Source organism: Rhipicephalus microplus, chromosome X (genome assembly GCF_043290135.1).
Source record: "Rhipicephalus microplus isolate Deutch F79 chromosome X, USDA_Rmic, whole genome shotgun sequence".
In the NCBI taxonomy this organism is placed as follows: Eukaryota; Metazoa; Arthropoda; class Arachnida; order Ixodida; family Ixodidae; genus Rhipicephalus; species Rhipicephalus microplus.
This window is the reverse complement of record NC_134710.1, coordinates 50,735,816-50,807,904: the sequence shown is the minus strand read 5'-3', so window position 1 is coordinate 50,807,904 and position 72,089 is coordinate 50,735,816. Positions and strand designations below refer to the sequence as shown.

Below are 72,089 nucleotides of genomic sequence, written 5' to 3'. Positions count from 1 at the left end.
AGCGAGAATGCACTTAAATTCCGATGGAAACACGAATTCAGGAGCTTAGCTATGCGCGCGGCTGTTTACTACCAAGGAGGTTATATATAACCTCCTTTTTCACCACCAGCTTCCCGTGAATGGATTGATGGATCCGGCTGTGCCCTTTAGATCGGGCGGTGGCTCACGCCACCTAGCCGTAAAGGTAAGTACTATCACTATTAAGGATTGAATTTCACTCGCGCCTTGATTGTAGCGACCAATAGTTTAGCCTCCTCCATGTAGTTTCTACCCGTTTAAATCTATTTTGCCTTCACTGTGCCCTAACCCTATTTTTTTTTTAAACTCCGCGCCATTTACTTAGACTATATATAGGGTAAAGCCCTTCACTGAACATTGTGAAATGTTCCGCCGTTTCCTCCTTTTCTCCACACGCACTACATACCGTGTCTGTATTTTCGTATTTGGCTTGGTAGGTCTTGGTCCACCTTACTCCTGTTCTGGCCTCGAACAACAGAGGACTAGCCCGAGAATTATCGTATAGATCTTTTCTTTTGTGATTGCCTGCTTAAAAGTTCGGTAGGTATCCAGAAATGATTTCGTAAGCATTACCATCTTCCACATGTCCCTCTCTGTTTCCTTTACCTTCTTCTTAACCGATGTTTCCTTTTGGCTTGGTATTTTGCTGTTGTCTAAATACTTGCTTGACAATTTTTTAGTTCAGTTCCTCCATTCAGTATCGACAATTTCATGTTCAAGTAGCTGAAAACTTTCCTAGACCAACGCTCCTCTCGCATTTTTCTCAATCGCTTCTAAAATGTTACTTGCTGGTATAGCTTCCCTGCACTCAAATGATGTCCATCCCAGGTTACCCTGTACCCCATAAGTTATTTCCTGCACCTCGACTAGCTTCAACACTAGCTAAGGAGGGAAGATGTTTGAGGTTCGGAATGGGTCCCTTCGATGACTCGAGTGCACGGTGGCAGCGCGAAGGAGGAGCCGTAGTCCGGTGAAGAGACACTTTAACTGCGGAAAACGGGGCCACTTTCAGAGAGATTGCGAGCTTTCACGTGACACTGCTGCTAATACAGCCGAAGTGTTATTCGTAGCTTCCCATAATAGGCGACCATATGAAAGCCGAGTCGCACCATCGCGACAATCCCCCATTGTGCAAAACTCGCCGATGAGGGATCCGCAGATTGAGACTCTCGTGGGAAGCAATTGCCCTGTTTTGCACGCGTTGGCACAGGTGCGGATTTTACTGTGGTACGAGAGAATAAAGTGTCCGCTGAAGTTTTGGACCAAAGTAGGGGCGGATGTTCCGGCCTGGACTCGGGCAGTAGCCCGAGGCTGCAATAAAGCGTCTCTTCACCGTACCACGGCTCTTCCTTCGAGCTGCCACCGTGCACTCGAGTCATCGAGGGGACCCATTTCAAACCTCAAACATTTTCCCTCCGTAGCTAGTGTTGAAGGTAGTCGAGGAGGAGAAAAAAAGCTCCATAATTTGGGGTATTCCCGTGTGCTCCCAAAGCAAGTCAACCTATGCCACGTTGTTTCATTTCCATTTTTGCATGAACTTCTGATTTCATTAACGAAACCACATTGCTGAACGTCAAACCCGGGACCAAGACACCTTTCCAAACCCTCTCACCACGCCATACCTCTTGTAGTTCCACAACGCCCTATTTTTCATTACAGCTGCATTCCAGGTGCCCTAATTCGTCACGTATCTTTCGTGCTCCCTTAGGAACTCAGCCCCATTATTTATCCATACGCTCAATTATATGTATCTATCCACTCTTTCTAGCATGACTTCCTGTATCTTATGCTCACTGCCTTTGTTATCAATAAAAATCATGATTGCCGATTTTTCCCTGGTGAACTTGAAACTTAACCTATCTCCCATATTACCACAGATGTCTATATATCCCTGCAAATCTTCTTTGTTGTCGGCTATTATACTATATCATCTGCATACTTCAATGTTGGTAATGACTGTTCAATGTGTTTTTCTTTGGCAAAAGAGATGCTTAAGCCGAGTCGACTCCCCTCTAATTTGGCTTCTAGTCCCTGGAGATACAGCATATATAACAAAGGTGACAAGGAACATCCCTGTCGAAACCCGCGTTGTATCTCTATAGGTTCGGGTATACCTGCTCATTCCACTCTATAACTACCTTGTTACTTTTATAGATATCCTTTAGAAGGTTAGTTACTCCACCTTCCACATCTAGTGTCTCTTCTATTCCCCAAAAGTCTTCCTGAATCACACTATGCTAAGCTCCCTTGATAAATAGAAATGCCAGCCACAGGGGCCCGTGTTCTTTTTCCGCCATTTCAATACACTACTTCAATGAAAACAGATCGTCCTTCAACCTCCTTCGTTTATGGAACCCATTTAGTAGTTCTCCCAGCACACCTTCATTCTCCACCCATGTGTGTAGTCTTCCCTTTACTATCTGCATCACCATCTGGTACCATCACCGGGAGAGATATATATATAAAAAAGTGGCGTCTCGCGAGCGGTGTGCGGGAGAGGGCTGCGCCGCCAGTGTGTTCCTAGCACTACGGCCGGCGTAAAGGCCAGACTTTATGGACATCGCCCCAGTGATGTTCCGTACTACGCCCAAGAATTCCCATTCGGAGACATGAAAATTCCCTATTTCGGGGATTTTTTCCTGCGTACGTTGACGAAATTCTCAGCATACTTCCCTGCCCAACAGTACTAATTTTCGCCGCCGTCATAGCACACACATACTATATTTACACGTGACTTTTGAAATCAAAACGAGCCCCCCCCACCCCCCCCCCCCCCTATGCCTCACAACATAACCATGACTTTCTTAATTCATATACTGATGGTAAACTGCACATTGTGGTTTCCAAGTCTAACACCACTATAGTGAAATAGAAATCGCTCCGCGTAAATATCAGAAAAAAATCTCGAAAGCTTTGATAGCACGGTACATGCGCCAGAACCGATTACAGCGCATGAAGGCGCACAGTAATCGCTAATTATCGGTTCTCATAGAAGAATTTATTCATTCCTGAAATCCCCTGCTAAACCACGAAGATTTTGTTTTTCCCGTGGGCTCAAAAGGACAGGTGAAAATCCCCCGATTCGTATGCGGAACATCACTGCGTGGCCCGTCTCTTAACCACTATGGCGCAGTGAGCGTCAGCCCGTCTTTCACGATCTACGGGACCATCGCTTGCTTAGACAAAGTGGTTAACAATTTGGAGTACATGGTACTCTGCTATGAGAGAGCATGGAGCCGTCCCGCGGGCAGACCATGGCTCAAAAAGACAGCGCCAATAGAGCGCCTGAATCTGAATTAAGAAAAATTAACGATTTAGAGTACTTGGTACTCTACTATGGGAGAGCATAAAGCCGTCCCGTCTTAGCAGGGCATATCGCCGACGGACAAGATGAAACAGGGCGTTTTAAGAATTAGAATGACGAACGCACACGGTCTCGGCGAACGTAGAAAAATGCGGCCACCGAATGTGCACCGGCCTTTTGAGAGTTCTTACGCACTTTTTTTCGAACCCTAATTTATGCTCTACGAAAAATTTATTGACTATCAACCCATTTTCATACGCCAATCACATCTTTTATCGCAATAACTGCCGCTTTGTAATCCGACTTTTTGTAGTTGCTTGGAAAGACTACTTTTTTCTCCTCGTAGGCCCCTGCAAACCATCTACAGCGCGGCTTTCAGTGCCATGAAAGGATGGTCAGATCTGATAGCGTCTTCAGTATAAATAAAATAGCAAAATGTTTTTGTTCGACACTGGGATTTCAACCCGTACCCTCATACTCTGAAAGCAAGTGTGTTTACCACTAGGCTACACACTCATGCATTCCCAAAGGGAATACATGCACAGTACATCTACACCACATTAACGTGTTTCTTAGAGCAAAACGAATGCAGAAAGACAACACTTTCAATTCAGAGTTTACTCGTTTTTGTTATAAGGCATTAAACATCCTCAGTGGGACATGATGTAGAGCGGATATGGAAAACTGCATAAATGAATATAAATATTTTTTGGAAAAATTTATGCCAAACTTGGGTATTCATTGTCTTCCTGAGGCGGCTATTACATATGTTAAGAAAGGAGTAGAAGCGAGCAGAGGTACGCCATCTAGCGGTTGGTCAAACCCTTTCTTGCTGGGCTGCGAAAAGGCTCCAGGGGCCACTCTTTGTATAGTATATTTTTCTATGCTTCAACGGCGCCATTACTCTCGACACCGAAAACCATCTGGTGGTGAAGACGACAGTGGGACTGCTGATTGCACCAGGAATGCAGGACTGCTCTTGCTGTTTTTCCTTCATTCTGGACGCTGAGGGAGGCAATGTATCTAAAAACGTTGACTGGAGGTTCCTTTGGTTCCTTCATTCAAATGTATGTGGACGCATGATAAATTTGGTATCATCATTCTACGTGATGGACCAGGGCGTGAGCGTAATCTACCTTTGAATATGCAAGGTAGCGTTCGTTCTCTTTTTACACCTTTGATGTTATTGCTTTAAGGAACTTATCCCTTTCTTGCGATTAGCGTTTAAAACGCTAGATATTCATACGTAATTTCACTGATGCGCGCTGGAGGGAGGGGGGGATGTAGTTCTTGAGAGTATAGAAAGGAAGAGAAAGGCATAGAAAGGAGAAGTGAGCCCCGCACTGAGACCGCAATGAAAGGAGAGGGCATGCCTAATTGGCAGAATGGTTTTCCTTGTGTCCTGACTCGTAAACGAGGCGCCGCGGCAGAAAGTCCCCCGTCCTCACCTCTGGCGCCGAGCTTGCTTTTGTCTCGACCACGGCGGCCGCATTTCGATAGAGGCGAACTACCACAGGCCCGTGTGCTGTGCAATGCTGGTGCACTTTCAAAAACACCTGATGTTCAAAATTTCCGTAGACAATATTTTCGTGGACTACAGGAATGGCGATAATTGAGTTCATTCTACGCTATACATAGTGTTACGGATGTGATGGGTTTATTTACACTGAAAATGCCAGCGCTCAACCTGTGAGTTTATGCCTGTGAGTTAATCGAGTAGTTAATCGAGGGCTCACGAGAGACGTGGAGTTCAGTGGCTTCAAAAGATTAGCGTATGATCTTATCTCACAATGCTACCCATGCTAAAGAACATACGCAACTTTGATGGAATTAACTGCATGATACGGTACTTGCAATGCATGACTTTCAAGTACCGAGTCAAAGAATCGTAATGCTTACTGCATTCTTATAAAACCGGTTAGCGAATACCGCAACTACATTGCCCTTACATCACAACTAAAATCCTTTTTTGCAGAATCTTCAACCGTAGGTGGCTCTTTGTAATAGGTTACTCCGAGTGTACGTAATTTTTGTTCTTTGTATTGATTGAAATTTTCCGAGAAACAGGCATCTAATTCGATTTCGCAAAAGTGCGTGCGGCGCACATATCCAACATTCTATGGTATGCACGCGGTATGCTGGTAAGGGCGGCACATGACTTAGGCAAACGATTTTACGAGGGCCAAGAATATCACGTAATACACTCCGTGACCTGCCATTCGAGTTCGTCATGCACTCACCCACTCATTTGGTAACGTTTATTTACACCAGGTTAAGCAGAAGACAGCACTCAGGCGTACATAGGTGGTGAGATGATCGATTAACAGAAACACTCAAAGCACATTTATTCGTTTTGGGCGCTTCAAAGAAATACTGCGCCTTTAAAACTGCATTTTGAGGAAAACGCCATATCAAGACACACAAAATTACGTGAACAGTGAAATATACGTTGGTCTGCCAGCGCCTGACTATGCGGTTCTGTAGAAGACTTATATGTTCCGCAAAAATTGAATTTTCACTGTCTACCTCATTGATCGGTATCTGTGATAAATTTTCGGCACGATGGATGGATGGATGGATGGATGGATGGATGGATGGATGGATGGATGGATGGATGGATGGATGGATGGATGGATGGATGGATGGATGGATGGACGGATGGACGGATGGATGGATGGATGAATGAATGAATGAATGAATGGATGGATGGATGGATGGATGGATGGATGGATGGATGGATGGATGGATGGATGGATGGATGGATGGATACGGCTGTGGTCTTTCGATTGGGCGGTAGCTCATGCCACTTAGCCATCTAGTTAAGTACTTTATGTTTAAGGATTGAGTATCACTCGCGCATTGATTGTAGCCACCAGTCAGTTAGTCACTCTTGGTTATTTCTACCCGTTTAAAGTTTACCTTGCCTTCTCTGTGTCTAAACCGTAATGCTTTGAAAAACTCGTTTTCATTATTTTGGACTATATCGGGTGGAGCCCTGCACAGAACATATATATGTATATATGTTTTGGTTAGGTGTCGCAGTGGTGCCGCGAACCTTTGCACCTTCTAGCTCGAGGGTGCAGCATTTTGGCGCAGCCTCGCACATTCCCTTCGCGTGCGAGCAGATACCACCTTGAATAGGCGTGGTGGCCGCGTGTTCGCTGGCTGTCCCAGCGTTAAATTTTGCAATCCCGGGGACTATTCGGTTATCTCGCATTCCCACACACGCGACCACGTTGCTCTTTCCTGTTCCAGCCGAAACTGGATGGCTGACCCTCTGGCTGCCAGGGATCTGAAAATCAGAGATTCGCAGTAGCTCACAAGGCATTGAGATAAGGAGAGTTAAGGGATATAGTGAGAACTAAAGATGGAAAAAACAAAGATTGGTACACAGTCGAAGGAGTCCGAGGATGGAGCACCGATCGGGGAGAGCTACGCTGGTGCCTAGGAGATCGTGGACGACACAACAGCTCAGCACAGAATCCAAAAAGCGAGATCAGGGGAGAAGGCACAAAATGAATAAAAAAGCAAAGACAAAAAAATTGAAAAACAACGACTGCTACGCACTCGCACATAGCAGCGTTCCTCATGCATGCGCTTTCACATTAAGGCCCAAACTTATGCCCTGAACCAGGCCCCGAACTATTACGTGGTGAGACAAATTTCCGCGTCTGCAGCTGATTCTGGGCTCCCCTTATGCGTTTTACTAGAAGTGTTTGCAAGTCTACGGGCATATACACGCATATCGTAAGCCCACCCCAGCAACCACAGGGTTTTGACAGGTTTAAGGGCGGTGTTTGAACCCTCGAATACCTCCTCCATCCTCCGGCTTCATCGGAGGATGCTGGGTGACTTTACTTCATATTCAAAAAACCTTTATTTTGTCAAGTTTTTTTTGTTAGCCTGTCTTAGACAAAGTCAATGGGTGGTGGGGTGTGGTCAACTGGTTGGTCTGACCATCCAGACCAATGAGCTGAGGACACTCCACGCCACATATAGTTTGTCTCAAGACTAAGTGTCAGCTCGTTAGTCAAGGGGTATGATTCTCGCTTGGAGTGCGAAAGGTCCCTTGTTACGATACCAGACGAGCCCTCTTCTTTTTTTTTTCTAGTCGGGAGGAAAAAAAGTGAGCTGATTTTCTTATCCATGATACCTTTATTTTGTAAAGTTCTTTTTTCTAATCCTCCAGATTATTAGACAACTGCCATGTGTTGTGGTGGGCGGTCAACTGGTTGGTCTGACCATTCAGACCAACTAGCCGAGTACGCTCCCCACCCCATGAAAGCGTTCTCAGGACTTTGTGTCGGCTCGTTGGTTTATACCTCACGATAAAATTTTGTGGCTGCAAAGCTAATGCTGCGTGGGCAGACCTTCAGTACATATGTTCTACGTATAGTGCGTTTGCGTGCGATTGCGCCCGGGGAGGCTTGATGTCGGGAAAGCAATCGCGTTAATACGACTTACCAAGTGTTTTCAAACAGCGAAAGAACAAGCAATCGTCGTACAATGCGAATAGCGTAACGAGGGGGTCGTCCAATGCTCCAACCCATTACAAAAGCTTGTTCTTTTTTTTTTCAGCTAACAACTGTGGTGCATATACGCACTTCAGGCATAATTAATTATTATCCTCAGCTTGAACAATTGGCACAACATTTTTCGCAATAGTCTAGCGGATACCACGCTTCTGAGAAGAATGACGAAAAATAGCATAGCGAATACCGGCTTATTACCCGAAATGTTTTATTATTAACGCCGTAGTAGTTATCAAGCAAGTGTGCTCACTGCGGTCACCCAATGAGTGTTTATAAAAGGCTCTGTAAGGCCGCTCTTCTAGTTTTCACCGTCAATGTGCTGCGCCTTCCGCTCAGTCCTGGAGTTTTTTTTTTCTCTATTATGCAGGTGATGCCATAAAACGCAAGAAATGATGCGACTTGAGCGTGAGCCTCGCGTTCGTGACTGAAGCGCTCTCGAAAGGGAAATAAAGCAGTGGCTTGGTGACCCCGACAAAGTGATAGTGGGGGTGCATGTTGACTTTTGCTGTACGGGTGCAGCTGTGCGACGCTTAAGGCAAAGTATGCTAGATCAGTGAGCGCCAGTTTATAGGGCAATGATAGGGAGAGTCTGACTAAAATGAAAACGAACAAAAGAAAAAAAAGCATCTAGAATGCTTTTTTCTGAAGTCACTTTTACGCAACGATCAATTCAGTAATAATTAGTGTAAATTCTTCGAAAGGACTTTTTACAGCACTGCCATCTCATGCGCACAATCAACTCGGACGCATTCGCGTATCAGTTTTTTTTTTTTTCATTTTTTACGCAACTTTGGACCGAAAAAAAAAAAGGAAAGGAAAGAATTGCGACAGAGCCAAGAGCGAGCTGAAACTGTGGCTGAAGGTGCTTTGAAATGACAGTGCAATGGGCAATACAATTGCACTCACCTATTTATTTATTTATTTATTTATTTATTTATTTATTTATTTATTTATTTATTTATTTTGTCTATATTTGATGTCTGAAGGCGTTACATATGTGTAGGGCCGTGTGCTATGATTTGGGTTCAGGTTAAAGAACCCCAGGTGGTGAAAATTTTCGGAGCCCTCCATTATGGCATCTGTCAAAATCAATGGTGGTTTGGGTGCGTTAAAACCCCACATATCAATCAATCAATGCGTTACAGATGGGAGTGGTTGTAAAAGTAAGGCATATCTGCTGGCGGCCAGTACAAACAACCTGCAACAGCTAGAGAACGGTGAGAATTGAGTGGGCAGGTGGTTCCGTTTTCCGACTGCCTTCGGCATGGAATAATCAGCCGACAAGTTGGTATTAAAAAAAGGAACTTCAACCTAATTACGTTAATTTTCAAAACCAGTCATAAAAGGTGGCTCACTAATAAGTCATAAATTCATGTGGTGATTATGAAAAAAAAACTTATGGTATAATTGTAAACAAGGCACTTTCCGGTGGAGAAAAAGAGTAGGAAGTTACAGAGCATATCTCATGTTCGATAAATTGTGAGAGCGGTAATAATTTGATACAATGAAGTCATCGCTACAGTTTTGTACTTTTTCTGATTGCTTAATAAGAAATTCTTTACTCCGATCCTACAAGTTGCATGCATAATCAAGGTCAGACATTGGAAAACGTTTACATAATGTGAATCAAACAAATTATCTTACAACACCACATATGTCTGTCAATCCCTTCAGATCTTCCTTGTTGTCGGCTATTAATACTATATCATCTGCATACATCAATGCTGGTAATGACTGTTCAATGTGTTTTCCTTACTTGGCAAAAGAGATGCTGAAGCCCAGTCGACTCCCCTCTAATTGGGCTTCTAGTCCCTGGAGATACAGCATAAATTACAAAGGTGATTAGGGACATCCCTGTCGAAGCCCGCGTTGTATCTTTATAGGTTCGGTTACCTGATTTTCCCATTTTAAAACGCCCTTGTTACTTTTATAGATATTCTTTAGACGATTAGTTATTCCATCTTCCACATCTAGTGTCTCCTGTATTCCCCAAATGTCTTCCTGAATCACACTATCCTAAGCTCCCTTGATAAATAGAAATGCCAGCCACAGGGGCCCGTGTTCTCTTTCCGCAATTTCAATACACTACTTCAATGAAAACAGATCGTCCTCCAACCTTCTTCGTTTACGGAACCCATTTAGTAGTTCTCCCAGCACCCTCTCATTCTCCACCCATGTGTGTAGTCTTCCCTTTACTATCTGCATCACCATCTGGTACCATCACCGGGAGAGATATATATATATAAAAAAGTGGCGTCTCGCGAGCGGCGTGCGGGAGAGGGCTGCGCCGCCAGTGTGTTCCTAGCATTACGTCCGGCGTGAAGGCCAGACTTTATGGACATCGCCCCAGTGATGTTCCGTACTACGCCAAAGAATTCCCATTCGGAGACATGAAAATTCCCTATTTCGGGGATTTTTTTCCTGCGTACGTTGACGAAATTCTCAGCATACTTTCCTGCCCAAAAGTACTAATTTTCGCCGCCGTCATAGCACACACATACTATATTTACACGTGACTTTTGAAATCAAAACGAGCCCCCCCCCCCCCTATGCCTCACAACATACCCATGACTTTCTTAATTCATATACTGATGGTAAACTGCACATTGTGGTTTCCAAGTCTAACACCACTATAGTGAAATAGAAATCGCTCCGCGTAAATATCAGAAAAAAATCTCGAAAGCTTTGATAGCACGGTACATGCGCCAGAACCGATTACAGCGCATGAAGGCGCACAGTAATCGCTAATTATCGGTTCTCATAGAAGAATTTATTCATTCCTGAAATCCCCTGCTAAACCACGAAGATTTCCTTTTTCCCGTGGGCTCAAAAGGACAGGTGAAAATCCCCCGAAAAAAGGAAAATTCTAATGCGGAGCATCACTGCGTGGCCTGTCTCCAAACCACTAGGGCGCAGTAAGCCCCAGTCCGTCTTTTAAGATCTACGCGTGGCCATCACTTGCTTAGACAAAGTGGGTAATTTGGAGTACATGGTACTCTGCTATGAAATAGCATGGAGCCGTCCCGCGGGCAGACCATGGCTCAAAAAGACAGCGCCAATAGAGCGCCTGAATCAGAATTAAGAAAAATTAACGATTTAGAGTATTTGGTACTCTACTATGGGAGAGCATAAAGCCGTCCCGTCTTAGCAGGGCATATCGCCGACGGACAAGATGAAACAGGGCGTTTTAAGAATTAGAATGACGAACGCACATGGTCTCGGCGAACGTAGAAAAATGCGGCCACCAAATGTGCGCCGACCTTTTGAGAGTTGTTACGCACTTTTTTTCAAACCCTAATGTATGCTCTACAAAAAATTTATTGACTATCAACCCGTTTTCATACGCCAATCTCATCTTTTATCGGAATAACTGCCGCTTTGTGATCCGACTATTTGTAGTTGCTTGGAAAGACTACTTTTTTCTCCTCGTAGGCGCCTGCAGACCATCTACAGCGCGGCTTTCAGTGCCACGAGTGGCTGGTCAGATCGGAAGGCGTCTTCAGTATAAATAAAATAGCAAAATGTTTTTGTTCGACACTGGGATTTCAACCCGTACCCTCATCCTCTGAAAGCAAGTGTGTTTACTTCTAGGCTAAACACTCATGCATTCCCAAAGGGAATACATGTACAGTACATCTACACCACATTAACGTGTTTCTTAGAGCAAAACGAATGCAGAAAGACAACACTTTCCATTCAGAGTTTACTCGTTTTTGTTATAAGGCATTAAACATCCTCAGTGGGACATGATGTAGAGCGGATATGGAAAACTGCATAAATGAATATAAATATTTTTTGGAAAAATTTATGCCAATCTTGGGTATTCATTGTCTTCCTGAGGCGGCTATTACATATGTTAAGAAAGGAGTAGAAGCGAGCAGAGGTACGCCATCTAGCGGTTGGTCAAACCCTTTCTTGCTGGGCCGCGAAAAAGCTCCAGGGGCCACTCTTTGTATAGTATATTTTTCTATGCTTCAACGGCGCCATTACTCTCGACACCGAAAACCATCTGGTGGTGAAGACGACAGTGGGACTGCTGATTGCGCCAGGAATGCAGGACTGCTCTTGCTGTTTTTCCTTCATTCTGGACGCTGAGGGAGGCAATGTATCTAAAAACGTTGACTGGAGGTTCCTTTGGTTCCTTCATTCAAATGTATGTGGACGCATGATAAATTTGGTATCATCATTCTACGTGATGGACCAGGGCGTGAGCGTAATCTACCTTTGAATATGCAAGGTAGCGTTCGTTCTCTTTTTACACCTTTGATGTTATTGCTTTAAGGAACTTATCCCTTTCTTGCGATTAGCGTTTAAAACGCTAGATATTCATACGTAATTTCACTGATGCGCGCTGGAGGGAGGGGGGGAGTAGTTCTTGAGAGTATAGAAAGGAAGAGAAAGGAATGGGAAGGAAAAGTGGACCCCGCATGGAGGCAGTAATGAAATGAGAAGGCATGCTTGACTGGCAGAAATAAAAGTCCCCCCCCCCCCCCCCCCCCTGGCACCGCACTTGCTTTTGTCTCGACCACGAGGGCCGCATTTCGATAGAGGCGAACTACCACCGGCCCGTGTGATGTGCAATGTTGGTGCACTTTAAAGAACACCAGATGTTCAAAATTTCCGCAGCCAATATTTTCGTGGACTACAGGAATGGCGATAATTGAGTTCATTCCACGCTATACATAGGGTTACGAGATGCATTCATGCCTATGAGTTAATCAAGTAGTTTATTTAATCCAGGGCTCACGAGAGACGTGGAGTTCACTGGCTCCAAAAGACTAGCGTATGATCTTATCTCACAATACTACCCACGCTAAAGAACATACGCAAGTTTCATGGAATGAACTGCATGCTGCGGTACTTGCAATGCATGACGCTTAAGTATAGAGTCAAAGTAGTGTAACGCTTACTGCATTGTTATAAACCGGTTGGCCAATACCGCAACTGCATTGCCCTTACAACACTATTAAATCCTTTTTTGCAGAATCCTTAACCGTAAACGGGTCTTTGTGATAGGGTACTCCAGATGTATACGTATTTTTGTTCTTTGTGTCCATTGAAATTTTCCGAGAAACAGGCATCTAATCTGATTTCGCAAAAGTGCGTGTAGCGCACATATCCAACATTATATGGTATGCGAATAAGGGCGGCACATGACTTAGGCAAACGATTTTACGACGTAGAGCCAAGAATATCACGTAATACATTCCGTGACCTGCCATTCGAGTTCGTCATACACTTACGTGTTCGTTTGGTAACGTTTGTTTACACCAGGTTAAGCAGAAGCATCACTCAGGCGTAAATAGGTGGTTAGGTGATCGATTAACAGAAACACTCAAAGCGCATTTGTTCGTTTTGAGCGCTTTAAAGAAATACTGCGTCTTTAAAACTGCATTCAGAGGAAAATTCCATGTCAAGACACATAAAATTACGTGAACAGTGAAATATACGTCGGTCTGCCAGCGCCTGACTATGCGGTTCTGTAGAAGACTTCTCACATGTACCACAAAAATTGAATTTTCACTGCCTACCTCATTGATCGGTATCTGTGATATATTCTCGGCACGACGGCATCGAATGGTTGGATGGATGGGCAGAAGAAATGAGAGAGTGTAAGCGGTGACAAGAGGGTTCTTCCGGGTCCAGTATAGCTATAGGAAAACAACCAGAAGGACTCTCTGACAGGTGATATTGGCAGATACGATTCCAAAGGGGCACCAATAGATGTTTTTAGCAAGCTACGGAAAGACGCTACGGAAATACGACGCGGTTCCTTTCGTATGCGCTTACAATGGTCGCGCATGTGCACTCGTCAGCCGGTTTTGTATTGCCGCCTTTTCGTAATGCGTTTCCGTAGCGGGAGGAAATCGACGTAGGCATGTGGGCCGAGCAAATTCAGACGTAGGGTATATTAACATGCATGATGACAGGAATAGGCTGAAGTGGGGAGAGAAAAGGGGAAAAACTGATGGTATATGGGTTCGTAGAGACGCATCTTGGGGACATGGAACAATCGTCTAGAAATCTTGACTACGCATGCGAATATTGTAATAGAACAGAAGGCAGCAGAATGTTGAGTGGTATTGGGGCATTTATTCATAAAAGTACAGACTGCAAAGGGTGAAGCAGGAGCGCAGAGAACATTTATGGCTAAGAGAGAAATTGGCAGGGCAGATGACGCTCCTGGGTATTGTATACTTGTGGACAGGTGCAAAAACCAGAGAGTAAAACCAAGAAATGGTGCAGTGTATAGGAAATGACATTGAAGAATTAGAAGAAGAGTGCGAGATAAATATATAAGGAGGTATGAATGAACGCATAGAAAATACGGATGGATATATTGACCGAACAGGCAGAATGCTAATGGATATGTGTGAAATGCATGATCATTTGCAATGGTACCGAGAAATGTGAAGCGCAGAAAATATGAGAGGTGAGAAGGCTGTAGTCGATGATAGATTACGCAATGATGTCACGTAGGATGTACGATCGGCTAAGGGTGATGAACATAAATGAGTATGGGTCCATAATCTAAGGTAGTGATCACAAACGTATCAAGCTGGGTTTTGGAAGAGGAATGAAAATGGGAAGAAAGCATTATGAGCATTATAAATATCAATTCAGAAAGGCAAATAGAAATAGCATCTAAAAATATTGAGGAAATAATCACCGAGGATACTAAAACAGAGTGGACGTACAGAAATATAACTGGATTGTTTGAGTTAGAGCTTGCTAAGGTACGAGTCAAATCAACTGAAAAAAGGAGACACAAACCCAAGAGCTGGTGGGATGAGGAATTTAAGAGAGCCACAGACATCAGGAAGCAGGGAACACAAGTATGCTGAACAGAGGGGTGAACCAGAAGATGGTGTCAAAAGAAAATGGGATAACTTTTTTTTAGTTTCAGGAAGAAAGCGTCTAATCTGATCAGTGAAAAGATTAGAACGGGTGCCCAATGTATGGCGGAAGCAAACAAAAAGAATAGAAAGGCACCTGCAAAGTTTTGGAACCATCTCAGTTCTCGAAGTAATAAGACAAGCATGCAACAGAAGTTTATAACTACTGTTCAAGGGGTTAGCCTAGAAGGGGATGAGGCAATGAAATATATAAGAACAATGATGACAGAAAAATTTAAACACCAAGAAGGGTCTGCATGAACCATACCAGATGAGGATGGACCAATTAGCGCAGTGGGTCCACTGGGACAACGAGAGTGAGAAAGAGCAGAGAAGAAGGTTCCTTATAGCCCATCAACAGGCCCTGACGGCATCCCAATTATGCTCATAAAAAAACTAGGATCAAACCCTGGGCTGTTCACTTCCATGTTGTCCGTTGACGTTTCTTGTGATACCGCTTCAGATGACTCAGGGAGCATTTCCACTACGTCTGATGACTCTGATGCGGCGTGAGGCACATCGGCAGGGTCGCTCACCTCTTTGTGGTTTAACCTGGGCACAGGCAGTGCTCTTTCCCTTGGTGGCTTTCGCTTCCTCGGAGCAACTGGATGCAGAAAAATGTACAAACCAATTGTGACATCAAGCACTAGGTTCAGAAAAAACACTAGGTTTTACGGATTCAAAATGAAGAAGAGAGAGAAGGAGAGAGAGTGCGAAGAATATGGTAAAAAATGCAGGGGAAGAAAATGACCGCAGCCATAATTTTCAGCCTGAGTAGGTTGTTATAGGTGCACTTCTGAGAAAGCTTAACGCTGTAAATAGTCTAAACGTTCCTCGCTCGCGGCTGGTCTGTAGGTGGCACGTGGTTCACATGTGCAACTCGCACGTGTACGTAGAAATATAAGTGCGTAAGGATGAAAGGTGGGGTGTTGGAAGTTTTCTGAGAAAAGACCATTTGTGGAAAAAGTGAGGCAAGTATGAGGGAGGACGCGTAGAAACAGTGATTGTTAAAAAATATAGATAAAAATAAAAAGGACATAAATAACAACAGCAACAACAATAATAATAATAATAATAAAGGGAAAACAGATATTGGAATGGAGAGAAGACAATGGTAAAATATATCACAATATCATGGAGGTGGTATAGCTATTAGTATTTCGTACGGCTCAGGTCTCAGTAGCAGTGCCATGAAAATGTTAGCTTTTTGTGTGTGTATATATATATATATATATATATATATATATATATATATATATATATATATATATATATATATATATATATATATATATATATATATATATATATATATATATTATGTGTTTACGAGCGCCCGCCATTACTTTGGTAACGAAGGTGAGCCCTCATACTGAATAAGACACTGCACACGGTGGAAAGTGCCTATCTTTGAATGAGAAAAGCATTGGTAAAGCATTTGGCTTCAGCTTCTTTTATCCATCTGCCCGCTTTTGCGCAAAACAGCATTCTTCAAAGTGGGCCTGTACGGAAAATTGACGTTGTTAATATACGTGATTTGTTCCTTCGAGTAATGAAACAAAGTACGACAAATCAATGCAATCGAACAAACTGCACGAATATGGCACGACTTCCGCACACGAGCATAACATAGAAGTGCAATTCTCCTAAATTATTTCACCAACTTCCCTTACAAATATGACAAGCTAGAATAACTGTCAAAATAGCATAATAATTTTTCTGCACGACATAACGTATAAAATACCTTTATAAACAACACTGCGAAACACAAGCATAGCGCTTCACATGTTTTGAGCTCTCAGATTTACTCCTCACACTGCTATGTAGGTGCAAAGATAGGTAGTGAACAATTTTGTTAAAATAAGCGCGATGCTCCTCAGATAGCTACAGCCCTCGTGGTTCAGAAAGATTGATCGTATTTTCCAAGCCTGTTCATTATATCAGGTGAAAAAAAAAAGGAGCTGTAAATGCACCGGAGGTTCCATATGGTGGTCCCCGCTGTAAGAGGCTACGTTGCCACCAATCTGAACACATAAAATTTCAAGTCTGCGTCTTAGAAAGAGCGGTGCAGACACGCTGGCTTATGTATTTCACACGGCTACGAATCAGGTACTCCCATTGCATATACAGGTATGGTTCGTCGGCTGCCACTTGTCCCGCTTGATTTTAGCGGTCCATAGGAGCCGTCTTTTTGGGTCTTTGGGAAAGGAAAACATTCTGCAGCCATGTTTAGCGCTGTTACTGAATTGCGGAACGCAGCACCCAGGTATTCTGCGCAAAGACGGCGTGAAGAGGGGTGCTTTCCGTGTCGAGCGAGAGAGTCGGCGCGAGCGGAAAGCAAGAAAATGGTGTCGGAGCTCCCCGAGAACCGGTTGTGGCGGCAACCACTCCGTGAAAGAGTGGCTCCACCCTAAGCGGGGGCGCGCCCATCAAGGCACCCTATTTTATTACAATGCTCCCCGCCATCTAGTAAACAATCGAAGAAAGAAACTAGAGGTAGCCATGCCATCTAGTAAACAATGCAAGAACTAAACGTGAGGTGGCTACATACATACGCCGAGGATGGACAGATCCACGGCTTAAGGAGCTTCGCTCCTAAAAATGATGCACGAAACGTAATCAGATGTACAGATGAGTGCAAACTAACAAGCGTCCCAGTTGTTATACCTCGCGCACTCTTTCCGGAAACGGGGCCTGTACAGAGACCGAAGTGACCTTTGTGGGCCCGCCAACTAACGCAATCGTTCCAGTGGAAGCCGAAGGCACATAATTTTCTCCGCCAAAGCATATGAGCGCGCGCACAAGCATCTGACCCTCCTTAAATTCTCCCCCATCCGCGGGACAAAGTACGCGTGATAAGCGCGCGTCGGCGCATGGCGACGAGCTGGGCGCCGAGCGTGGACGGCTTTTTTTTCCCCCTTCTTGAGTGTTCATATCTATAGATACGTATACATATATGGTGAATGATGCTGGCGGCGACGGCAAAAAAAAAAAAAAAACAGCTGAGACTGTCCATATAATTGCGATCGCAATAAAAAAAAATCGGCAGATACCACGTACCAGGGGAATTGATGTTATGCAAAGCATGCAAAATGAAAGTGACTTGTGTAATTTTTTTATTGGGCGAAACAATGTGAAATTACGCTAACGACACGTGCTAATGTTTTACTCACAGACCTATTTCGAACAGTCGCATAGGCTTTATGTAAACGGTTTATGGTTGAGTAACGATGCCAAGAGCAACCTCGGCATTACTAACACCAGGAGCGGTAAGCCGATATGTAGCGCTTGTGCTTGCTATAGGATGGTAGAGCCGGCTAGTGCATTGCAGACCAACTTCAGTGAATGGCGCATTGACGTAAACGCGTAAACCTGACGTGACGCGTGTATCATAAGAATGCATATTTGATGCTTATAAAATAAGATAGCCAGCACTGCAACAAGTGCCGTTGCAGCAACATTACGCCTGCATATGTTTTTTTTTTTTCAAATTCATGATCAAGCCTTCATTGGTAAAAGAATACTTCATTCCCACGTAGAATGCTCGAGTTCGATCCTGATGTGGTCCTGATATTCTTTGCATTCATCGGGTCAGCACTTCCGGTTTCAGTTTTTCTTGGCGCTCTCTCACTTAAGTTACCTTGGTCTATTCTCAAGGAAAGTGTGAATTTAAGGGCACGTTTTTTTTCTCAGACGCAATATTATTGAGAACTAACAGATAATGTCGTTAGGGAAAGTATAGGGGATGTTATTAGAAGTTATTATTGTATAAATGTAAACAAAGAAAAGTGAACGAAAAGATAACGTGCATCGGGCAGGATCCGAACCTGCGACCTTTGAATAACGCGTCCAATGTTCTACCACTGAGCTATGATGGCGGTCACAACGGCGCCAGAAACGCCTGTTGGGATCTCATAAAGGATTTCGTGTAAAACGCAGTTATTAGGCAGCAGCTTTTAGACGTTATGGAAATGTCATTGGATCTTTAAAAAATCAACATCACTGGGCAGCCCGCTATCGACCTAATAGTATTCATGGATAAAGTTGTGTGGTAATGAATAAAAGGTGGTTCTTGCAATACTAGTAAATGCGTAACATGCATATCTATGGTTGTCCCAGTGTGCGCCATAGGTACAATTGACAGCACATTTTCTGTAGTTTTCTGACACTGCTTACCGAATTTCTGTCTCACTGTCCTCTGTGCGTCGCTCATCGTTCAGAAAGAACTCTATGCTCCGTCACAGAGCCACTGACCGGGAGACCACGGAAGGCAGCGCGTGGGCGCGTTCCACAACAGCACTTTTCATAACATTTGCGCTGCTGGTAACCGCCGCGGAAGCTCGGCACTGTAGTTATGGTCAACCACCTCAAATATGCGTAATATTTGCTTTTTAATTTACAATGTTCACAAGTATGTATGCATGCCACCAGATCAATTTTAGTGGGTCTTTAGCACGGGCCTTAACTTTCGCCGGGTGATTGAATCGTTGTACATACACCATCAGACAAACCAAAATTTTCGCGTTAAAGTACCTCAAGACTACCGTCTTAAAGAAAAAATGAACCCCGCTGCTGTCTCCAGCAAAGTGGGACACCTCATTAGTGTTTCACAAAAAGATCAGGCGGAATCGCAAGAGATAGAAAGAAGTAAGGACTGGGAGACAACTACAAAGGTTCTCGGACTGGACCCCGATCAGTGAGTGGTCGTCCAAAAGAAGACGTCGCGGACGACCGTCAATCGTGAAATACACCGAGCACCTTCACCCGAGTCTCCAGAGAATGCCTAGGCCAAAGAACAGCACGGGAGTTCGAGCTAGGGGAACGAGACGAGTGGAAGGTTGCCACCGGAGCGGGCGCTGAAGATGGGCCGTCGGGTTGTGGACCCGAGCCACGAAGACTTCAACCAGCCGAGGCCTCCTGCCATCGCGTTTCTGCTAAGAGAACCGTAGCTCACCGGTCATGAACGACAGCCCAACGCCTGCGGACTTAAGGGCTGACGAGCCCTTAACAGCAGCAGTCGGGCTACGGGCAACGTTTCTTGATGGCTACGGGCCCGAGCTGTGTGCCATAGGGGAGTTAGAAAAAAGGGGGACGATTTAGAGTACCGGGTACTCTACTATAGGAGAGCATAAAGCCGTCCCGCAACTGCAATGAGCAAAGGAAAACAGTAGAAGCGGGGTAGCTCAACCACCAGCGTTTTCCTGTTGTCACCAGTGAGCCTACGTCAAGCCAGCGTAATTGGCGAGACTGAACTTACAATTTTCTCTGCTTCACCGCTCAGTCGCGTCCGAACTATGCTCTGTTGTTAAAGGTTTTGAACAATCACATTGCTTCTAATTAAAAGTCTTTCAACGCGTGAAGTAAACTTTTTAAGTGTTTACCTGTGTTTCTTAGTTTCCGTTTATAATTGAAGTTTTGTGCGTGTTTGTTAAACGGACGGCTTTGTCCACGTTCATGCTCTCAGAGGCACATCCATAGAGAGCTAAAGGTCCATTCGATTCACTCTGCTGCACTTCCATAACTAGTTCACGGTGGTGCCGTCCAGTGATCGAAGCGTCACAGCGTGCGCTAGTCTTTACTCTTTAGTACTTGCGGTGTTCGGTTTTCGAACCTCGTTCATGAGCGGCTGGACTACGCCAAGCAAGCGCGTTACAAAGGCTATAGGGCACCAATGAAACCATCAATTCTTGGAGTCTCATTCCTTGCGTGGTATCGAAGCAAGAAGCGTGGCGGTTTGGGCTAGTTGGTGTGGCATCACGTTTGTTATAGCGCGAGAACCGCTAACTTCCAGCAAAGGAACAAAAAAAGACCACCGCTATCTTCCAACTCAGTTGGAAGTTAGTGCACGTCTTCTTTTGTCCCTTTGGCGTCTTTCTGTTATAACAATCTTCTTGCAACAAGAAGTCACGCGTTGAGCTCACACTGCTGTCTTCCCATACCCAGGCTTGCTGAATAGCTTCCTTAAATTTTTTAACTTTAGTGAAGTAGAATATAGTTTTAACAAAGAAGCTGTTCGGCAGCTGCGTGACACCTGCATGCCCCATTCGGGTTCCCGAATTCCCCGGTCGTGGTCGAAGCGGTAACCACACTGTGAAATGAGAAAGGGAGTCCCGCAAATTCAGTTCCCAAGTACGCAAATAGGTGGCGCAACCACCTCGGTAGCAGACAAAGAGGTAACAGGGCCGTGAAATGAGTAAGCTCATCCACGCGCATCATACACGCGCTTTACCGCTCCAGACAAGTCCAAGTCTGATTCCTACTGTACGCTTTCCCCTCTTCGGGCATCGCGCCTTGCGTATTGTACAAAGCAGATTAGAAAAGCGTAGCTCTAGCAAGAGACGACATTTTGCTGATACGCTCGCGTGTGCCGGCGTATTGTGTGACAGACTGTGCGCTAGGATCTCATCCTAATTGAGCATGATGCGGCACATCATGCCGACAGGAACGGCGAACGTTTTTTTTTTTTTCGGGTCACCTTGCTAGTGAAGAACTTATGCGCTATGCTCGTAGGCGTAAGCACACACACAGAAAACAAAACAAGAAACGACAACACAAACTTGGTCCGTTTCTGCTAACTATAACCGTGCGAGCGTGCCTAACTATTGTTGTTCTTGTTTATATCACGGGAGCGCACCATCAACTTCTGAGTTACTGAGCTATTTTAATCAATTTTATAGTTACGTTTAAAGTCGACTTGCGTGCGGCTCGTATACGTAAAACGCAATACTTAATGAGAATTACGTCCCTTCCCGACGATGTTTCCCATTATGGCAGGCGGAGGCAATCTGTAGTACCACCCATGTTCGTTGTGGCGACGCAACGAAGGTATTACGCTGTTTGTGAAATCTGACGGGCACCATGTTCACAAGTTGCACCGAGCATACACGTCCACGCGAATTTCGGCATAACATAAACGGGAGAAACCGGTAATCGGTAACTACGACTCAAACAGAGCCTAACTCCAGCCTCTGCTTCCCACAACGGCTTACTGTGGTCAAACTAATGTTGTCAGACAGCAATACGGACAAGCACAACTGCAGCTTCTTCTCGAGTTTCTTTCGCTCGAAAAACAGAGCACTACAGTAACATTCGTAATGTCTTCTTGGCCAGCAACGATTATCGTCATCGATCTCGCGTGCCCGTCTTCGTGTTATCTGCATGTGCCCAGCATTTGCGGGCCATGGAGATAGCACGAAAACAAGCGCGCTATCAGCGTGATGTAGTTGGCGTTCGATTCCGGACGGGGAATTTGTGAGAGCAAAGTTTTTTTGAACAAGCGCGAACAAGCCGGATGACGAGTCTTGTTTTGGCGCTATAAAAAACTTCCCAGTTGACGGGTAGTGTTTTATGTCCCAGAGCCATGATAATATCATCAGAGACGCCGTAGTGGATGGCTTTCGAAAATTTCACCATCTTGTGACTGACATCGCACAGCACCAGGGCTCCGAGAATTATTGAAATGCGGCAATGGAGGTTGGGATTCGAACCCGCGATCTTTGACTCAGCAGGCCAACGCCATAACCATGCACTTGACCGTCGTAGTGTGTGTTCCGGGGAGAACTCACCAAAGGGCACGACGTACTTGAGGAGTGCCCTAGATGTGGCATCCAAGTCTGGCTCCACAGCTGGCTCTGGATAGCGAAAACTGATGATAGACAATACCTCTGTTTTTAATGGATAACATAAGCTGATATCGAAGGCCGTATGGCCTTTGTTGACCGCAGTGTGTCATTCTTGCAAAATAAATGCTCGTGAGGTGACAAACATGTACTCTTGGAAAGGAGGAGTCGACAACACTCCCCTATGTTTAAACAGCGTACATGCTCAGTCCCCCTGATCATTCCAGGGCTTCCCCTGTCCTGTGCAATCCTTGGCGGATGGGACGAAGGACTTCATACACAAGTGAGACACTACCGCTAACTCTCTGTACATACAGACAGACAGACAGACAGACAGACAGACAGACAGACAGACAGACAGACAGACAGACAGACAGACAGACAGACAGACAGACAGACAGACAGACAGACAGACAGACAGACAGGTCAGACAGCCAGGTAAGACAGACAGCCAGGTCAAACAGGTCAGACAGTCAGGTCAAACAGGTCAGACAGTCAGGTCAGACAGACAGCCAGGTCAAGCAGGTCAGACAGACAGACAGACAGACAGACAGACAGACACAGCGGCGGGCCATTCACCCCCCGAGACTAATGGGGTAACATTCCTAGCTATAAGGGTTCAACTGTAGTCCCCAAGTTTTACTTCTTACCGACCACTGCCTCCTTTCCTGCTCCCCCCCCTCACACGCAACCAGTGTCTGCCGCCATTGTACATTAGCCACGCATCCTGCTCTCCCCCTCACACACAACCAGTGTCTGCCGCCATTTTACATTAGCCACGCATCATTCAGCGACTGCGAAGAGTCTTTCTCCTCTGGTCAGTATCTCCGTCACTAGTGAGTGGGGCCCTCGTTTCACCAGGTGCTGGCAAAGCGTATAGGGACCATGATCGACGCCGAAAATGAGCGTTAGCTAATGTTACTCGTCGATGGCTCTTCAATTTGATCATAAAACGTACGGTATGGTACATAGAGTATGTACGATACAATTGAAGTACATACTGTCGTTTTCACTGTCCGCACCTCTGGAGATATTTGCGAAGTTTTTACTGGAATGCCAGGCGTAGCCAGAAATTTTTTTCGGCGCAAATGGGGGGGTGCATTTTTTTATTCTAGCGGGGGCACTTCCTTGAATAGGTATTTTTCACTCTATGCCATTGCGAAATAAAATTTCGGAGTGGGGGCACGGGCCCGGTACCTCTGGCAACGCCCCTGCTTTAACGCCACATTCTCCCCGACATGGCACCGTTGCCTGGAGCGATTGGCAAGTGGAACACATTTGTGGGGTTTAACGTCCCAAAACCACCATATAATTATGAGAGACGCCGTAGTGGAGGGCTCCGGAAATTTTGACCACCTGAAGTTCTTTAACGTGCACCGAAATCTGAGCAGCACCTCCATCGGAAATGCAGCCGCCGCAGCCGGAAATCGATCCCACGACCTGCGGGTCAGCAGCCGAGCAGCTTAGCTACTTGACCACCGCAGCAGGGCGCAAGTGGAACAAGAGTGCAGGTAGGAGTACGAACAAAAACGACAGCAGGTGCAGTAGCCTTTAAAATATTGTACTAAGCATACAAAGAACGAACATTATCAAAAGAACACTTTTTTTATTTTCAACGCAAAAGAGACTTGTTGAAGGACAACAAAAACAAAACCCGCCAAAACGCTCAAGAAAAAAAAGGAGGCGGGCTCCAGATGAACGTCTCGGACGGAGAAGTTCTGAAAAAAAATCCTGAAAGAAAGCAGGAAAACATGAAATTAATGCATAGTCAAACTACTCTCTGGCGAAAACGGCGGTGACAAAAATCTTGCCGGCTAAACGCAGTTGGCGATCGACGAATTGTTAATAACACTAAATGCTCAAAGGAAAACATATAGGTCAATCAGCTCCCATCGCAATTTTTACTTCAGATTTTTTTTCTAAGTGCGTTGACGTCCTGATAATAATTCGGCACACGATTCCGTACTACTGGCGAGGTAAAAGGGATCCGAGAAAAGCCTCGCCTTGGTAGCTATCACTCCACTGCGACGAAGTTTCGTCCCAAGATATAGAAATGCCCCTTCAATAATAGGCTGATAGACAAGATGTATGCCTGGGTGGATATAGCCACACTCAATCAACGACCGCGGCACTGACGCCTTCTGTGGGTGTATCTGGGAACCGAAGAGCTACAGACCCGACCAGTTTCAGAAGAGGTGCGCTGTTGAATGCAAGAACGCTCCCAAATCGTTAAGAAACAATCGGGGAGCGTCAGCTTTATTTTCAAATTACGCGCATTAATCCCCGTGCGTGAAGTCAGAAATTATATGTGAGGTTTAACATCCCAAAACCATCATATGATTATGACAGACGCCGTAGTGGATAGCTTCGGAAATTTCGAGCACCTGGGGTTCGTTTAACGTGCACCCAAATCTGAGCACACGGGCGTACATTTCCGCCTCCATTGGAAATGCAGCCGCCGCCGCCGGGATTCGATCCCGCGACCTGCGGGTCAGCAGCCAAGTACCTTATCCACTAGACCACCGCGGTGGGGTAAGTCAAAAATTTCAAAATATATTTTTCACGCTTTCGCGACATTAGCTTGATGAAGTTTTCCAATCCTTCGTATGCCGGGTCGATGGCGAGACATATTACAATTTTCAATTTTATCGATTAAAAGCTATATTAAACCTAGTAAACACCTTCAGTGTTCATGACGTCGTAGTGCAGAAAAAATAAAGGCAGCGTTTTCATTTCATTCATTTTTTCCCCAACATTTTTTCGCTTAGTAAGCATCGTGTTGTGCACAAAAGTGGCGTTTTCGGGATTGGAAAATTGTACTATACTAATACGGGGGAATAGTGGATCAGGGAATAAGCCGGGGTTACTGGGATATCAGTTGAAATAAGAATAAATGAACATAGACCGGGCACGTAAAGTGCGTAGGCAGGATTAACCACTGGTCAATAACTGGATTCCCAGAGAAGGCAAGCGGATGAGGGAAAGACAAAAGTTAGGTGGGCAGATGAGACCAGAAAGATTTGGGATATCAAGTGGGGAGTATCAAGCACAGGACTGAGTTGACCGGCGGAACGTGGGAGAGGCGTTTGTCCTGCAGTGGCCGGCTGATGATGATGATCAATACGGGTAAAAAATCGTAGCGTCCACCAACCTGATCCGGGAACCCGAGGACGACGGTCATACGAAGTACATGGCCGTCTGCAGGTTGTTGAGAACCTTGACGGCCTGCACGTACTGGCTGGTGGTGATCGAGTCGGCCGAGGCGCCGGACGAGTTACTGCTCGAGCTGGAGACGTCAACCTTGCTGATCACGTGGTTCTTGGCGCGGTGCGCGGCCAGGTGGGCGTAGTACACCGGAGCCGGGATGCTGACGCTGCGCGAGCAGCGGGCGTACGTGTGGCAGAGGTAGAAGCTGAGCTTCTGCAGGTCGTCCGCCGAGAAGTCGGAGTCGTCCCACACGACGTAGTAGTGGGACGGCTTGCTCGTGCCCTGCGTCGGTGCGTAAAAAAAGGAAATGACAAGATTGCAAAAAGACTCGGGGAAAAGTTGGTCGCGTGTCTGCCTGCTGCGATGCAAAGGTCCTCGTCGAGAGACTACAGTCTTCTGTTTAGAGAGATTGCACGTACGAGATATGGGCGACACCTGGCAGTTATGTCAAGAAAAGGAAGTTTCTGTGAAGCGGTGGAGCACTGGCAGAGCTGTGTTATTTTTTTAGCAAAGCGTAATGAATAAAGGAAATAAACGAACTGCTTCATAGTTACGTACTGATGTTGCGCCTCAATCGTGTTACACCTCAACAAAACCAAGATGGCTGGGCGTTCAGCAAGTGGGCATGGAAGTCTCACAAGAAAAACTAATAAAACGGCGATAATTGGGAGACTAACCGCACGAGGTACGTTGTAGGGCGTGAACCTGGGGTTCTTTAAAGTAAGCTAAATTGCGTGACCTTGGCCGGGAATCGTTTTGCCCATTATCGTATTGGAGCCTTGGAGTTTGCAGCGCGACACCTTAGAGGCAGCTTAGCTACGACGGAGGGCCTAACCACGACTGTAGCGATTATTGTATACGGTATATCATTTTCTTACTGCGTGGGACTATGCGCACTAATAATCGCGCTCGTATACCTGTATGCCGAAGTGGCTGCACAAGAAGAAATCGAAGTCCAGCGGGTGAGTGACCACGGAGTCGACGGTGGTGCCGGGCGGGACGTTTTTGCACTTGCCGACACCGTCACGGTCGTTGGCGGGCATGAACCGGGTGTGGTGTCGCTTCTGCACGACGATGAAAGTAAGGGCCGGCTCGTACGTCTCGTTGGGAGACATCTCCTGGCAGGCAAGCCGGATGGCGCTCACCTGTGGTTACGCACAGAGAGGGACGACAGACAGGTCTGTGAATGGCCGACAGAAAGGTGGGAAAAGGAGGGTTTGTTTGCCGGGCTAGATGGTTAAAAGACCGAAGTCATTCCGATTACACTGCAGAGCAAACAGCAGCCATATCAATTACAAAGATCAGGCCCTGGCATGACGCCGACGACAGCCGTATCGATTACGAAACGAGGGCATGAGGCCAAACAGGCGTGCAAGAAAGAAAATAGAAGCGCGAGCACCGTGCAGGCATAAGTATCATGCAGGTGGCAGCCTTATTACGAGTTACACAGTAAATTATGTCATGGGCCAGCTGCAGCCATGTCGATTACGATGCGAAAAGTACCAACGAGCATTGTTTCAGGCGGCCACAGCCACGCGCGCTCACCTCCCGGTTGCGGACCTCCATGAACTGTCCCTCGCTCACTCCGTCCCGATAGAAGATGATGCGCTCAGGCTTGTGTTTGGTGGCCCGGTAAAAGGCCTTGAGCAGTTCCTTCATCATGTCCTTCAGGTCTCTGATTATCTCCACCCGAGACGTGGCCGTCGAGTCCTCCATCTGGACCCGAATAGAAGAGTGGAACCTGGAAGGGATCGAGTCCAGGCTGCCGACGCAGGCGGCGATGGAGGGGCGGTGCTTGTCCCCGGGCGCCGGGTGAGTGACGTCTGCACCGATAATGATGATGGGCTTCAGGAAGATAGCCGGCTTCTCCTGGGACAGGAGGCTGTTGTTGGTGCCGCCCAGCTTGGCGTTCATCTTCTGGCACAGGTTGGTGACCAGCGCCGGGTTGCACTTCTTGACGACGTTATTGTCCATGACACACTGGGTGCGCAGGCCGATCTCTGTCTCGGCCACCTGCTTGATCTCGGCGTAGTTCGTGCTCTTGGTCAGGACGATGACCATCTCGATGTTGGGGACCTTGCGCTGCTCCTCAAGCAGCGTGGTGCGGATCGGCGTGCGGTTCGTGTCGGACGAGCTGATGTCCACCGGCTGCTCGATGCGCATGCCGAGCTCGTTGCCCGTGCGCACCAGCAACTTGACAAAATTGTCCAGACTGCACAAATAGATGGGGATGTATCCCATGATTTGGCGGTGGCTCAAAGCCTACTTAGCTAGAGGGCAATTACTTGCCATGATTTCGGCTTCCAGAACAATGAAAAAGTTAGCTAGACTGCACGGATCGATGGGGGATTTATCCCAGGATTGGGCGGCGGGTCACTCCCTCTAGCTAGTGGAAGTTTCCTGCCATGGTTTTGGCTACTAGAACAATTAGAGAACTACCCGAAAATGCCACCCTTGCTTGATTCCTCTTAATATGGTTGTCAAACAGCAGTGGTTTCATTTCAAAACAAGATTCGCGAAAGAATATTTCACATGCCGGAGAAGAGCAATACCATCGGTACAGACAGAGTGTTGCAACACCTCCCCCGGGTCAACTGGGAGTTTTGAAGCGTGCACCGGCTACGAGTGGCAGCGAGAAATCGGCAGAAGCCGACGACATCGTATCTGGCACTTCCGCCGTCAGCAGCACCAAACACTTTTACTACATATACAGTGTTAGTGCCATTCACCACCATTGCATAGTCATGGACCAGCGGGCCTCCAACATGCTATCCTCCACCGAACTTGCATTGAGGTACTGCCCAGCCCTGCTGCGTAGATAATTCTATTTAAAATGACCTAACCGAGTCTTGCAGACGTCTGTGAGTTGCCGTCCTCGCCAGGACTTGAATTACAGATGTGTGTGAAAATTTGCCTTTATAAAAATGGGCCGAATCTGCATGTTAAACTGCAAATGTCGTCAAAGGACGATAGTCATGCACCTGGTAAGAGTGCACAAAACGTTTATTTGATGTTCTGCGCAAGAAAATCAGTGAATGGTATTCTGGAGGCGCTGCGTTAGAGTGCCTCGAGCGTGTAGCGAAGGCGAACAAGCACATCGAGGCACGTTAGACACGAGGCAGTTATCTTCAAAAATGAAGGCATGCACGCCCGCGGAGAAATATGCGTGCCAGTCTCGGTGGTGATAAGGTGTAGAACGCAAAAATATGCGCGCCAGTCTCGGTGGTGATAAGGTGTAGAACGCAAAGCAACGGGTAGGTGCCTCCATCGTGTCGTCGTAGCAAAGCGTTGGAAACACCCTTTTGAGCATCACATTGCACTGTCAGCACAGCACGATAAACGCTACAGTCTTTAGAGTGACGTGTGTGCCTCTTCTAGTGTAAAGGCAGACATACAAAACATTGACAAGTTGTTATGGCGCCTCAGATATGCGCAATAATTACTTCTTATATGACAATCGCATAACTATGAACGCTAAAGCTTGAGCAATATTTGTGGACACTGCGGATGTGGTTGGCCGTTTGGTGCCGTTTGAGGTATCATTAAGGGCGCACAAACAGACAATTGTACAGACAGACAGACAGACATTAAAATTTTTCTGTCGGAGGTCCCCAAGAAAGACTATCGTCTTTTAAAAAATGGTACCTTCGATGAGCTAATGTCATCATGACTGGGCAGGCTGAGGGAAGTATGCGGCAGATTTGGAACCACTTCCGTATGCTCGCATTTGCCCGTGAGCTCTTAAGGTAAAGGCAAACTACAAAGAAACCTACCTGTCCCGCTGAGCAAAGCGGCTCAGGTTGAGCAGCGTCCAGCGCGTCAGTGAGGCCGCCTTGAAGAAGTGTTTGCCGCGCAGCTCCCATGTGCCCTCACGAGGCTTGGTCACAGCGTTGTTCTCGAATACCAGGGAAGGCGGCTCGAGCACCCGCCCTTTCAGCTGAGTCGGCTCGGTGCTGATCTTAATGTTGAACTCGCGCAGACACTGGTCGTTACTGCCGACCAGGTCCCGGACGGACTGCCGAATCTCGTTGAAGCGCTTGGCCGGAGGCTGAGCGGTTCGCTTGATCATCTCCGAGGTCTGGTTCTCGTTCAATTTCTTCCGGCAGTGCTGGCCTTCGACGATTTCGCACACCTCGAGGGGCAGGTAGACGGGGTGCGCGAGGTTTCCGACCTGAATGCAGGGCAGGTTCGGATAAACTAGGCGGCCATAGCGGTTCTGGAAATAGTCGGCCACCGAGCAACGGGAGCCGTCCTCCATGTCGAATAACAGCCTCTTGGCGGGCTCCTTGGTGACCCGGACTACCTTGTACTTCCGAGGGTAGGGCAGGTGGGTCACCTAATGAGTAGTAATTGAGTACAAGAAACGCAAAAGGGGACCACACCATGTCGCCATGCTCGTTATTTTTGTTTATGGGCTTGAAAACAATCATGCCAAAATCACGCTTTCAAAAAATTTAAGCAGAGTCGCTAACGACGTCACGAATGTTGGTCAAATAGCTGGAATATGGTGGCGTCAAGTTGCCATTACATAGCTAGACCTTGCTCTACAGCATTTTCACCGACATCTGCCTACAACAAAATCTTAAGTCTTTTTTTTAAATTCCGTAACAACTGTAGATTCTGCATACTGCCACTGCAAAAAGCAAAGCTCGTAGGTACCATTTCTACATATTGTAAAAGCATATTCGTAGGATATCCCAGTTCCTCTGAGGCTTTGGATATCCATCTATACCCATTCATCGATAACCATTCGTCATTATGCTTCTGTTATTTACACATCTACTCGATATCTACCTCGAAAAGGGGAGAAAACACGACAGTGGGGTCAAAATCTCCTTGACCACCCACAAGCTCCATTAATACAGCGGTGTACTCACCTTGATACGCAGACCCTTGAGTTCCTTGTTGAGCCGAACATTTTGAAAGTCCCGGAGGTCGCGGAAGTCGGCCGCGGTCATCTCGCGGCGTCCGTCGCTCAAGATCTTGCACATGAACGATATGACCGGCTGCGGCTCGTAGAACGCGGTGGCCGACATGTCCACGTTCAGCATGGGCTTCCACTGAGCCGGTCGCACGCTGGTGTAGTAGCCGAACCACACTTCGCGACCGCCCCCCAGAGAGTGCGCCTGGTTCGGAAGCGGCGGCTTGAAGAAGGACCGGCCGACGGGAGTCAATCTGATGGAAGGGCCGTGACGCAGGACAATGTCGACGGCTTGCAGGACCTCCTGCGGGACGGTGTTGACCTTGTTCTCGAAGACTGCGTGCAGGGCGTCCAGGTTCACGGTGGCCGCGTACTGGATCTTGACGACAAACTTCTGCACCCTCTGGTCTTCCTCGAGCTCTACCGCGAAGGTCCGCTCGCGGAACTTGAGCTCCCGACGCGTGTACAGGTTCTTTCGGCCGTCAAATGCCGGCACGCAGTTCTTCAAGTCTAGGCGGTACTTCTTGACTAGCTGTTCGATGACAAGTCTATTGATCTTTGTGCTAATGCAGCGGTACTTGCGCTTCTCGGGTATCTTCGCCTCTTTGTTGTTCTCGGAGAAGATCTCCACGTCATAGTGATACACGTTGCCCGCCGGAATCTCGACGGAAAAGTGGTTGGCCATGAGCTGGATGGGGCGGCCGAGCTTTCCCTGGGCGGGTCGACGCGGGAAGTGGGACGGTAGTGTCTTCTGAATCTCCTGCGGGATCGTCAGACGACGGGAGCGACGGAAGTTTGTAGTGACCGGCATGCATACGATTACTTTGCAAATAAGCGAGCAGTGCACGTGGTCGCCCACAGGATATTCTCGTGGGGGGGGGGGGGTGCAATCCAGTCAGCATATCAGATGGTGGAGGGGATCTTGCGTGAGGGCAAGTGCTGGGTGAGGCTTGTGGGGGTGCTGACATCCCCCCCTGTAAAGTTTTCTGCGCCGCATGGCGCACGTGTCTCGCCCCAAGGCTTTATTTCGGGGGTGACCACCGCCGGGCGATAGATGGCGTTGTGTTCGCTTTGAGTACCACTGTTGGTAGAGTGGTAGCGCCGGCGGTGGCCCCTGGCGGAAGGCAGGCCTTGGTGGTGGGCGAGAGTTGAGCGAGCCTCTTCTGCGTGTGGCGGCTGCCGCGAACGGTTGTCTGTAGCGTGGGTCCCCGGTGCTCGGCAACGTGGGCTTCGCGCCGGGGTCCCACGTGGAAAGTCAGGCGTTGGCGACGCCACCTTGGGTATGTGTTAGTGTGTGTTTATCATGTTATTGTGGGTTTAGTGTGTCACTGCGTTATGTTGTTTGTATGGTAGCGTGTTAATCAAAATTGATGTATATTCGGCGGACGATATCGTCGTCTAAATTAGTTAATAAATGTATGCATGTTGGGTGCTGTACCGACCGCGTCTACGGTGTCCGTTCACTCCAAGAGCGTGGCGTGGCGATGCGCTCGTTCACCTCGCGGAGACCCCACACTGGCTGCCCAACGTGGAGCTCTTGGAGTATCGGATGACAGTTTTTGCGGTTCGATACAGGGATTTTGTTAGAGCCGGAGTAGAGTAGGCTTAGGGGGGCTTCTTTGCTAGCGTCGGTGGTGTGCTTTGTTGAGAAGCGAGGAGATTGGTTTTGTAACGTGTTTGAATTTGTCGGCAGGTTGACTTTCTATTCATTTTTTTTGCTCGCAAGTGTTGATATATTGTGTTGTTGTTAGTTTTCAAAAACGTTGTTGAATTAGGACGGGAGCCATGCGGTCCGCATCCTGGGGTGAGCAAGGACTAGAGCACGTGGTTTGTAGGCCAGGCCCGAAGCGAGTGAGTACGGAAGCCTCGTGGGTGGTCCGATTTTCTGTAAATAGCTTCTTCTATACTTTGGGCTCAGGGAGCCGGGCGTCGTTGCTGTCTGGTATGACCGACTCTATACGCACGACGTCGTGGGTCTTGGCGGAAGCGTGTATACGCACGACGCGACTGACGCGCCACGACACGCCACGCGGCAACTTCAGAAAACGGAAAGCGCCCTCGCTACTCTCGCTGCTCAGTGCACGTCCACGTGCGTATTCATGCTTTCATCGAGCGGCCGTGCACAGGCGCCTCGCTTTGTTGTTCTAGTGGCCGCAGTGTGGTGAACGGCATGGGATTCAAAGTTGGGGCACGGTTTAGTTGTTTTAGCGATTTTGATCGCGCCTTTAGGGAATACCAGCTCCAAAACAATACTCTTTTCGTAGCAAAAGCGACAAAGACAGTGGACGTCGTCAATTCGCGGCTAAGTGTCGGACTTGAACGTCTGCAAAAGAAGCTCAAGTACGCAAACGCGACGTATGTGTGTAAACACGCCGGGGAACGGAGGTGCACTGCTACTGGTGTACGACCTCAGCAAAGGTGAGCTGCAATCCATCTATCCTTTCTTAACTTGTACACTTTAACAATGAGCTAACCTCTTGGGTTACGTTTCCAGTAGTTACGAATAGAAAAAAAAATGTGCGCAGGACCATGAAGCAAGGGTGTCCCGCGACCGTTGTCATCGCAGCACGTCGGACCAGCCAGCAGTTAGAGATACCAAAGATTGACTGCAACCACAACCACGAAGTGAACAAGGAAATTTTCCAGCTGTATCCGGAAAACCGCCGGCTTACGCACCATGAAAAGGAATATGTCCTTCCTTTGCTTGACCTCAATGTGTTGCCCAATGTCATAGCTGGGAAGCTAGCAGAAAAGACGGGTAAGGACATGTGTTTTTTCCCTCTTTTTGCGACGCATTGATTGCCTTAATTTTCGCACTTCCCGTCTTATTTTTCTCAGAGTGCTCAATTATGACTTCCGAATATTTTTTCCTGTTTTGTCAGTGCATGCTATTCATGCATGTCTTTCTTTCCTGGCTTTTACCAACAGGAAAGGTGGTAACAACGCAGGATCTGCACAATGTCAAGCGAAATTGTCACGGCCGAGACGAAGCTGAACAACTTCTTCAGGAGATAGAGAAGTGTCGTCAGCAGCATCGGGCAAAGATAATTCCTATCACAGATGAAAATGAGGAGCTGCAAATTTTGTTTATTCAAACGCCACACATGCAGCAAGCATATAAGTCCTTCCCAGCGGTGGTGTTGCTTGATGCAACATATAGGACAAACAAGTTAAAGATGCCACTTTTTGTATTTGTCGTGCAAGATGGGTGTGGAGAAAGCCAAGTAATTGCTTATGCTTTTGTTGCTTCTGAGCAGTGTCACCACGTCACTGAAATGCTCAACCTCTTCGTGAAGGAAAACCCTTGTTCTGAAAATACTGGCGTCATAGTCGTGGACAAGGACTTCACCGAAATTAGTGCAATTCGTAGCGCTTTCCCATCTACTCCATCAATACAGTTGTGCCAGTTTCATGTGATGAAAGCGTTCAGAACAGCAGCTAGCCACTTAGCACGTTCCGCTGAAGAACGTGACAAAATGGTGACCACATTCAATGAAATGCTGCACGCCCCTAATTCAAGCAAATTTGAAGATGCACAGTCTGAGTTCACAAGGTTTGCAAGCAAAGACTCAATAGAGTACCTCGAGAAGAATTGGCTCTCAATTAAGAACATGTGGGTTCGCCACATCTGCGACCAAGAGTTCACTTGTGGAGCCAACACAACTAACAGAGTTAAAGCGCACAATGGTTTCATAAAAACGGCATTGTCATCATCAACAAAGCTTCATGATGCTGTAAGGAAACTGCTAGATTTATCAAGCAGTATTGAAAGAAAGTCGGCCCACTCAGCAACATTGCTGAAGACATGCATCTTCTACAACCATTCTAGCAATAATAAAATTGAAGAGGCATGTGCTAAAGTGCTGACCCCGTTTGCTTGTGGAGTAATTAGAAAGCAGTTCAGCAAACTTGCAGAAAATGATATTGAAGTGAAGAAAACAAAAGAAAAATTGTACCATGTTACATTTTCAAATGGAGAAAGGTGGCATGATATTTCCATTGAAAGTCACTCGTGCAGCTGCACCTTCTCTTCCAAAATGGGGTTGCCTTGCCGGCACTTGTTGGCCGTGTACGTCAAATACGACATTGAGCCTGACTTGGACAAAGCAGTACGAAGCCGCTGGTTCAAACGGTACCAGGCCGCATTCTTGCCAAATCAGCAAGCCGCTGCTGAGAACAGCACCCCCACAGACCAACTCCGAATACTTTCGATGCCTGGCCAAAATTTTGAAAAAATGAACCGTAATCAGCGATACAATTTTGCTATGCGGACACTCAAGTCACTTGCTGACACGTTGGCCGATTGTCAACCTGGTATCTTTGCACAACGACTCAGGTTCTTGGAGGATTTGAATAGCACTTGGCTCAAAGGAGGTGAAGAGAACAAAAGGGACTGCTCTATAAATTTAGCCACCAGCAGTAACAGTGAGTGTGACACACAAGCAGCTGAAAATCCTCATAGTCAAGCCGTTGAAGTGGAAAGCATGCAGAAGAAACCTGAGGAAGCTGAAAATTCGGGTCAAGCCATTGAGCTGGAAAACATGCAGGAGAAAGCTGAAGAACCCGACAATCCTGGTCAACCCGTTGTAGTAAAAAACGTGCAGGAGAAAGCTGAGGAAACAGGGAAAAGCTGTCCAATAAAGCTTCCAGTGGTGAAAAGCAGAGGACGTCCTGCCAAGCGCATTCGCCAAAGAACAATGAAGAGGAAGAGACAAGGAGAAGGTCCTGTGCCTTTCAAGGATTTATCTCCGAGGTCTCAAGAAAAGTGTAAGAAAATATGCCTTTTGCAAGCGTTCTGGAAGTGTGCAATCATTACTTGCTTGGAATGGAACAGAAAACGATTCTAGTGATGATTTTTTGTCAGATGCATAATTTTTAAGAACTTTTAAACATGCACTAGCTACGTCCCTCAGGAAAGGTTAATCTGAGGAAATGTTCTTTATTGGCATGGCTTGTCATGCTTGTGCATTATGTGCTGGATATTTTTTTCAGTGATCCTAACTGGCATTGCTGGCCAGGAGGCTGCAGCACGTGTTTTGAATGAAGGGGGAATTCTCGATGAGAGTGATATTGAAGTGCGCCCCGAGGAGTTGGCGAGCGCCCTCCTAGACCACCGGGTATCATTGCCAAAGCTGAAGAAATACTTCACCGCAGAGGCATGGCTGTTGCTCTCATCATCCCGTAAGAACCTATCTCTTTCTGGTCGTTTATCATTGTTTTGTGACTGCCATGCATGAGCAACTGTTCCTTGTCTGCAGTTGCTGTGAAAAAAAAAGGAGACATATGGAGCTGTGCACAATGCAAGAAAAAGGATGATGGCGAAATAAAAATGGTTTTGTGTGATCAGTGCTTGGAATGGTTTCACTGGTAAGTATAGGATGGCATAAGGTCATAATTTATGTTCTTACATGCTTTTCTCCATTATATTACAGGCCGTGTGCTTCAGTGAAGAAGGAGGACCTAAAGCGTCACTGGTTCTGTATGAAGTGTTGCAGTCACACATAGATACTTCCTGGAGCAATAAACGCATGCTTTTTTTTTTCTTTTTGCACTTATGCTGTTTTGTTTTGCTGCTGAATAGACGGTAGGCAGTCTTCGGTAGTGCAGTGCCTTGTCAGCTCGAAACTGCAGTACTACTACGGGTCCGTCCGCTCTGTTGCAAAAGTTCAGGAGAGCTTAGTATATCTCATACGCCCCCGCGCATGAGATGAGGGAATCGCGAGAGACCAAGGTGACTGAAGTGTTTGACGCATGTTGCGTCCTGTCTATTTCAGTTCTCACCCAGGAAGCACATCAGCGTTAGGTTACTTTTTTTGTGTAGCGTGAAAGTTTAAATAGGGAGACCCTGAGAAAAAGGGAAGGGGGGGGGGGTAATTTGACACAGCAGGATGAGAAATTTACTACAGTAAATTATTTCTAAACTTTTATATCTTGTCATCTATGAAACAGGGAAATAGAGTAACTGATACAAGTGTAAGTTGAAATACATGTAACTGTAATATGCTCCAACATGAAACTGTTTCCACGGTGAGGACAGCCAGCGTGTGAACAGCGCGGCTAGCTGACTTTTTCTGAAGCTCGGAGTGCTTGCTGCCAACACATGCTCAAACAGGATGGCCAGATGTATATGAACTGAAGGCACTGCTGAACAATAATAGGGTGTTCACCCTATTAGCGTTGTCAAAGACCTCCATTTCCACTGCAAGCTGGTTTCTTCCAACGAGGACAACTTTTCATGGCAATGAAGGGAAAGCTACGGGGGCGGAGCTTCTGCACATGTACAGCCGCCCAAATCTTTTTAACTATCGTGCGCGAACGCCGACTTTGTGCGTTAGCGCCGTACGACGGAGCCAAGTTGCAAACGGCGAGAGTAAGCGCAGTCCCCTGACGCGCGCACATGGGCATATCGTCTGCTCGGCTGTTCCTTCGTGAGAACGTCACCCTGCATTAACTTAGTTCAGAAGAACAGGCAGCGCGTCTGGCTCGTATCTTAATATTCCGAAGATTAGCAAGCAACCGAGAAAATGAAATCCGCAGATACGTCACACGCCCCCGCGCATGGGATAAGCTGACAAATGTGGATCGTTCATTTGTTATCTGGCGACGCAAACGCTTTTTTTTTAAAGTTTTCTCTCGCCTTATTTGGAACATGGCTCCGTCGTATGGCGTTGACGCACAAAAAGGTCGGCGCTCGCGCACGAGATTTGGATAGTTATAGATTTGGGAGTCTGTATATCTCACTAGTGTGTGCTGCGTCCTGTCTCAAAGAGGGCTACATGTAGAAAATAAAAGAGTTGTTCTGATAACTTACCTAGAAATACGGTGGCATTTGCGGGACTACATTATTTACGATAGGATACGCGCGATTTGACTCTGCAGCCTTCGCTTCAATGCCAAGAAAAAGTTGTCCGCGGGTATAGTGGTCTACCCCATTGAAAACTGCTGCTCTTTGCATGCGCAATTACGTGCAGAGCGATAAGGTGAGCAAGGTGCAGCACACGCTCTCGTTTGCATTAAAACATCGTACTGTTCACAGCTGTAGGGCCCGTTACTTTGGCAACATCCACTAAACAGTTGTCACACGCGCGGCGACCGAACAGACACGCGCAGACTACTCGGAAGCATGCATCGGTAGTCCGATCCGGAAGGTTTCAGCAACTGCCGCGTGGCGCGTCAGTCGCGTCGTGCGTATACACGCTTCCGCCAAGACCCACGACGTCGTGCGTATAGAGTCGGTCGTCTGGTATTGCGGCTCGACGCCGAGGCGTCGTGACACCGCCCGGGGCGGTGGACGCCGATCGCTCGGTAAGCTGCTGTGTGCGGCGAGCGATAGGACAACTTCACAGAGTGGACGTCTCCTCTGCGCCTAGGCTGGGTGCTGGGTGGATGCCGGTTGTTGCCGAGCGACTCATTAGGCCTAATGCTCTGCGCAGCCGCCTGTCGCACGTGGCACAACTAGGTGAATCGTGGCGTTGAGGTGTTGCGCTCTGCTTCCCTCACTTTTTTTTTCTTGTGAGCACGAGTTAGGAAAAGTGATTTTTGTTTTATTTTGATGGGCGTCTCGGCCGCCACCGATGTATTAGCTAGCAGTACTGACCAACGTACCACGTGGACGAAAAGCTCAAAGCTCCCTTCCCGAGGACCTGCTCGATTGTTTTCTTTCAATTTTGTTGTTGTTGTTATTGATGTATTCAGCGGGGAGGGATGTCATCCACGGCCGGCTGTCCTGCACAATGTCAGCGTCGCTGGCCAGGAATGCGGTCCTGAGGTCGGGCGATGGAGATGCCTGGGACCTGCGCAACTGCTTGCAGTCCGGCGCCCGGGCGAGTGCTGGTCGCAATTGGAAGACGTGTTGGCGCTAGCGACGGATCGTCACGCCGACGGCAACGTTGCTGTTGCGGGGCTGGTACTGAGGTCAAACCTAGCCGGACAGTGCAGCAGTGTCGACCAGTGGTGGTGTCGTGGTGCAAGGACATTATGGTCGTGCGCTATCATTTTTTTTGTTAAAGCTTGTGTAGCTAATTTTTGATTTCGGGATATGGTTTGATTTAAGGTTGGGGGAATGTGGGCGTGCTGACACCCCCCCCCCCCTGTAGAGTTGTCTCGCCCCAAGGCTTTATTTCGGTGGTGACCACCGCCGGGCGATAGATGACGTTGTTTCGCTTTGAGTACCACTGTTGGTAGAGTGGTAGCGCCGGCGGTGGCCCCTGGCGGAAGGCGGGCCTTGGTGGTGGGCGAGAGTTGAGCGAGCCTCTTCTGCGCATGGCGGCTGCCGCCAACGGTTGTCTGTAGCGTGGGTCCCCGGTGCTCGGCACCGCGGACTTCGCGCCGGGGTCCCACGTGGAAAGTCAGGCGTTGGCGACGCCGCCTTGGGTATGTGTTAGTGTGTGTTTATCATGTTATTGTGTGTTTAGTGTGTCACTGCGTTATGTTGTTTGTATGGTAGCGTGTTAATCAATATTGTCGTCTAAATTAGTTAATAAATGTGTGCATGTTGGGTGCTTTGAACCGACCGCGTCTGCGGCGTCCGTTCACTCCAATAGCGTGCCGTGGCGATGCGCTCGTTCGCCTCGTGGAGACCCCACAGGCTTGAGGGGGGACAAGTTTCCCGTTTTCACCAACCCTGTCCTGCCAACGCGCATGGCACTACATTATAAACAGGGCGTGGGCGTAACATAACTTACTTGCCCCCCGCTATCCCTTCATGCTTAGGTTCCTACCGGCAACATTTTGCCTCCGGAACGATAATCGGGACTAATTGCCGTTGATCGCGCAGCCGGTGTAGGCCTCCATTTTCTTCATAACTTGGAAGATTTACACTGTATGTCTAAGTGCATTTGCCAGGCATCTTTCAGCGGACGCAACACACCTTTCACCTCCAGTCCGAACCGCCATCGTTATTGAGCGGTGCACTCCTAAACCAGGTGCAACCAAAGCGTTAGGACGAACATGACTGCCGAAAACGAGCGTTGGCCAGCGACGTTCATCGATAGCTTTCATCGATGGTTTTCAGTACTTATACCCGAAGAAGGAAAATCTAGTGACCTTAGTCGGGACAAGCGTAGAGAAAGCAATGGCAGCACACAACAAATCTCGGTAACACACTTAAAAGACAGTTTTTGTAGCGATATATTCGCCAGGCAGTGAACTCCCTTAAAGGGGTCCCGCAACACCTTTTCAAGAAGCCATAAAACGGACTCTAAAGGATCTTATTGCCTCACGAGTTCACCACCGCACAAATTTTCAGAATTCTCACAGTTCGAGCGGACAATTATTGCACGGTGCGATCAGCAATTTCTCATCTCTCGTCCCGATAAAAGCGCTCACAAGTTCCCTGCAGAAAGTCAACGCTATGTGCGATTGTCGAGCGCAGATTCTTGCGAATCCAAAAGTAGCGCCCACGTTCTGAACCCGTTGTGTGTCCTCATGAACTTTAGAAGTGGTCATGTCAGAAGAATTTTACTTGAAGGCTTTCTTGCGTTTTGGAACTGCGAGCTGCCTAGTGATTTTGGCCCATTTTAATGTGACTCTATGATACCGGAAAAATAATTCTCCCTTCCGGGTATGGTAAGCTGCAAATGGCGGAAGAAATGGTGCAATTGTGCCTCGTACGGATGAAGTTTTCATCTCTAAGTTACAAAGGCTCCACGGCACCACGGAATAACCATCATTGAGTGCGAAAAACATGGCTTTACTGCCGCAAGGAGTTGTCGCCCACATAGAATTTATCAAGCAGCTGCGCTTCTATTTGCTTTAGATTCATGTCCTTAAGCTTCGACACACAGAGTGCGTGCTGATTCGGCACCGTCTTTGAGAGCCACGCTAAACCAATTTCGTAGGCTTAGCGTGTCGCGATGGGTGCTTACAATATAAATCTCGGGGTGCATAAAATACGCATTTGTTAGCTTTTCCTAATCCTCGATAGTCCGCACTATCTTAGAGATGTCCGATTGAGGACACGTTATTTGGTTTCACGCTACGAGAAGAAAAAGTTTTTGGTTAGTTTCAATACTTAGGTATTAGGGCAATTCTTACTTTCTTTCCGATCCCATTAAATTTTGGTGCACAAAATAAGATCGCAGTTGAGAGCTTTAGAATACCGTACGCAAAGCTTGCGGGCGTAGTTTTAGCCTTTGTCACAGAACGGGAGCCTACACGAGGTAATCTTATGCGACGCAGCGCTAGCGCAATACATTGCGTTGTTCTTAGAACTATCTAATAAGATTAGAGTTCCTTTGCTACAGTACTATTACGAAACTATACTTACCTGTAGACGGAGCTCGTGTGGTTAATCTATTCTCATCTGTAGCTTGCGACGCGAATGCAAAGCTTTGCTTAGCGCTGTTCTACAACTCTCAATGCACTTGCAGTTTCACCAGCGGCAGACTTCTTTCTGGGCGTAACTATTACAAAACTATGCTCACTTGTAGGCGGAGCTCGTCGCTGGACCTCTGCCTGGGTCCGCATATGCCGTTTGGGAGCATGTCACCGGGCACCTGGGGCAGTGGCGGGGAGGCATGTATTGACCCCTCCTCAGTGGGAGGCACGCAGCAGGGCCCGTTGGCTATGGCGCCAACGACAGCGCCGTGGGTCACGCCGTTGATGGCCAGTGTAGGCGGCACAATAGCAGCAGCCGTGGCGTTAGGCTGGAGCTGCGCTGAGAACGGCGGCACTGCCGCCGCGACGCCGACCTTCTTCGAGATGACTTGTGCGAACGATGGCTGAGTGGGGGCGCCGTTAGCGTAGTGGACCTGTCCGTTGGCGTGGGGGACCCGTCCGTTGGCGTTGGGGACCCGTCCGTTGGCGTGGGGGACCTGTCCGTTGGCGTGGGAAACCTCTCCGTTGTCGTGGGGGACCTGGCCGTTGGCGTGGGGGACCTGGCCATTGGCGTGGTGGACCTGGCCGTTGGCGTGGGGGACCTGGCCGTTGGTGGCTCCTGCCACCGAGACGACCGCCGGTCGCCCCACGGTGCGAAGCTCGGAGGCGGTGCACTCCGCAGCCACTGCAAGAAACACCAATTGTTTTTCCACCTATGAAGTCATCGCACTTAAAGGCAGAAAAAAAAGTTGGACACTGAAATCTTATAAGAATACGTGCAAACTTTCACAAGCGCGGCTGTGAACTTCGAGTTGTGTGTTTCTTAGCTTTAATCTACGTCATAACGATTCCGCGTGGCGTGTGAGTGGCCAAACTTTTAAAAATAAGGTTGGTACCTACGTCCACTGCAGCCCTACGGCCTCTTTCCCAGTGATTGGCGGAGAGTACGGGAGGGGGGCTTGGAGGTCGGGCATCCACCGGGCTGCATCATGAAAAGCAAAGCCCCATCCCCGCCACCCCCTCGCATGCACCCGGGGTATATTTTCAGACTTTGGCTTAGGCTTTCATCCTACGCAACCACACTGTTGGCCACCCTGTCGTGAAGGTATTCTAGAGGGAACTTTTTATGCCCGTTCCTTTTCCTTTCATGATACTAAAATTGGAATTGTAGAGTAGCAATAAAAAGGTAGCCTGGCGCAGTGGTCCCTTTGAGGACGAAGTCGCAGGATGACGAAAATTGGGGCATTTGATCGGCTGTTGTGCAAAAGAGGTACGGTATTTATACGTAGGCATCAAAAAATGATTTTTTATTTAACGGATATCTATCATCAGTTTGATACTTTGAATAGGTCTTTGTCCCTTTCCCGTTTAATCTATCTATCTCTGTATCTATCTATCTATAGAAATACGCCCCGTTCCCAGTGGGAATATGAAAACTCTCCGTTTATGCTCCCAATGCTCCTCGATTACACGCGATGCTGAGCAGGTTAATCCCGGCTGCGGCAAGAATGTACACGAAAGCTTCTCATCCGTTCCTCTGGCTTAGTGTCTTACGACCCCCGCGCATGTTTACTTTTCGGGATTCCCACAGGGCCCGAGCTATTTTTTTATCTATTTGTGCTGTGGTGTCACTAGCACGTGTTTGTGTTCCTCCAGCAGCTACACCACATCGTAATACCGCCATCCCCATTGCTTCGCAATGAGATGGCAGCTCGGCCTTTCCTCCACAAGCATCTATTACTTATACCGGCGTCACTGGTCACGATCGAGACTAATTTCACTATCGCGATCGGCTGTGTTACGCAAGCTGCAGACAGGAGCCAGTGAGTGTTGGGAAATTTTATCCTGATCGAGTTCTATCACCATCAGCACTGCACAGTCGGCATTATATTGTTTGCGGGCTCTGGAAGTAAAAAGACACCATAATTACGTTAATAACAGACAAAGATAGGTGACAGGGTCGGCTCCAAGATTTCTTTTTGGTTTGTAGGGTACCCTGGGTCGAGAGGTTTGCTTGCTCTTTGGGGGGGAGGGGCGAGAAGCCGGCAGAACTTTGGGAAGCCCCAGTCCTTCCTCTACTTCCCCCCCGTCACCCCCGCTGGCACCGTCTTTGATAGGCAAACGTAACCGACAAATAATCGGTCATCAGTGCGGCAAGTGTCCTCTTCTTTGGGTAGTATAGGTAAAAAGGCTTCGGCTGAAGGGAGGGCGGAGAGACAAATCATTGATGGTGAAGAAATCGAAAGAGCAGCCTCCAATTCGCTACCTACGCAAGGGTCAAGAGAAAGGTTGAGGAAATATAGGTGGTGTTCGCGACTCTGCGAGAGTCGTCGTGTCCCGATCAACGAATTCATGCTCCCGAGATTGCTTTAAAGGCCTATCTACACGCTATCCACGCAGCTGCCGCACCGCAAGTGTCGGGGACACCTGCCGCACGCACAAGCGGAGGGCGTCGCCGATACACTGTTCCGCTCACCACTTGGGTGCGTCAGGCTTCCCGCCATGTGCGGGCAGAGCTAGGCCGCTCATGCAGCAGCCTGATTTGGATGACCTATATCATCAAAAATGATAATCGGGCAACATCTACAAGAGAGGATCGGAATCGCCTTCATGAAACTGACATCTGCTGTGTGGTGTACGAAAGAACCCGGGCAGTCTCAGTTGTAGTGACTGAGGACATTAAATGTCCAGGTCAGGTTCACTGAAGCATATGCATTGGAACATAGGCATGACCTGTGGTGTTCTTGCCATCTACCGCTACAGCGGGGACGACATGTAAATGCAGAAGCGACATTGGTGATCTACGGGTTTTCCATAGTGGGACTTATAAGTGAGCCGCGATAACTGTAAAATAAGGTATACAAGACTAGCGACGAACTCGGGAGACAGATTTTGGTATAACTGGATCTGGCTAACTAGGCCCCTTCTGGGCAGGGTTCGGCAGCTCGAGCCACTCACTCAGACTCGCACCCCGGACAATATCGCCCAATGGGAGACCACCCCGGAAATGGGGTCGTCCTCATGGAACACACTACGACCAACGGGGAAGCGCCTCTATTGTCGAGTGGCACCCGAGGGTCACGCACCGGGCGCCCGATAACGCAACATGCGGCACGGAAAACCGCAATACGATCGAGGATACGCCTTCACGGTCCAAGTTGCCTTCGTGCTGTCCATCGATTTTAAGCAAACATAGGCGAAAACGCCACACGCAGAATGGTAGCCTTCTGTCGATCCCCGGCAAGCTGGGAACCCTCGACCACTCCCGGCCGATCAAAGCGAGTGACTCAGTCCCTGTCCTAACCACGCCCTTCCGGAACCTATCGCGAGTCTTTCTAGCGAGGATACACGACCGTCGCGTTTTCCCTCAACTCGATGCAAATATCTCCAATGCCCTCACTCGCACACAAACGTACGACGCTCGGGAGCGCTGTGACGACGTCATGGCGACGGCGAAAAATTCACGTGAGCGTGGTAATCTAAGCCGCCTTTTGTCACAGCGCAACAGTGCATACGCTGCTCTTCTCTATCGGAAATACAGAGAAATGTCTTGACCTCGTAAACATTCGTACTAGTAATGCCGGCTGTCCCAGACACCACTAACAAATGCGGATCGCCATCGAAACAAAAAGAGCTTACCTCTGCCACGTCCACGAGGCTGTCTCTGAAGCAGCACGGCCTCCATCGGGATAAAAGACCGTGTTTGCGACGCCAATTTACGACGAAAGGGAGGGGGGGGGGACAACTGCCTTCGGGACCGTTCGGTGGGTGGGGGCGGCTGCCGGTGGAGTGTAGCGTGCCAGCGAGGGACCTGCTAGCACCGGTTGCGAACGAGCTCCTTCTGGACTGGGCTGAGGCTCAAGCCACGCACTTATGCTCGCAACCCAGGGGTGGGGTTGGGGGCGATCGACCAATGGGAAAACGCCAAGGGATAAGCGTGCTGTTGGGGCAGACGCTACAGCCAATGGGAAAGCGGCTCCATTGTTCAGTGGCACTCGTGAGGCGTAGCCACGCACCGCGCGCTCGATCACACAAGGCACCGCAGAGCGCCATGAGAGCACGGATGGTCACGTGGTGATGATGATGATTCCACAGCCATGGCTCGTACCCACTGAGAGGGATCGGCCAAGAATCGATGACTTAAGTAAGATTTTTTTAATATTAAAACCACCCACCAGAAAAAAAGAAAGAAAAAAGGAAAGACACCCTAGGCAGAATGAAAGGAGTGCAATAGTTGTTTGTCACTCGTTCAGATAAGACATTTATTCATTACCTTGAATAGGAATCAGCATGGTTAAACAGTGCTCTTGTGTATGTTGAAATTTTTTTGCACAAATATTAATCACGCAATTAAAAGCTTAATTCTTTTACTTTAATTAAGGTACTTGCAAACTGTATAGAAAACGTTCTCGTGGCTGAAGCCCAGATCGCAAGCACCAAAGGAAAGTATTTTTTCTATAGTTAAATTCAGCCCCAGGCTAGCGAATGGGAGGTCACGTGGATGGAGGGTTCTTCGTTGTCATCGTTGCATGCATTTAGTTGGGTAAAACTACAACGTAAACTTTCCGTATAGATATCAAAAAAAGTTCTTGACTACAAGGCCATTCCCCTGCACTGCGTATGAGCCATGGCCACTGAACCACCTCCGAGAACCAATGACTGTGAACACAGTGAACCATTATCACTGAATCAAATACAGACAGCCAAACAGACAGACAGACAGACAGACAGACAGACAGACAGACAGACAGACAGACAGACAGACAGACAGACAGATGGTCAGATGGGCGGAATCACAGACAGACAGACAGACAGACAGACAGATGGACGGGTGGACAGATAGACGGACACACAGACAGACCGACAGATGGGCGGGTGGACAGACAGACAGACAGACAGACAGACAGACAGACAGACAGATGGGCGGGCGGACAGACAGACAGTTGAACTCCACATATCGATCAATCAAACAGACAGATAGACGGGCGGAGGATTCACGGTTTACCGATAAAATGGTCCGAAGCTTCGCCCCACTCATCATCATTCACTCCGTGGATATGCTGTAATTTCTAAGAAGACGCCTTCATCTGGCACCAGATGCAAAGCTGCTGGTATACAAAATGCTTGTTATACCATGCGTTGAAGTACGCATATATTGCTTGCTTTTCGTATGCAAAGGAACTCATCGCAAGGATTGAAGTGGTGCAGAGAAAGGCAGCGAGGTTTCTTTAATAAATACAAGATAATGAATTCTCTCACTGAGTTACTAAATAGAGCTCATGTATTAACACTACAAGCAAGACTAACATTTTTTGTTTCAATCAATTCGTGGTAACAAACATCGACACGTCAAAGCTAATTTCTTTCAGTCGTGCTATAGCTTGACACGATACAGGCCCTCACAAAAACTAATTGAACACTTTTGTAATTCAAATTGATTCTCACTTCCCCCAAAACATAAGAGAACGGAACCATCTGAGTCATCCATGGTTATTATACATCGTCTATACATAATAGAATCATGTGTACATGCTAAGGAGTTTCTGTGAACTCAATTGTTTTCTTTTCTGTCTTTTTTGTATCTTATTTATTAATTTCCTTACAACTTGCATTATGTATGCCCTCCCTGCAATTATGTCCGCTAGAAAGATCGGCAGTATTGATAAATAAATAAATAAATTAACAAAATCGCACAACACCAAGCGCTTCAAACAGTGTCGTGACTAAAATCACGTAACAGCACGGGCAACAACTAATCCCGAGACAAATATCACGTAACATTACACGCAACTATAGTCCCGTTACCAATTTAACACCACGCTCAATCAGTCAAGCAGCTAAAACAATTATTACTACACAGCAACTAGTGCCGGGCCATGACTAAAGTCACGTTACACTACAAACAAGAACTATAGTCCTGTTATTAAAAACGCGCAACGCCAAGCGCAACAAGTGGTCTGGTCTCGTGACTGAAATCACGCCTAACACTATACGCAACTACTCCCGTAATCGAGTTAACACCGCGTGTCACTAGTTGCGTGACAAACCGCCTATAACATGACGCGCAAGAACTACAGTATACCGTGACAAAAATAACCAACTCATCAGGCTCCAGTAAGCAACTAACCCACCAGCAGGTCTGGTAACACGTACTAACTAGTAAGGTGAGAAACTGGCGCCACTATGCTAATAAAGGATCGATATACCTCAAGTCCCGTCTGAACAGGCAAAACTCGGAACACGTTTACCTTGCAACGCTTGCACGGAAAGCGGGAAACTAAACAAAGAAAATAACGAGAAAGCTGTAGAACCTGACGTCAAACGATTAAACCTAAACGGCAGCAGAACATCCTACGAGTCAATCATGCTTAATCATATCAACGAAGGACTAAATCCCTAACCAGCAAGCGCCGCCTGGTTCGCATAATTATATGAATGACGCGCCTCCTCATCGAAAACCAGCGAGACTCCCTGAACCAGGGTAAATCAGCGAAACTCCGCAAGCAAAACAACGAACTAAAAAAAATAACGATTGATCATATCGTGGTTTTCGAGACGTAAATCCTCAACAATTAAAAGCGATTAGCATAGATCGAGAACACGACACTGTTTGTGACAGCTCTGCAGCGCAAAATGGAACGGCTATAAAGCCACGCGCGGCGAAAGAAAAAGAAGACGCTGTGTGCGTTTCATTCCTTTAAAAAACAAACACTCGGGTCGCGTATGGTAATTGAGTTCTGAAAAGAAAAGCAGTCAGTGGAGTTCTCTGAACAGAACACGAATCGAAAGCGAGAGCGAAAGTGTTACAGCACGTTACCTGGGCTTTGCTTTCGAAGAAGAACAGGTTCCAAGGGACGCTACGTTTTCCAAATTTTTTCCGCGGGATTTCAGATAAAGAGTGTAAAAGGTGGCGTCGTTCGTACACGGACGCGAGTGAAGTCGATGCACTAAAACAGCATTTTCGGGCTCTCGACTTCTCTCTCGTGTTCGCATGCCCCGTCCCGAACATGAATGCCCACTAACTAGACCAACTCTTATGCGAAAGACAGAAGGCCCTCGCGAAAGAGATATCGCGGGGAACTTGTATGTAAACACGGGAAAGATAGCGCGTAAAAGGAGAAAATGTACGACACTCACTGCGGGGTCGCATCACGGCAACTTTCGTTGTCACGCTGTTCGTCTTCCTAGACTTGTAGTGCGAATGTACTACGGCTCGGGCTACGCTGTCCGAGAAAACGTGAGCCGGTGCTTTTCGTCGTCGTCTGTGCGTGTGCACTTGGCGATGGCAGAAGATCGAGTGGCCACTCCAATCCCACAGGTGTAGTTAGGGTAGACCTGCCGACACGCCGGAGCCCACTAACGACAAGACCGCCTGGTAACAATTAAACGTTGCCAGCTCCGACACCCTTTTTTTGTCCTGCTAACGTCTGCTGGCTTTGTTCGTGGAGCTCGTTAATTGGTTCGGCACTGATCACGTGACCACAAGGTGCGAGCCTCATTGGCTTGCCATTACCAAGGGGTACGCGTGCGCTTTCGTGTGTGTGCGTGGGGGGGGGGGGGGGGGGGGGGCGTGCCGGCATGGAACTGCGCGAGGAACCGAAACTAGCAGTGTCGCCATGTTGGCGCAGGAGGTGTTGGAAAATGTCGATGCTAATAAAAATCCTTAAATTCGGGGCTTTAAGAACACTCCATGTTGCGAGCATTTCTTGACGCTTCGAGATTCTATCCTTCCTTGGACTTCTAACTTTTTTAGTATGTTTATACAGGCAATACGCAAGTAGGAGCTGCTATCGGAAGTAGATTTGAAACACGTTGAAAAAATAGCGGTGTGGCCCCATCGAATGTCGGATCGCCTTCCCAATAACTTTCGGTTGTAACTTCCAAGTCGGAGACTTTTGCCAACTCGACATTTGCGTGTGATCCTGCAGTGCTCAATTCTTTACTCGAAGAGTTAATTGCCTTTGAAACACCTTATTGAGAAAATGTGTTCATGGTAGAGAGCCATCCGGGGTGATTTAGTTTACCGCCACTTTGATATCACATATTTTTGTACCAGGAGCTTACGACTATTAATAATTGGAATTCTTTCCATTACGGGAATCGACCGCATCCTATGTTCAGCGCTCGGTGTTTTTTGTTTTGGAAAGTGTATACTTGAGGAGGGTTGACTGGAAGGGTATGCAAGGAGGTCGACCAGATGCTTCTGGTTCGCTACCCTACACTCCACCACGTATCCTGAAATGGTTTGATTGAAGCCAGCGCCATGTAGTTTTTTTTGGTTCTGTTGCCGAGAGTTCAACAATACATGAAGGCATACTAATCAAGCATACTGAGATATTTCGTCCAGTGACAACGCTCAGCGCTTCGCAGCTGCCATCAGTCAAATATGTTCAGGCTACGCCGCGGAGTGTTCTACTTAAACTTGCTGACGACTGTACGTCTGCCCATTCATTATGTGGCCGCAATCTATCACTAAGTCAGGTCAATTTTAAATTCAGTTGCATCCGTAGTCAGGGCATTCCAGCCCAGCTGCGAGAGCAAAGCCTGGCGAGAGGGAGACAGTTGGTAAAGCCAAGCGGGGGAGAGGTTAGGGTGGTAGAGAAAGAGTAGCGACATGGAAAGAGAGAAGCAGGGTAGATGAGAGGAGAGCAAAGGTGAAGCTGTGGTGGGAGAGGGGCAGACTGCACGGAGAGAAGGAGCGGCTGATAGCCATTGCGGAAAAGCTGAGGGTCGGTGATACGTAGTGCATGTTTGACGTGTGCGCCTTAAAAAAGTGCGCGTCACAAAAAGGAAGAAATGACTCAGTGCACGCGCGGTGTTGTGTAAATGACGACGACGTTGAAGACGTCGCGTGCGAGAGCACGAAGACGCGTGGCCCGATGTCAACAAAATAAGAAGGAAGGTGAGCCAATCACCAGTCAGCATAGAAATTACAAGAGCCAATAGCTCTTTAACACGCCAACTCAGCAGGCTGCAACGAGAGGTCGACCCATGGACCCTAGGATCACGGAGGTAGTAGTTTAAAGAAGAAAAAAACAAGAATCACAGCATATCCGCCGAGTGAAGGACGATATGAGTGAGGTGAAGTGTCCGTCCGTCCGTGCGGTCGTCCGTGCATCCATCCTTGCGTGCGTCCAGATGAGCGCATGGACTTATGCACTGACGGAAGCATGGATGGATGCATGGGCGGACAGACAGACGTACGGATGGACAGCATCTCGGGCGCATGGATGGACGGATCGACGTACGCATAAATGGCCGTAAGAACGGACAGAAGCATGGACGGACAGATGGATGGAAGCACAAATGGACGGACGCACGGACGGTTGGACACAAGGATAGACGGACGGACGCTTCGCCCCACTCATCATCATTCACTCCGTGAATATGCTATGAAAAGCACTAATGCCACCTAATTATATTATTCCCAAAGAAATATACACGCAGCGCCATCTATTGAGCAAGTCATAATCTAGATGTGGTTTCTACATACAGAGTGGGAACGACCCACGGCCTAAGGAGCTTCGGCTCTAAAATAAATTTGCTACTTAACTCTGTGCTTTGCTGCAAAGGACCTCAAAAGAGTAGTCATTTGTCTGGAAGCGCTGCGGGAGGTATGGTGCCGTTTTGCAGTAATGTGAAGAAATGAAAGTTTTTTTTTTTTTTAGAACGCTGAGCCGCTGGTAGGTGGCAGATCCAAGTGATTTTAGTTAAAGGCCCTCAATTTCTGTTTGGGAACCACTTCGCGACAAGTCATCGGACTCCTGAGAAGAATAAGTGGACGGAAGCGTGGTCTACAAGAAAAACAAGCCTGCAAGTTAGTGCAGGCTTTCTTCATTTGTTGTGTAACGAACACATGCCGCTTCTTGTACCTCAGGAGCAACGCAATGAATAATGTTGATATATTAATTAGGCCAGTCTACAGAGCGCCCTTAGGATTACCCACTTGGGTCTGCAACGGCAAACTCTTGGAACTAGGTGTACTTTAACACCGCAAGCGAAATAATTGAAGCACAACGAGCATCCCAATGGTGAAGGCTATACTGCACTCGACAAGGACATGACGTCTTGAAGCTCCTAAACTTAAAACCACTAACTGGACCCACACTGAGACCACACTAAATCAGAGCTAAGATAAAAATCTTACCGCTGCCCAAAAACAATGGTAGTCTGAACAAATGACGTCGGCAAGCGCGGGCGGAGGCACTCATAAAAGCACTGGATAACAAACCAGCAGCGTATGTGGACGTCCGTCACTCAGGCGGGACGAATTATGTTATCGCGGCAGTTGATGGCTCTGGACGCACAATGTGGACAGAAACCATTCAGGCCGGCTCCCACACTGAGGTAGCAGAAAACAGCGATTGCCATTGGAACTACCATTGAGGGCACGAAATTTATTATGTAGGATTGGACGTCGGCTATCAAGGCATACGTTGCCGGGTATACACATAGAACGACACTGCAAAATTCGCCAGACCTCAACAACAAATGAAGCTCATTTGGGTTCAGGGCCACTGTGGTAACGCGGGAAATGAGGTCGCTCACCAGACAGCTCGAGGGAACCTAAACAGGGCAGTATCGCAGGAACCAAATCCGAATGACGTGAAGCCCAGCTATGGAGACCGGCTCAGCCGTCACCGAAAATGAAGAAGGCTTTATCCACCTCTACATGAGACCTTAACCCAGACTGAAGTAGCATCACTGCGAAAGGCTCAGACTCGTTGTATACTCAGCCCGAGGAGGCCGGCCGCAATAATGAATGATGAAAAGCTACAAAAGTCTATCAACTGCGGCCTATAGCACATGCAGAAAGAGACCACGTATTATGGGATTGCCCCAACAACCTTGCACACGAGGAGCTCCTGCAGCCGACTCTCTCAGCGAAAGCCCAATATAGGACCTTAAGAAGCCCGTATTTGCTTCTACAGGCCAAGCTGGCGGACTGGTCTGCTTGTGTTGCGGCCTTCTGGTCCTCAACCTAGCTCCCGTCAAACTTGGTTTCACCCATTCCCCCTCCCCTTTCTGAAAAATAAAGTTTATTCCTCCTCCTTCTACCCTGATTTTTTTAGCGATGCGTATACGAAACCATACCGCTTTATTTTTTTCATAGCTGCGCTTTGTCAGTGTTGCGTAATAAACACTTCGGTATTCAGAATTACGTATCCTTAGATTTTCTTAATGAAAAAACACACTGTCAACATTTGACTGATTGATTGATATGTGGGGTTTAACGTTCCAAAACCACCATTTGATTATGCGAGACGCCGTAGTGGAGGGCTGCGGAAATTTCGACCACCTATAAGATTCTTTGACGTGAACCCAATATTGAGCACACAGGCCTGCCGCATTTTGTCCTCCATCGAAAAACAGCAACCGCAACCGGGATTCGATCCCGCGACCCGCGGGTCAGCAGCTGAGTACCTTAGCCACTAGACCACACCGCGGCGAGGCCACTGCCTAACATTACCATATTTACTCATTGATGTTGCGCCTCATATATGCGTATTATTTGCTTTTTTATTGACAATGTTCACAAGTATGAACGCAAGTACCAGATAAATATTAGTGGGCTCTTAGCAAGGGCATACACTTTTGTCGGGTGACTGAATCATTGGACAGACACTATTAGACAGACCGAAATTTTCGCGTTGCAGTACCCCAAGACTACTATGTTGAAAGAATGAACCCCGCAGCTGTCTCCGGCAAAGTGGGACACCTCAGTAGTGGTTCACAAAAAAAGGGATTAGGCGAGATCGCAAGAGATGGAGAGAAAAGTAAGGATCGGGAGACAACTACAAAAGTTCTCGGACTGGGCCCCGATCAGCGAGCGGTCATCCTAAAGAGGACATCGCGGATGACCGTCAGCCAGGAAATCCATCCATCATTTTCCCCCGAGGTCCAGAGCATGCCAGAGGAAGAAAGAGCACGGGAGTTCGGTCCTACGCCACCTACTGCCGCCGGTCCCTATACGACGACGACAGCGTAGCTCTCACCGACTGGATTAGCCCTACGCCATCTCCTGTTGCCGACAAGAGCTCTTGCCAGTATCTCGATCTTTTTTAAGTTACATATGCATTTGTTTTCTCAGCCCTTTCAACAAGAGACAAGAGTTTTGCTGACATTGTATCGCAGTAATTGTTCCTGCACCCTTCTACGCATGCCCATTTTTCTCATTTTTCGCCTATATATGTACACCACTCCGATAATAAATCTTTTTTGAAAGTCAGCGCTCTTTTCTGTCCTTGTTTTTTCGCTTCCGTAGTTACGAAGTAACTAATTGTAGGTTGCGCTGTTCCTGCATTCAGTTATGTCCTAGCAACTTGCCCAAGCTTCCGCGCTTCATAACTTCATTTCTAGTACAACGGGCCCTTTTTCTTGCTCCTTTGTTCCTCCCAGTGTTTTAATAGGTCGTATCGCCATGGCTGTTTGCAAAGCTAGGTCCTTCGCCTACTGCATCCGTGTCAAGGTCTTGCCTGCAGAGGTGGCGTTCCTTTGTGCTGGCTTCACTCCTTCGCTTGGACATGGTGCTCGCATTTGCAAGATTTTGTGTTCAGAATGGCTGCGCCAGGCTCGCCTTTGCCGCGAGAGCCTCTATCTGCAGCTACAACGTTCAGAAAGGCCCTCTACTGCCAAGAAGAAATGGCGTGAGTTCTCTGCCTTGGCTGCCAGCACGACGGAATTTATGTGGCAATACACACTCCTCAGCCTACGAGCTGTCCCTTCAAAGAAGCCAGTCTTGCCGAAGAACCGAGTACACATCGTTGGTGATGTTTAACTTCCTGAAAAAGTGCATGATGTCTTGGGACTTGGACCAAAGTTTGCTGTTGAACCTCGAAAAACGCCACAAGAGCTACTGACACTCGTACGACAAGTTGCTCGACGCACCCCGGACAGCGAGATGAACAGGTGTGTTTCTGATGATGTGGACGTTTTAACACGCTGTAAACCACCTAGCAGTGCAGTGCCCACTAGAAATGTTGTGTCTTTCTTAAAAGCCCAGTCCTTAGCTCTTTTACCATCGGACAAAGAAGGTGGCTTTGCTGTTTTGCCTTCCCTTTTGTTTAAGGACAAAGCCACCATGGCTATAAACTCTGTTTTTAAACCCAGCCACTCTTCTATAGCAAAAGCTAAGTTGAAAGCGAAAAGGCTTCGCAGCTCTCTCGGCCTAGAAAAAGTTGCTAAATGTATTGACAAATCAAAGAAGCTAAGTCTTGACATCTTTTTTACTGCTGAGACGCATAAGATTGACTGCCTACTACAGGTTATAGTTTCTGAGAACGGGACCTGGCAAAAACAGGTCGCCTTGTTTTCAAAAGAACAGCTCAACCTTTTAACTATTGACGATCCTTTCCTGATAAAAGACTCTGAAGCGGTTATTAAGTTTTTAAGGTCTAATGACAAAGGACTGGAGGCTTTCTCAATAGACGTGAAAGATTTATATTATTCACTTCCACATAACGAACTGCTCCAGTGCTTAGAAGAATGCATTGATTCGTTTGGGTCGATAAACTTCCAGAATGCGTCAGGTATGCCAGTTCAAGGTTTTCTGGAATTGCTTTCATTTTATTTAAAGTCAACGGTTGCATCTTGGAATGAGCAACATTTTATTCAAAAAAGCGGCGTTTGCATAGGTTCCTGTTTGGCACCAGTCCTGAGTGACATCTTTCTCGCGCATAAGGATCGTCACATTCAAAAAGATCTCGACTTGTCTCTCGTTGTGAAGGTCTGTAGGTTTGTTGATAATTTCATTGTATTTATTGATTGTTTGGATACTGTTTTTGAAGTTGTTGTCATAGTCTTCTAGACTTGTTTAAGAAGCACTTGTTTCCTCTTGAACTTACGCATTAGTTACCGTCTGGAAATTTGATTAGGTTCTTAGACCTAACACTCTGTCTTAGAAGTACTCATTTGTGCTGGCTGTTTTCACCGAGAAGTGGTAAACCCCTTTTACCTTTCCACTCAGCTCATTCAAAATTGGTGAAAAGGGGTATCATTAAAGGTTGCCTGGTAAACGCTCTCAAGAGGTCGTGCCCGCACTCGATGCAATGCAGTTTCAAAGCACAGGTAGAGCGCATCTTAGGCGCCGGTTACTCGAGCGCCCAGATTTTTGGTGTTGCGGAAAAACTTTTGAAGCAAATTAAAAATCAAGGAGGGCGATCTCAGCCTCAAAGCGCATCTGTTCCCATGAAATATGTTGCAGTTCCGTATCTGCATAACGTGTCGCATCGGCCGAAGAAAAAAATCGGTAAACGCGCTGGTGTCACTGTTACTTTTTCCGCCCCAGAAAAGCTTACAAAGCTATGTAAGCTGGTGAATAATCCAGCTGCTATTAAAGGAAGATGCACTGTGAAACACAGAACGCGCTTTGTACCTTGTGTTATTGGTGTCGTATATCTCATTCCGCTTTCTTGCGGAATGGTATAAATAGGGCAAACCGGAAGGTGCCTTAATGACCGTTTAAGAGACACAATAACAATGTACACAACGTAGTTACAGGACACCTCGGAATCCACTGCAGAGACTGCGGCTGCGTGCCAGTTTTTGAGCGTTGCGAGGTATTAAGCAAGCACAACTCGTTGTTGCAAAAGGAGATTGCGTATCTCGATCTTTTTTAAGTTACATATGCATTTGTTTTCTCAGCCCTTTCAACAAGAGACAAGAGTTTTGCTGACATTGTATCGCAGTAGTTCTTCCTGCACCCTTCTACGCATGCCCATTTTTCTCATTTTTCGCCTATATATGTACACCACTTAGATATTAAATCTTTGTTGAAAGTCAGCGCTCTTTTCTGTCCTTGTTTTTTCGCTTCCGTAGTTACGAAGTAACTACTTGTAGGTTGCGCTGTTCCTGCATTCAGTTACCTTGTTTAGCTGTGTCTGGGTTTGCTTCGTTGGGTCCTTTACTAGCTGCGTGTATGCGTTTCGAAGCGACGGCCAAATTTCGAAGTCACGGCCATCCTTGAAAGCGAGCCGAACTGGAGGAGAAGGTTATTACTCGAGTCGTGGCACGTATACAGAGGACAGTCCATAACATCAACCGCTCTCTCGGAACCCTTCCCCCAGTGTATACACATGGACTGCGCTCCACGACAAAACGTAAGAGAGATGGGGGGTCATTGTTAACCCAGCGAGTGCTTTGAAGACGCCGCTGATACGTAGTCCCCACAGTCACCCCTGATGAAGGAACGAAGTCGGTTTTGAAACGTCGGGTTTTTTCAACGCTTTTGGTTGGAGTCTAAATCATTTCCCAGTTTCATACCCAACCAGACAGACTTCTGTCGAATGTTTACATATAAGTCAGTCAGCATTTGTTGATTAGGCAGCGTTCATCCATCGCTATTTCATAACTCGGGGATGCTGTATGTATGGATTTGATAAACCATTGAACTTACCTCTGCAACGACGATCACTCTACGGTCGTGAAGCTTTTTAGCAGACAGGCTTTTTTTTTTTTGCTTCCGCTGGTGAAATAGTTGTGCGTTTCCGCTGATTCGAAAGTATTGAATTCGCCCAAGTTACAAAATTAGTGCTAAAAACCAAATAGTTCACGATGTCACCATGCGACACCTCTGCGATCGCAGAGATATCTTAAGTAGTGTGCGTTTCGGGTCGAAGTGTGTACGGATTTACTCCGTCGCACAAGATAACCTTCTTTTCGTAGCGAGAACGCGCTTCTCTTAACAACTCTGAGTAGTACACCGCATTTAACGGCTGCCTTGTGCCAACTGGCGGCATGATGCACAAAAAAGAAAAAAAAAACGATCGCGAGAAAGATAGCGACAGCGACGTGGGAGTCGCCCGCTGCGCGCTGAAGCGCGCCTTGCAGGACCACAATAAAGTTTCGTAACCAACCAACCAAGTGGCAGGGCGGCTCTATCGTACTGATAACTGCAATCGTACAGCTCGCGCACACAGCCGGTATGAGCGGTGGTTCTTAAAGATGGCCACCGCAATAGGACCGCAGCAACAGTGACGTCACGTGCAAGCTATGTATAAAGGCTAAAGGATTCGTATGACAGAAACATTATTTATAGCCCCATCTGCGATCACGTCTTAGAATTTCGGCGGGCGCAATGTAGGTAATTTTTTTGTCTGCTCAAAAACATAAAGCAGGAGAAAGTACCGGAATCAAATGGGCCTAGCAGAACAGATCAGCAATCGGCTGCGCATACGCTTCAGCCTTTCTGCGAAGTGATTCGTTGTAGCGCTCCGTTTAGAAGAAAACAGCACACCAGATGGCGCTCGCAGCAGGGAAGCGAGTATTCAGTTCGGGCTGTCACGGTGGATGGACGTGTTTTTTGAGCGCTCCGGATCGACTGCGCAGATAAGTGTTTTTGCATGTTTTGAGCTTGTCTTTATATATTATAAGGCAGCGGTTGAAATCTTCGTAGCATTTATTTTATGGTACGGCTTTTTCGGAGCTAGTCACCAGGTATTTATTAGTTAGTGCGGGTGTGTGTGTTCGGGAAAAAAACATTTTTTTGATGTTTTTTTTTTCTTTTGCCACCCCGTGGGGGAGCTGCGCGTACATTGAACACGCAAATTCTTGTAGTAGAGCTTAGGCTTTCTTTTTTTTTCGTAGTGCAGGGCTCGAGTTTAGTAATTATCGAGTATAGGGACAATTGGTGTCAGAAAGACATGGTTAAAAAGACTGTAAAGCGTTCAGGATGTGTGTTTGAAAGTGGACCCAAGCGTAGAAGAGGATGGAGAAGAGGCTGACGCGAAGTGTAGGCAATGTGAGGTCGAAGAAAAAATGAAAAAAATGATGGTTGCCCAGAGTGAACTGCTGATGAGAATCGCCGAGCTCGAGACTGAGTTGGCGACAGAGCAAGAGAAAACGAGGGCAATAGGAGAAAGACTGAAGTCCGCCGAGGAAGCACTAGCGAAGCTGAACAAAGAAGCGGCCTACGGAGAGAACAGTAGGGAACCGGCAACCAGAACGTTGGAGAAGGAAGAACAAGCAAGTTTGCCAAAAACAGGTTTAGCCGGTTCAACTGTCGCAAGGCCCAGCTTCAGCGAGATAGTGGTGGGGCTGGGAGGGGACAAAGCAGTCGGCGTCACAGGTGCAAGTAGCCCCCAGGTGCAGGACGCTCCAGCTGAAAAGTCACTGCATGTGATAATCACCGGGGACTCAAATTTAAATCGATACACAGAAGCCATCAAAGAGAGGGTAAGAGGTGACAAGAGGGTTGCAGTAGGGGCGTTCCCAGGACGCAAGCTTGAAGCAGTCATGAGGCAAGCGAGCGCAAAACTCAAAACTACAGCTGATAGACGAAACCTCGTGATAATTTCAGGTGGTTTAAACGATGTCTTGAATGAAGATACAGCAGGACTAGCAGCCACACTGGCGAAAGGCGTCGATGACATGCGCGCCACTTCTCCTAAGGTACAGGTAGTGATATGCACGATACCGGAGGTACCGGTGCGTGATAGCAACCTGCAAAGAGCGGTTCTCAACGCAAACCAAAAGATATGGCGGATGAGTCGAGAGAAAGGCTTTGAGGTGGTGGAAATAAACAGAGAGGTGCATAGGTGGGGTGGTTTTCAACGAGACAGAATTCACTTCGATGGGCGGCTAGGTCATGAGGTTGGCTGGCGACTCGCAGGACGCGCAGTAGCTTTTTTGGGGGGAAAGCGAGCCCTTCGGGGTGCAGGATAGCTAGTAACGAGGAAAACAACCAGGGAGACTCTTCGACAGGTGGTATGGACAGATACGATTCCAAAGTGGCACCAATATCTAAGATAGGTAGATTCCGGGGCAGAAATAGACGTAGCCACGAGCGCCGAGCCAATTCAGACATAGGGTATATTAACATGCAGTGTGGTAGGAACAGGCTGAAGTGGGAAGAGATAGAAGAACAGCTAAGGGAAGAGAGGCCGATGGTATACGGTTTTGTAGAAACACATCTCAGGGACATGGAACAACCTCCGAACAATCCGGACTACGCGTGGGAATATTGTAATAGAACAGAAGGCAGCAGAAAGGGGGGTGGTATTGGGGCATTCATTCATAAATCTACAGACTGGCAAAGGGTCAAGCAGGAGTGCAAGGAACATTTATGGCTAAAAGGGAAAGTGGCAGGTCAAATGACACTCTTTGGTTTCGTGTATTTGGGGACGGGAGCAAAGGCCAGAAAGGAAAACCAGGCAGTGGTAGAGTGTATATCAAAGGACATTCAGGAGTTAGGCAGAGAGTGCGAGATAATTATACTAGGAGACATGAATGTGCACATAGAAGATATAGATGGGTATACCGACCCGACAGGCAAAATGATCATGGATATGTGTGAAAGGCTTGATTTGATCATTTGCAACAGCACCGAGAAGTGTGAAGGGCAAATAACATGGGAGGTAGGAAGGCTGCAGTCGACGATAGATTATGCACTGATGTCACATAGGATGTATGATAAGCTCAGGGGAATGCACATAGATGAAGGTGGCTCCAGAAGTCTGGGTAGTGATCACAAACATATCAAGCTAAGTTTTAGAAGAGCAGTCAAAGTGGAAAGGAGACAAGATGAGCAACTACAGGAAAATTGTTATCCAGAAAGGCAAATTGAAATAGCCACTAAACAAATTGAGAAAGTAATCACGGAGGATAATAAGACAGTTTGGACATACACGAATCTAATTAGACTCTTTGAGCTAGAGCTTGCTAAGACGCGTGACAAGTCACCCCGGAAAAGAAGACACAAACCCAAAAGTTGGTGGGATGAGGAAGTTAAGAGAGCCATAGCAAAACGTCAGGAAGCCTCTAGGGAACACAGACATGCTAAGCAGCGGGGTGAACCGACAGATGATGTTGAAAGAAAATGGGAAACTTTTCTAAGCTGTATAAGGAATGCATCCCTTCTGATCAATGAAAAGATTAGAAGAAAGGGAGCTCAGTGGCTGGCAGAAGTACATAAAAAAGATAGAAAGGCAGCTGCAAAATTTTGGAACCATCTAAACTCCCTAAAAAATGAGACGAGCCTAGAGCAGAGTTTTATAACTACAGCCCAAGGTGCTAGGCTAGAAGGGGACGAAGCTATTGAATATATAACAACAAGGGTGACAGAAAAATTTCAACAAAGAAGTACTTTATGCACCACAATAGACAAGGACGAATCAAGTGGTGCAATGGCTCCATTTTCACAACGAGAGTGGGAAAGGGCTGAGAAAAGGGTTTCTAGTACTACATCAACAGGCCCAGAGTGCATTCCAATTAGGCTGATAAAGACATTAGGTCCGAAGTCTAAGCAGGCTTTGAGAGAGGCAGTGAGCAAAATAATAATCGATGGTGAAGTTCCCGATGGATGGAAACTTAGCAGGATGAGCATGATCTATAAAGGAAAGGGGGACAAAGCTGACATTAACAACTACCGTCCTATAACAGTGACATCAGTGGTCTACAGGCTGGCGATGCAGATTATAAAGGAAAGACTGCAGGCATGGATAGAGGATGAGGGGGTGCTGGGGGAACTGCAGAATGGGTTTCGGAAACATAGGAGGTTGGAAGACAATCTGTTCTCACTGAGGCAGTGCATCGAAATAGCAGAAAAGGAACACAGGCCCCTGTGGCTAGCATTTTTGGATATCAAGGGAGCGTACGATAGCGTGGTTCAAGAGGAATTCTGGGGAATACTGGACACACTAGGCGTGGAACATGTAGTCACTAATCTTTTAAAGGGTATCTATAAAGGTAACAAGGTAGTTATAAAGTGGGAAAAACAGGTATCCAAGCCTGCAGCGGTAAAACGGGGGCTTAGGCAGGGGTGCCCCCTCCCTATCGAAAAAATTGCCATGGTGGATACTGGAAAACATGGTGGGCGTAGTGGAAATAATAGTGGGCATGGTGGAAATAATAGTGGGCATGGTGGAAATTATGATGGCTATGGTGGGACGTAGTGGAAAATATGGTCGTTATGCCGGGACATACGGGTGGTATGGTGTACAGATGATGGGTAAAGTGGAAATGATGGTGGAAAGCAGAGGCTAGATAGTGGGCAATAATGGGACACTCTGCCCACCATTGCGATAATGCTGGGAAGCCCTAAGCATATGGTGGGTGGTGCTTATTATGGTGGGCTACATGGTGTACCAAGCTGAGAAACTCTTCCCACCATTGCGATAATGCTGGGAAGCACTAAGCAGATGATGGGTGCTGCTTGTTATGGTGGGCCACATGGTGTACCAAGCTGAGAAGCTCTGCCCACCATCGCGATAATGCTGGGAAGCAGTAAGCAGATGACGGGTGGGCTTATAATGGCGGGCAATATATATACTGTACCAAGCTGGGATCTGTACACTACATGTTCTACCATTATGATTTCCACCAAAGGTTTGGCCTACTGACCGAGCCCGTACAATTGTGTTATCCGTGCTTCCGGGTTTCAGAATACACAATTACGACGATTAAGTATGACAGTACAGCGCAGCCATATGGCATCAATTAACCTAAATGAAGCATTTTTCATTGTGTATGGTGTCCGCTCAAGAAGCAACAAACATCGATGCGACGCGATTAAAGCACTCCCAGATAACGTACGTCTCTTCTCACCGACAGCTGCCGGTCGCACTCGCCGGCACTTCTCTAGCTTTTGTACGAGAACTCACACGTGGCAATTCGTGTGCTTGGTGAACCATTATGATAGCGTAATGTTTCTGGCACACTGCATTCGTTTTGGCCAAGCCGTTATGTAGTTGTTGTTTTAGCGAAAGAGCTACAGCATTGCGCTGGCGCGACCGCCCTCTACATTGCGCGAAAAGCATCCCAATACTGAATCAAATAAATTAGGCGGGCGTATCTATGGAATGAGCCTAGAAGCGTCACAAAGCGTGAGCAGATGTCGCCCTTTAGAAAAAGCGCGAAATGAATATTAAACTTGGCAGACCTCGCCGGTAAACTGTTGCTGCTCCCCAGTCCACTTGGTTTTTTTTCTTGAATTTGTGAATTTAAAAAAAAATAGCACTAGTGCCATTAACATAGTGGCAATCGTTACAGGCCGCAGTTGCTTGTGTTTAATAATTGTGCAATTTTTAGTAGCAGGTGTAGATCTTGTCTATGTTGCGTACACGACAAACATAACTAAAGTTGAACTTTAAGTTTGTATGCCAACTAAGTGTTTAACACTCAGTCAACGTCATGATGGTGTGGCGCAGTGGTTAGCGTCTTCAAATGGGAATCCGCAGGTTGCACGTTCGATCCTCCGTGGCGCCTTGTTTTTTTTTTTTTTTTACGGGACGGGTGTTTTTTCTACCGCTTTTATAGAATTCTTTTTTATTTTTTGTGGCAGCTCGTCACGGTGATTCTGACGTCATTTCGCGCTCAAGTGTTTCCGGCACTGCAGCACCCACCATACCCACCATGCGCCATGGTGGGCGTTTCCCACCATTCACCCACTACATTAATTCACTATAATGGTGGGTGGTGGTTTCCACCATGCCCACCATTCGTTTTTTTCCGATAGGGCTGTCACCCTTATAATTCATGATGTACCTACACGGATTAGAGGCAAAATTAGAGGGAAGTGGACTGGGCTTCAACCTCTCTTTAGTCAAACAAGGAAAACTTATTGATCAGGCACTACCAGCATTAATGTACGCAGATGATATAGTGCTAATGGCCAACAACAAGGAAGATTTGCAGAGATTGATGGACATCAGCGGTAATGAGGGAGATAGGTTAGATTTTAGATTCAGTAAGGAAAAATCAGCAGTCATGATTTTCAATGACAACGAAGGTAGTGAGCTTAGAATACAGGAGGTCACGCTAGAGATAACAGATAAATAAAAATATCTGGGCGTATGGATAAGCAATGGGACCGAGTACCTGAGGGAACACGAAATATACGTGACGACTAAAGGTAACAGGAATGCAGCAGTGATGAAAAATAGGGCACTGTGGAATTACAATAGGTATGATGTTGTGACAGGAATATGGAAAGGGGTCATGGTTCCTGGGCTGACGTTCGGCAATGCGGTCTTGTGCATGAGATCAGAAGTTCAAGCAAGATTAGAAATTAAACAACGTGGAATAGGTAGGCTTGCTTTAGGAGGTCACGGGAATACACCAAATCAGGGAGTACAAGGTGATATGGGATGGACATCATTTTAGGGCAGGGAAGCTAGCAGCAAGATAAAATTTGAGAAGCGATTGAGAGAACTGGGGGAGGAGCGTTGGGCTAGGAAGGTTTTCAGCTACTTGTACATGAAGAATGTCGATACAAAATGGAGAAAGCGAACTGGTAAATACTTAGAAAACAGCAGGTGGCCAAACCAAAAAGAACTATCGGTTAAGAAGAAAGTGAAGGAAACGGAAACTGACATGTGGAGAATGGGCATGATTAAGAAGTCCGCACTAGAGATCTATCGAACTTTTAAGCAGGAAATTGCCAAGGAAAGGATCTATGATAATACTCGGGGTAGTTCTCTACTGTTTGAGGCCAGGACGGGAGTACTGCGAACCAAGACATATCGGGCCAAATACGAAGGGATAGACACAGTATGCAGTGCGTGTGGAGAGGAAGAAGAAACTGCCGAACACTTGATAATGTTCTGTAAAGGGCTTCACCCTATAGTTCAGGATGATGGCGCAGAGTTTTTCAAAGCACTCGGGTTTAGGAACAGGGAGGGCAAAATATACTTTAAGCGGGTAGACTTAACTAGAAGGAGGTTATGTGATTGGTGGCTAAAGTCAAGGCACGAGTGAAAATTAAATTCTTCACTGCAAAGTACGAATCCTCAAACTCACTTTTTAAGGAAAAAATATAGCTTTTGGTTCATTAAGTATTACGGCTTGGTGGCGCTAGCCACCGCCCGATCTAAAGGGTACAGCCATATCCATTCATCCATCCATCCATCCTAGCAGCAAGATAAAATTTGAGAAGCTATTGAGAGAAATTGGGGAGGAGCATTCGGCTAGGAAGGTTTTCAGCTACTTGTACATGAAGAATGTTGATAGAAAATGGAGGAAGCGAACCAGGAAATTGACTGGTAAATACTTAGCAAACAGCAGGTGGCCAAACCAAAAAAAACTATTGGTTAAGAAGAAAGTGAAGAAAACGGAGACTGAAATGTGGAGAATGGGCATGATTAAGAAGTCCGCACTAGAGATCTATCGAACTTGCCAAGGAAAGGATCTATGATAATAATCGGGGTAGTTCTCTACTGTTTGAGGCCAGGACGGGAGTACTGCGAACCAAGTCATATCGGGCCAAATACGAAGGGGTAGACACAGTATGCAGTGCGTGTGGAGAGAAAGAAGAAACTGCCGAACAGTTGATAATGTTCTGTAAAGGGTTTCACCCTATAGTTCAGGATGATGGCGCGGAGTTTTTCAAAGCACTGGGGTTTAGGGACCGGGAGGGCAAAGTAGACTTTGAGCGGGTAGACAATTAACTAGAAGGAGGTTATCTGATTGGTGGCTAAAGTGAAGGCACGAGTGAAAATTAAACTCTTCACTGCAAAATACGAATCCTCAAACTCACTTAAAAAAATAAATGTAGTTTTTGGTTCATTAAGTATTACGGCTTGGCGGTGGTAGCCACCGCCCGATCTAAAGGGTACAGCCATATCCGTCCAACCATCCATCCATCCGTTTCGTACGCTTGCGCATTGTAGGCGGAAACTCGTTTACCTTGTTACATTACGAGAACATTAAAAGCTACCATATCCTACGCTCAGCGCTCGCGTTACATTGATAAACAATCGTGGGGGTTGCACGTACCCTCTTCTGTTGCAGTTTTTCCTTTCCTGTTTGAAACGATTCGCTCGATTCTGCGCGACACGCCCTACGAGTGGCCGACTGGAGTACGCGAATGCTTCTCGTTCACATGCAACATGCGAATCACGAGCGGCGTTTCATTTATTCATGACTAGCGAACCACGCCCACATCCGGGAGTACGGCCTCGTAGGAGCGCGCGTACGTGTGCCCTCCTCTCGGCAGCTTAGCTCCAGTGACGGATGCCCAAAACAAATCTCCCTCACAAGACCTGAGGGGAGTGCCGGGACGCGAGTGTTGGCACAGAGGTATGCATGATGAGTTACGTGAGGCTCTGGGTACTATTCTCTGGGACAAAGTGCCTCCGGGTGCCACGTCTCCTTCCTATCTGACAACGGCACCGATGCCCCAAAGGCGCCCGCAAAAATGTTTGCGGAGGTGGGGAGGAGGGTGGAGTTGTTCAAAGTTACCTGGCGATCCTGAAAGCCATTTGGGACGGATGCGGGAACTGAGCGCCAATCAAGCTGTAATGAGAACTAATAGACATATTCAAACGAAGTATATATATAGGGGAAGTTAGTTGCAGTATGGTGTTATAAACGAGGAGAAAACTTGCTGCCAGCAAGGACCGAACCTACAACTTTCAAACAACGCGTCCGATGCTCAAGCAAATCAGCAACGGCGGCTTGTCATCCTTCCGTCCACTTTATTGGGTTTAACTGGGTATTCTCAAACCTGGAATTGTTAATCAGCGCCACTCGTTGGCATCGTTTTTTTTTCTTCCTGGTGGCGTAACGTAGCTTATGTGGCTTTTTTTACGAGCTGGCAGTTACCAATATTACTTCGCGCAGTACTTGAAGGCATGAAGTCTGCCAGAACGAGACTCTTGCTTCGGCAAAGTAAGGGAAATATTTACTTTTCGCTTCGTTAGACTCAGCATTAGGGCAAACAAATATAATTATGTTATTTGTAGTAATTCAGTTTTAAATGAAAAAATAACTTGCCACCAGCTGGGACCGAGCCTTGTGTTGAGAAAAAGGAAACCCAAGTCCCCTTTCGGATTAACCAAGCTGTGCGGCTAATTGCTACAGCGTATGTAAATACTAGCAGAAATTCCAGAAGGAAGGGGTCTGGGAAACATACAAACATATTTAGACGTAAACATCGGACGTGGTTTGCAAAACTTGTAGCAAAACAAGAGAAAATAATTCTTCCTTACCACAACTTGTTACCGGAAGACTATACGTTTCTGTATCCAATAATCACGAATTTTATTTCAAACTTTGTTGCCATAACCTACTACAGTGAACTGTGGCATGTACGAATGTTGGTTTAACGAATATTTCAAGATAACGATCTCTTAGAAAATATCCGGTGGTTTTTTGATACAATCTATGCTAAAATAATGTTGCCACTGCTCTTACATAAATGGACGGTGAACATGACACAATTTATTCAGACTCGAAGGCTGCTATGAAGGCATTTCAAATGGATATGGTGGCTCTCCAGGTCTTACAGATCCTTAAAAAAGCCAGAGACCTCAAAAACCACTCATTGGTCTGGTTTCCTACACACCTTGGACTAATTGAGAGTGCTTTGATCAATCCGAACGAGCAGGCACATTCGGCTACACGAGGTTTGACTGACCGTGTGCCGGGTGATTACGCGTCATCTCCTGGGTGATCCGAGCCTCTCTGCACGTACAACGAGATATGCAAGCACCATTACCATTCAAGAAGGTTGCTGCCCCTGCCACAGTCCTCGCTGTGCAGGGCCCGAGCTGTTACTCTGAGACTGCTCCAAACAAGAACCTACCCGAGCCCTGCGGCACTGCACACAATATACCCGAACAATTCTCAAGCCCGGATTGCCCCTTGTGTGGCGGTTATGCTGACTTCGAGCATGTCCTGTGGGGCTGTGCCCCTGCCAGTCCCCCTTTTAAAAAAGAGGAAATTAACAAGCTGTTTAAGGCGCAGGACCTCACCTCTCAAATCCTGGCCGTTTATTGGGCCCGCGCAAGGGTGGTCAGGTTTAACCTGACCGTTCCTGAGTGGGCATATAACCAGGTGACTCTGAGTTAACTCACGTCTATTATGGGCCTAATTAAAGTATTTCACTTACTCAGACGATTTTCTGAGAAGTGAATATTTCCGTTCAACAAACTTGATCTGCGGACGTAGGCCGATTTTTGTGATCAATGAAGTTTTGCACTCTGCAGCACTGCAATATAGCCGATGTGTGCCCTCCTTAAAACGGCCATTCATTCGCGGGGGTGCAACATCGCCTGTTCATGCAGTGCAGCCCTTGGTGTTCTCTGTGTCGCTGAGGCGAAGTGGCCGTGCGACAGACGAAAACAAGCCACGTGCGCTTCTGAGCATGCGCAGAACTACAATAATTGGAAATTGTTTCTCACGTTCTTCTAGAACTGAATGCAGACGAGTACCGCGAAGAAGTAATGGCTGAGGCAGGTTCAAATCCTGTATCTCAAGCCGAAGCCACAGCATGAATTTTACTAGAATGTTGAGAGACTTTTCTAGCAGCAAGCTGTGCCAGATAAGTAGCGCACAGAAATGTAGAAACCCTGGACTGCTTTGTTTCTTCTTATGCCCAAACCAAAATTACATAATTATTTTTTTTAAATAAGTTGCATTTCACACTTTCAACTCTTCAGTACCTAATGCCATTTTCTGTATTCTTGCGAATATTCAATTCATTAAACTTTCAGTTAATTGAACTATTCGTTGGGGTCCCTCAAGGAGGCCGGATTTTCAGGCACTAAAATTAGAGGTGAGGCGCTATTAGACCAAAATTACTATTCGCTTCAAATTCGCTTTGACGCTAAAATACACTATTCGCACAAGCTTATAGTAGCACCATATGTAGGAAATGGAGTAAAACGCACCCTGATACACATTCGAGTAGACACAGTGATTACGCTTCTGTCGTCTTTCAATTTGCTGACGTGTGCGTAAATATTGTGCAATTTTGATTTGCACCGACCAAGCTCCCGCTTTTGAGACCATAACTTCAGTCTTTGACTGGGTGCTGAGGCGTTTATTCTAATGACTTCTTGTGGCTGCGTGGTCTTTCTTTCTGAAACTTTTTGTGGCTGTGCAGCTGTGCAGATGCCCGTGGCATTGGTGTGCCTGCAAAAAAAAAGAATCAAAGCAAAGAAAAAGGGCACACATTTACAAATGCAGCAAACGAAATAAAGATTTACATCATTGGACAACATCAGAGGACGGTCATTGCTGGTATTTTTGAAAACCGGTGACAACATGGGGCCATGAACATATATAAAAAAGAGAGACCTGCAGAAAATAAAGTTTGTAAAGCAACTCTGCATGTCGTAAGGTGATGACACGATTGTAGCGTACAAGAGAAGAAGCTCGCACGAGTCAGCTCCGGTTCATGACAAAGTATAACACAGACCATGAACAATTAGAAGTCGGCATTTTTTACAGAGAAAGCTGTCATGAGATCACAACAAGGGTCGCGGGCATCGTAGTTGTTCGCCGCCAGTATCCGTAACCACTCTCGTTGCAAAATTATTTAAAAGAACAATGTCAATAAAAATGCTAAGGTCAAACTCCGTTGCAAACTCAACAAAGGCAGGCTACATGCCAGGAAAGGAATCGCATTATGTGTAATAAAGTGCTTTAGAACAGCTAAGGAACAGCTAGGCGTCACACAATGCGAATTGCATAACGAGTCGGTCGTCAAAAGGAGGGGGGGGGGGTTATTTTGTAAGAAGGAAAAGAAAAGAAAAGTGAGCCCCGTAACTGTCTGCTTCAGAGAGCGACACCTCAACAGTAGCTTACAAGGTATGGGGGTGAGGAGGGATTAAAAGGATAGGAATAAAGGTGTAGAGAGAGAGAGAGAGAGAAAGAGAGAGATGAGGTAAGCGTGAAAGCGTGAGAGCGACGACATATCGAGGGGATAGGAGAGATAGAAAAGATGGAAACACGGTCACAGGAGTCCGAGGACGGGGCACCTCTTGCAAGAGCTCTTGTCGGCGGCAGAAGATGGCGTAGAGCAAGTCCAGTCGGTCAGAGCTACACTGTGGTCGGAGGTCGGCGTCAGGAGATGACGTAGGGCGAGCCCAGTCGGCCAGAGCTACGCTGACGTCGGAGATCGCGAGGGCACAACCGGTCGTTGTTGTAGTTGTTGTTTCCCTGTGCAAATGGTTCGTACCCAAAGGAGGGGATTGGCCGATTATAAGGTGAATTTGCCCAATACTTTCAGCATTGCGTCATTCCTACAAAACTTCTGTAATTTAAATTGATTTGAAATGCCGATAGCAAGTTTGCAGGAAAAAAAATAAAGAAAAATAGTGAGACCGTAATTTAGCAAGAAAATCGTTTAGTCGCGGTGATGTATTCCTGAACGGCGAATGAAACATCCCTGTGGCTGAAACTCAGTGTAGAGGCTCCAAATGAAAGAAGATCAGGTTGTGATAATTGCAAGCCCAGTCTTTGAAGAGGAGGTGCTAGTATGCTTTGCCTGAATAAATCGAAACGGCGGCAATGTAATAAAAAAATGACTGATCGTTTTCTATTTATTACAGTAAATGCACATAGGGGAATTCAATATACCTGTTTTATGCAAGTAAAAATTGAGGGAGGTAACGCGGCAACGAAATTTTGTGATGACAACTTCCATCATCCTTGAATTAGACAGTTCACTGCGCCAGGAAAATAACAAGTGGTTGTACTCCGGAGAAGCCGTCAGTGCAGGGTCTGATAAATTTTGCCTGATTTTAAGTGTGCGAAATCGTGCCACCGTAATGTGTACTGTATGAGGGAAAATAGGAATGATGGGTGTCGAAAGCGATGCCTTCTCAAGAGAATCAGCTATTTCGTTTAACAACAAACCTTTGTGCCCTGGTGCTCAGATTAAATGAATACTTCGGAGATGACAGGGACCCAATTATTGAAAAAGTTTCAGTATGGGTGAGCGGCTGGATGCGGACAGAGAAGAGCACACTGATAATGAATCAGTTATGACTGCTATGACTGGAATGGAAATATTTACCTTTCGCAAAGCTAACATTATTGCCATAAATTCAGCCAGAAAGACAGGAAGAAAATCTGGTAAGCGAAGTGAAAATGACCAATCAAGTACGGGGCAATATATTCCAACGTTTCATCTGATTGAGATGCGTCCGTTGCTATAACGACATTTGTTGGCAGAGTACTTAAATGGTCCTACAATAAACCATTTAAAATGCCTGTAGGTAATAGTTTAGCGTGAGTTGGGAAGATATCATGGTAAACAATTTCTGGAGAAATTTGTTGCTCAGTTAAATGAATCAGATCACGAACTTGTACGTTTAGAGGCTCAAGTAACGATTGAACAAATACTATTTGTGGTTTGTGAAATCTGGGCCAATGCACGGAGAAGAATAGGTCAAGATTGGAAACAAAAATAATTTGTTCAGGGTTAAATGGTGTTTCATAGAGTCGTAAAAAGGTCTGCACAGTAAGAATGTTAAAGCGACATAATAGTATACGTGCTTCAAGGTATAACACTGCATTTGCAGTATATACTTTGGAAGTCCTAAGCAGAGCCGTAAAGCCTCTCTTTCCAATAGAACGAGCAGTCGAAGTTTGTAGGCTGGCGCACCAGAAAAAAGAACGCAAGCCAAACTCTAACACAGGTCGGACATACATTTTATATATAATCAAAACTGCCTTCCTTTTCATACCTGATCTACAATTGCTCAACCTCCGCAATACGCCCATCGCGCGTACTGCTTTTGTCGCGATGTATTCAATGTGAGGGCGCCAATTTAGATGTTCATTATACTAACTCCAAGATATTTCAATTATTGTACTTGTGGGATATCTTGAAGCTTGTAATTAATAGATATGTGCATGGGATCTTTGATAGAAAAAACGAGAATAGCACATTTACTGGTATTCCGGTTCAACATCAATCCATCCAGCCAATGTTCCATTTCATTTAGATATGCTTGTAAGATAGTGTACAGACAGTGGAAGTCATGTGCCATAGCAAAGAAAGCAATGTCATCGGAATAAACATAGGTTTTCACATCTGGATGAACGGGGATGCTACTAAGCAATATGTTGAATAATACCGGGGAAAGTACTGACCCCTGAGGTATACCTCGGGTTTGCTTGTGCTTACAGGAAGAGAAACCGCCTTGATAACAATTGAATTCTCTTCTACTTAAAAATTCCGTACAATACAAATACAAGGTGGAAGTCCATGACTCCATAACTAATTAATCAAGGTAGAATACTCTACACTATCGTATGCTTTACATATGTCTAACGTTACTAAAGCCGCAAACTGCTTTTAGTAACGGGCAATATGAATACGACTTTCCATATCTACATGTGCATGCCATATGGAATATCCAGATCTAAAGCCAATTTGGGAAGAACTCAACAGTTGTTTCTCGTTAATAAACCGAATCATACGGCCATGATGTACCCTTTCAATAAGTTTTGCTACATTAGATGTTAAGGCTATCGGTTGTATGTTGTTTAAATTATAGCCTGCCCCCTGTTTCTTAAGCAATGGTATAATTTTCGCAATCTTCCATTCAGAAGGGATCCATGCTCTTCTAAGGGAAAAATTGATGAGACCTAAAAGATCATTCGGATATTCCCTGTGTAAAATTTTTAGCATTGTATTAGTTATTTCATCGGGGCCTGGTGCTGCATTTGGCAATCTTTCCATAGCCTGATTTAATTCGGAAGTCGATATTTCTGTGTAGTCATAGATGGTTGTTGTGTAAGCCGAATTAGGAAGATGCGCTGATAACCTGTTTTCTAATTGTTCAGCCAATTGATTAAATGATTCCTGTAGTTCCTGTGAGGTGTGAACTACTGAGTTAACGTTTCCTGGTATAGGGGTCTTTTTCCTTCCACGAAAGAAATTGAATAAAGCACGTTTGCTATTTGATTTAGACAGGTACTTGAAATGTTCTTGGTTATATTGCTCTTTCGCTCGCGATACAGTGCGTTTAAATCTTGCCGCAATGAACAAATAATCCTTCCAATTTTTTGGACTCTGATTACATATAAGTCTTTTCCATGCAGCTTTTCTTCTTCTATAGTCTCGTGTGCACTCATTATTTCACCATCTACTAGGTTGGGCACTTTTGGTTGACGACGAAGCAATTGCAAATTCTGAAGTGTTCTTAGAGATTTTTAAAGCGGAACAGACATTTCTGTCGAGGTCTTCATTTTGACCACTGGAAACTGCCCTAATGTTGGAACGCAAGCAGTCTTTAAATTTTTTGTAATTCATCAATGTTTTCTCTGTCCTTTCAATAGATTTCACAGCACATGAGATTTCAAAGTATACAGGAAGATGGTCACTGTTTGAAGAGAAATCAATTGTTTTCCAAGACTTTATTGAAACACTTGAGCTGCAAAACGTGAGATCTAATACCGATCATGTCCGTCCGCGAATAAATGCAGGCTGTCTATCATTTAGGCAGGTAAGGTTTTTATTAATCATCCAATCCCACAGAAGAGTACCAGAAGGGTCTGTTCAAAATCCCCACGAAACATGGTGTGAGTTGAAATCACCAGTCA

At 46.6% G+C, this 72,089-nt stretch overlaps 2 protein-coding genes across 2 annotated transcripts; one reads left to right on the top strand and one right to left on the bottom strand.

The window, feature by feature from the left end:
- Positions 1-23,955: 23,955 nt before the first annotated feature.
- Positions 23,956-48,185, bottom strand: LOC142775209 (protein argonaute-4-like). The gene is made up of 8 exons (XM_075876552.1): positions 47,952-48,185; positions 40,922-41,499; positions 30,454-31,257; positions 29,350-29,912; positions 27,122-27,788; positions 26,494-26,721; positions 25,521-25,858; positions 23,956-24,100 (listed from the first exon to the last, which is right to left on the bottom strand). Exons 1-7 carry the CDS (start codon positions 47,962-47,964, stop codon positions 25,547-25,549), a joined length of 3,165 nt encoding a protein of 1,054 aa, XP_075732667.1. The 5' UTR covers positions 47,965-48,185; the 3' UTR covers positions 23,956-24,100; positions 25,521-25,546.
- LOC119174333 (uncharacterized) lies at positions 34,180-36,023 on the top strand. Its single transcript, XM_075876559.1, has 4 exons — positions 34,180-35,264; positions 35,490-35,678; positions 35,756-35,864; positions 35,930-36,023. The coding sequence occupies exons 1-4, from the start codon at positions 34,535-34,537 to the stop codon at positions 36,000-36,002; spliced, it is 1,101 nt and encodes a 366-aa protein (XP_075732674.1). The 5' UTR covers positions 34,180-34,534; the 3' UTR covers positions 36,003-36,023.
- Positions 48,186-72,089: the final 23,904 nt, after the last annotated feature.

Excerpts from the sequence above, each read along its gene's own strand:
- LOC119174333 (XM_075876559.1), top strand. The coding sequence starts at position 34,535 with ATGGGGTTGCCTTGCCGGCACTTGTTGGCCGTGTACGTCAAATACGAC. Across the intron at positions 35,265-35,489 it reads TCCGAGGTCTCAAGAAAAGT|TGATCCTAACTGGCATTGCT; the intron begins GTAAGAAAATAT and ends TATTTTTTTCAG. Across the intron at positions 35,679-35,755 it reads GCTGTTGCTCTCATCATCCC|TTGCTGTGAAAAAAAAAGGA; the intron begins GTAAGAACCTAT and ends CCTTGTCTGCAG.
- LOC142775209 (XM_075876552.1), bottom strand. Across the intron at positions 27,789-29,349 it reads CGCTTTGCTCAGCGGGACAG|TCTGGACAATTTTGTCAAGT; the intron begins GTAGGTTTCTTT and ends CTATTTGTGCAG. Across the intron at positions 26,722-27,121 it reads TGGAGGTCCGCAACCGGGAG|GTGAGCGCCATCCGGCTTGC; the intron begins GTGAGCGCGCGT and ends GCGTAACCACAG.